General features: G+C 50.4%; 1 protein-coding gene across 1 annotated transcript; it reads left to right on the plus strand.

The window, feature by feature from the left end:
- Positions 1-27,794: 27,794 nt before the first annotated feature.
- On the plus strand, positions 27,795-50,695 carry BLK (BLK proto-oncogene, Src family tyrosine kinase; the record flags this gene model as incomplete). Its single annotated transcript, XM_082842786.1, has 13 exons — positions 27,795-27,844; positions 31,761-31,869; positions 34,105-34,159; positions 35,637-35,730; positions 36,643-36,741; positions 37,768-37,871; positions 42,438-42,584; positions 43,126-43,278; positions 44,526-44,705; positions 45,832-45,908; positions 48,406-48,556; positions 49,661-49,792; positions 50,490-50,695. The coding sequence occupies exons 2-13, from the start codon at positions 31,762-31,764 to the stop codon at positions 50,693-50,695; spliced, it is 1,506 nt and encodes a 501-aa protein (XP_082698912.1). The 5' UTR covers positions 27,795-27,844; position 31,761.
- Positions 50,696-71,502: the final 20,807 nt, after the last annotated feature.

Consider the following 71,502-nt stretch of genomic DNA (forward strand, 5'->3'; position numbering starts at 1 on the left):
CCATAGCATTGACCCTTTAAGTTAATGTTATTCACTAACACCGAGGAATTTTCAACTATTTTTTCTTCAAATAGTTTTTCTGTGTCTTTTCTTCTTTCCTCTTTTTTGGGACTCCTATTTCATTTATATTTGAACATTTTACATCGTTTGTCAGGTCTCTAATTCAATAACTTTTATTGCTCTATCTGCAAATTCACAGCATCTTTCTTCTGCCATCTCAAATCTGTTGTTGAGCCTATCTACTAAATTTTCAACGTCAGTTTTTGTAGTTTTCAACTCTAGAAATTCCACTTGATTCTTCTTTTTTTTCCTGAGGTACGCGGGCCTCTCACTGTTGTGGCCTCTCCCGTTGCGGAGCACAGGCTCCAGACGCGCAGGCTCAGCGGCCATGGCTCACGGGCCCAGCCGCTCCGCGGCATGTGGGATCTTCCCGGACCGGGGCACGAACCCGTATCCCCTGCATCGGCAGGCGGACTCCCAACCACTGCGCCACAAGGGAAGCCCTTGATTCTTCTTTACAACTTCCATTTTTCTGTTGAGATTCCCTTATTGTCGACACATTCTTAACATAAAGTCCTTTAATTCTTTGAGTATATTTTATTTTAATTTCTAGAACATAACTATAGGAGCTGCTTTGAAGTTTTTGTCTGCTAAATCCAGCATCTGGGTCCATGTGGCATCATAATGTTGCTTTTTTTCTGGTCAGGGTTTCTTGTTTCTTTGTGTGTCTAGTAATTTCTAGCTGAAAATTGGACATTGCCGTGAATTGTTTTATATCTGAATTCTGTTTCATTTGGCTGAAAGGTGTGTTTTGCTTTATTAACTTTTCTGCACTTGAATTGCAAAGGTGGTCTCCTCCGTGGTGTGCAGCCATTGATATCACCGTGTAGTTTTTACTTTTAGTAATTTACTTTGTTTTTTAGTCTGGCTCCCTAAGGGTATTCCCTTTTTGTGCACTATTTAATTTGGAGAGAGGTTATGCTCAGCAACCTTGAACATGTGAGCCTTCTACCTTCCGCTGCCCAAGCTGTGTATGGCTGGGGGAACAAATTCAAATCTATAGTAAGTCCTTAGGTTTCCTTTGGTTTTCATTTTTTGCTGGACTCTTTGTGGTCTCTGTGACTCGTGTGTTTTGGTTTTTTTTTGCGGTACACGGGCCTCTCACTGTTGCGGCCTCTCCCGTTGTGGAGCACAGGCTCTGGACGCTCAGGCTCAGCGGCCATGGCTCACGGGCGCAGCCGCTCCACGGCATGTGGGATCTTCCCGGACCGGGGCACGAACCCGTGTCCCCTGCACCGGCAGGCGGACCCTCAACCACTGCGCCACCAGGGAAGCCCTCGTGTGTATTTTAGGAGTCAGTGAGGGACATGTGGGGAGTTTATTATTTCAGCCCTTTGGGGGCTCTCTTAACTTACTTCCAGGATTTACCCCCATTACATTCTTGGGTGATCTGCAGGCCACTCTGGACAGAAGTTATATTCTCAAGCCAGAAAAGCTGCAGTTTTTCACTTTGGTCTTGAACTGATTCCATGACCTTTTAACCCATAAACGGCAGGTTTTCACCTCCCCGTTCCAGATCAGATCTGTCACCTCCACCTGGCTGTTGGTTTTCACTAACAGCCCTCAAACAAGTCCATCATTCCCACGAGTAGAGCTGTGGTTCTCATCACCCAGTCTAAGGCGTGGGAGCGAGGGATAGAAACTCCACGCAAGAAGACCACAGACTCATGGCCATTCTGACGCAAGAGCAGTTTTTCAAGATTAAACACTTCTCAATTTGTGACGCAAGAGCAGTTTTTCAAGATTAAACACTTCTCGATTTGTTGTTCTGCCTTTGGTCATGTTCCAGTGCCTTTAAATGGTTGGTTTTAACAACTTTATCTGGTTTTTATACTTGTTTTTTTCAGGGGGAAATTGACCAGCTTCTCATACCACCATTCCTAAGGGAATCTTGGACTGGATTATTTCAATGTTTCTTCCTTTCAAATATTCTATTGCCCACAGCTTTTGATTTTTTCAGAAATGTAGTGATGTCAGAAGGCTGGTGCAAACACATAGAAGGATAGCTCCGAATTTTGCATAAATCACTTTAAATGTGCAAAACTAAATGGGGGAGCCAGCCAGGCTGAACACCGAGCTGGGGGTTTCACAGCTGGGGTTTAATCTCAGCGCAGCCCGGGGAGCCCTCTCCAGGGTGCTCTAACAAATGTTTCTGCTAAGGACACCCCTAGCCTCACCTAACACATCTCGCTGCTGCCCACCTTCTGCCCTGCCTCGCCCCCTACCTCCCCCTGCCTTTTGCATGGATTCTGTGACTCTGTCAGGATGAAAGTAGCAGAAAGTAACTTTCACTTCTGCTTAAACAACTGAAACTCAAGAGCAAGGTCATTTCCTTGTTCTTTTCTGAGTGGCTGCTGGAATACATTTTCGGGGTTTTTTCCGACCCCTGTCTGTTGGGGGTGGACAGAAAGGTGAAGGGTTTTTTTTCCCCCAGATCATGTAAAAACCAGCTTACCTGAACTCCCTGCCCTGCAAACTTCTCACATCCCCTCTCACCCTCACCTTGAATAGATCAGTCTGAGTTTGAGGAAATGGATTTTCTCTTTAGAAAGGTAGATTTCCTGCTCCCTGCTGTACTCTCTGTATCCTTGGGTCCAAGTCTATAAAAGTTCTTCAAAACCCACAGATTCAAACCCCAGAGATTAAAAAAAAAATTAGATGTAATTCAGGCAGCGTCACTGGACCCTTGGTTAGTAAAAGACTCAACCCAGGTCTCTGCCTCTGAGAATTTGCAGGATCCTTAGTGATAAACCATGTTCAAGGCCGTCCCCTTGGTAACATCCCCCAATAATACCTGATGGAGTTATTGTTCCTGCCTCTAATAATGTGCCTTGTTGAGGCGTCTATGGCTGCACTTACCACATCCCATGATACTTGTCTGTCTACCAGACCCCTTCCCAGGCTCCTTAGACTGAGTCCCTCAGAGGAGAGCCGTGCCTATTATATCTGTATCCCCAGCCTCTGGTGTGTGCTTAGGGCGAACGATCACCAAAGTCTGTTGTGTTAACTGAATTGAAATAACAAGACTGAATCATCTCATTTCAAACAGTAACTTTTAAATCATAAGCTTGGGAGTCCTTGAACTTGTGTTTAAATGTTTAGGTCCAACTCTCGGGTGTCAGGAAGTGAATACAAAAATAATAACACCTGTGGTTCACTGAGCACAGCTGGTTCTGGGCCCTTTGCTCTCAAGGATAGGAGAAGACAAAGCAGTTTTTTTTAAAGGATCAGATTTGGGACTTAGATTAGGCATAGTCACATCAGCTACCAGTTATTTGGAGCTCACTGCGTGCTAAGTACTGTAATAGAGACTTTTTATACATTAATCCATTTATTCTCACAAAAAACCTTTTGGGAGAAATGAAGCAGACTGTTTCCAAGGAGCCTTAGAACCCACGAACTCCATGTTTCTGCTGCTGATGCCATGAACACCTGTCAAAAAGCTCTTTCCTACCGGGAACTCGCGGAGAATTACTGTCTTAGTCCTAAAATCCAAGGAGAGAAACTCCATAAGGAAGCTGAAATTCTGGACTGTGGTCCCAGGGCAGGAGTAGAAGAAGACCTGTCTAAATTCTATCCCTGCCGCACCCTCACTGAGGTTCCCAGACATAAAGGCAGGAGAGGAAGCCACACATTGGCTCCCTTTTTTCTGTGCGTCAGAAAGCAGGTCCAGTAGCTCACCATGTCTGGCTGGACCAGCAAAGTCTCCAGAGGTCATCTCAGCAACCTTCTTGGTCCCATCGGTCCCTCCGCCAGTGTGGTACAGGACAGCACCTCACCACTCTGGGTGTTAGGGTCCTTCCCCATCACCTGCGTCATTCTCGGTTCCTCTGAGTTTTCACAGCTGAGTGAAATAGCACAATTGAAGAGGCTCTGAGATCAAAATCAAGGACTGGCTAGGGTGCTAGAAACCAGGGAATTAGCTGATTCTGTGCCGCCTCTCACTCATTCTGCCGTTTGTGCTCTTAGTATCCCTTGGGCTAGGTATTGTCAGGACTATCTGGAAGACAAGAAAAATCCAGCAAGCCTGGGAGAATGGCCACCCTGACCACCCAGACGGCACAAGGCAGCAGAGCCCAGGCTCCTTCTTGCCTTGAAGACAAACACTGCAAAGCAGAGCGAAATACCTTGCCGAGTTAGCTTGGAGGTTACTAACTCTGCCAGGCTTTGCTGCAGGAAAAACAACATCTGTGTTGTTCAATCAAAACCCCATGAGAAAATTTCCCAGTGGCCGAGGGGCATTGTTACCGATGCGGCCCAGGCCCAGAGAAAGACCAGCTGCTTGTGGTCCTTCCTCGCAGGCTTTTCCTGGACCCAGTGAGCCCACGGAAGCTTTTGAAGGGCTTGGCGGGAGGGGCGGGGCTCCTTGGGGGCAGCTGTGACCACAGACCGGGGAGCCTGCCACCTCGGCCGGGTGATTGCCATCGTCAGCAGGAAGCTACGAGCTACTGAACGGATTGAGACACCTGGGATGGGCTCCTGTTTTGGGATTGCTTCCGAGCTGCTGGCTGTAGCTGGAAGGACACTGCCCCACAAGGCGTGGGGATCTGAAGAGCTATGGTGAGCGGCTGCTGAGCATTGCCAAGGTAAGATGCATCTTCTGCCTTCCCGACCGTCTCATTTCCTCAAACGGTGCCAACAGTGCCCGGAGGCCTGTGGGTGGGAGACCGGGCAGGAACATTGCTATGGGGGTTATGGGCGGAGAGAGAAGACATTCTTAGGATCCGAGCCGCAGCTATGAACAGATTGCCCTGTTGTTTGTTCATTTCTGTTTTAGAGAGTTGTTTGATTTATAAAAGTTCATCCATCCAGGGTAGATTCTGTTTCTCAGGCTTTCTAAGCTGGAAAAGGTGGTAAATGTGCCACAGAGGAAAGAGAGGAGGAGGCTGGACCGGGTGGTGGCGAGATGCGTGGGCACTCACGGCAGCTGTGGGCTCCAGGCAAGAGCCTCCCTATAAGCGAGAGTAAAGGTACCACGGTGCAGAGCGGATGGAGGCCAGCGGTGACGCATGGGAGCGTCTGGCTCAAGGTCAACAACTGGCTGTTGCTTTTGTTTCATTTTGGGTTTTTTCTTTTTTTTAAATAAGGTTTTCCATTTTTCAGACACGTGGGGGTAGGGTGATGGAATAGGTTTAACGATGGCCTTTTGGGCTAAGAGATCTATTTGGCCAGCTGTGAAAAGGAAAGAACAGTTGACAACATATTTTGAAAGGATTTTAAACATTCTAGGATTTTGACAACTTTTCTAGTCATTTCCTAACTGTGTTCACCGCTGTGTTTAGCCTCAACTGCCCACATTACCAATGAACTAAAGAGTTATCACCGCGTTTCCGTAGTTATAGAGAATTCCATATGTTGATACTCCTCCCTCCCGGAAGGGAGCTTGATTCCCCTCAGCTTAAGTGAGAACTGGACTTAGTAGAGTGTATGGAAAGCGAAAAACAGTAACACTATAGTGGAGAATCCTGGCCACAAAGTTAACATCTCCAGGGATAAGTCATATTGTATTTATTGCGTAACTTTGTCTGCAAGGAGGAAAGTACTTCACCTGTGTGCTATTCTTCCCCCAAACCCATAATCCCAGTCTAGTCATAAGAAAACGTCAGACAAACCCAAATTGAGGGACAGTCTACAGACTATTTGACCTTCTAGATTGTCAAGGTCATGACAAATGAGTAAAGATGGGGAAACCGTCACACATCAGAGGAGAGAAAGGAGACATGACAACTAAATCCAGAATTCATATCCGGGCTGGATTGGATTCTGGACCAACAACAACCTCAAAGTCATCAGTGAAAACTAGGTGAAGTCTAAATAAAGTCTGGAGTCTAATGACTATCATTGTGCCTTTCTTAGTTCTGACAAATGTACCATGGTTAGGAAAGAAGACAACATTAGGGGAAGCTGGGTGAAGGATGTATGGGAAGTCTCTATCCTCTTGGATAGAAGTCTCTATCGCCTTGGAGCTCCCCACCTTATTCCCAGAAAGCTCCTTATTTCCCTCTCTTCATAGTATTTCTCATGATTCATTTATTTTTTCAGGCAGCACACATTTTTTGAGCCCTCATTCTGTGTCAGGGGACCTAGGGCCGACACCCCATCTCTGTCTCCTAGCAGAGCTCACTGCGCTGGTTCAGGCTCCTGGGCCCCCAGCACATGCCTAGCTACCCACAGCTGGCCCCTCACCAGTGAGGAAGTAGGAGGCCGAGCATGGAGGCCAGGGAGGGCCGAGACCCAGCATGGAATACCCGCTGAACTCTGCCATCCTGAGCTCAGCCATCCCCACAGAATCTGTGGTCAGCCGAGCAGCAGTGAGCTGTGCTGGCCGACGCTCTCCCGTGAGCGGAGCTTCTCCAGAGGGATGCAGAGCGGAACCGGGACTCTTGAAGAGCCAGCTCCTGCACGGCCCTAGAATCTGCAGTATCCAGATGACACCACTAGGGGCAGCATCCTTGCTTGTAAGGGGCAGGTGTTTGGAAAGGCACCAGGGAGACAGAGAAGCCTGACCTCCCCAACACACACACACACACACACACACACACACACACGCACGCACGCACGCACGCACGCACACCCCACAGGCCCGGCAGAGCAGGTGTGCCCTTGTTTGAAGGTGATATCTCAGCCAGATTAGAGAAACGCTGCGGAAGCAGATGAGAAAGAAGAAAGAATTATGAAGCTGTGGGGTGATAGCGTTTAGATGAAAATCACATCACTTAGATGAAGACCAAAATTAAAGAGCGGAGATTGCCTTCCCTGTCATGTCCCCTGCTCCCTCACTGCTCCTGGACCTCCTCCACAGGTCCTCACTCCTGCTGGGCCCCCCACCCCTCATCCAGGCAAGTCCTGCTTGTCCTGATTCTCAGGATCAGAAGACCCATGTCTTCTCTTCTGTCACCAGTGCCCAGACCCATCCCTGTGTCCCCATGGCCTCCAGCACATGCTTAGGGCTATTTGCTTGCTGGTATGCTGCCCCTCTGGACCTGGGCTCCTCCAGGACAGGGACCAGGCCCTTCCTCCCTTCCCTCTGAGTCCCAGCACCCAGAACGTGCCCAGCACAGGGTGGATTCCCTGTGGAGCGGTTCTTGAGGGACAGAAACAAGGACACGTTCTTGAAGGCAAATAAGCTTAAGACATGAGGAAGAAAGCTGGAAGGGAGAAAAGCATGTGAGATTTCGCGATCACCCTTAGTCACAGTGGACTCCGGGACCATGGCCACACCGGGGCTTTAACGGGGGCCCTTGCAGAAGGAGATGGGGTGTCACTAGGTCTTCAGCATGTTCTGCTCCTGCAAGGCAGAGTGGACCAGAGGAAGGTGCTGGACCTTGGGGTCAGCCAATCCTGCACTGGGACCTGGCTCTGCCACTGATGGGGGATCTGGGAGGGTTGAGCAAATGACCTAGCTCTCTGTAAAGGGGAAACAGTTGCACCCAGCTCCAGGTACAGAAGAGAGAACTAAATTGAACAAGATGATTGGAGCATGGAGGCTCCGCCATGGCCCCTCAGCTCCCCATGGGCCACTGCGTGGCTTGTGCATGCCCCCTCACCAAAGGCCTGATGCTTCCCAAAACCATGGGGGTAGAAAGAGATTATCTCGGGTGCCTTGTCAAGGCCACTCTCTGCTGACCTCTTTGCACACCTTGTTACCTGGGCTGCTGCGCTAGGACCAGGGTGAGGCAAGTGGGGCTCCGAGGGTACAGAATTTAAAGAGGCTCACCCTCTCAGGCTCGCTCAGGTGCAGGGGATGGTCGAATATATTCACATGTCTGCACGGATATGAGATGCTCTGTGTTTAATGGATTAAGTCAGGAGTTCTGACCTCGAGACCACAGACACCTCTTAAGTTTCACGGGACCTGTGAGCTCCCTGAACTTTGTGGACGCGTGAATTCTTCTACAAAGAGCATTTATGGCTTTCATCAGATTCCCAAAAGGATCTGTCCACCCCAAAATATTTGGACTCACCAAGTCCGATGGTTAGGAAGGATAATTTAATTTTATCTTAGTGTGCTGTATGTACAAGGCAGGGGAAGGGACTTGGGCATAAGAGAGAGACAAAGCAGCCGTGGCCAAGGGGTCCTACAGCTGAGAGGTTGGATGCCTGGGCTTGTGGAATGGAGGGCCCAAGTTCAAGGTTCAGTCCTGCCACTTCCTGGCTGTTGCATCTCAGGCATGTCACCAAATGTCTTCCTGAAATAACAACTGTTTGACCTCACACTATACTGGCAGCCTCACCTATCTCAGCAGGGGACTTATACCCTTAAGTCTCATTTCTTTATTTGTTGATAATAGCACATCACAGTGTTATAAGAATTAAACTCCAAAGCCCTAATTCTTTGGTGAATTGAAGCTGAGGAGGACACAATATTTCCATCTAGATTCTATTCAGGACTTCATGGAAGAATCAATTCTCCGTGTAAGAGGAGTCCTTGTAATTTGAAAAGGCACATTTCACATTTGTAACTTCTTAGATTTATTTGTACGCACAACATTTATCTTGAAATTTTGAAAAGGGAGAGTGTGATTTGGTTTCTCAAAAGAGGAAATGGGTTTAATAAGATTGAGAAACACGAATCTAGGTACCTTCGGTGCTCCCCCTGTGTCGAGCTTATTGGGCCGAGAGCTGTGTGTCTGGATCTCAGTGCCTGGGCTGTTCAGGGAACCACATTCCTGAATCAGGGCCGTGTACCCAGCTTGGCAAGGACACACTGTGCTTGGCTCATACTAAAGGCGCCTGTAAGAAACAAGGCAGGCCCTTCACTGTGGCATCATTGCTGCAACGCTGTTGAGACCGCCGCCCACCACGGCACTCGGCACCACCCTAAAAGGAGCCTCGGGAGAATTCCTCTCAGACTCCAGACCCGGGAGACACCAACTCTTCCAACGGGTCATTTCCCACCCGCTGCTTCAGACTCCAGGACACTTAGAGCCAAATTTCCATCTAACCATATTAGCAGCTGGGGAGCCCCATCTCAGGGTCTGTATTTCTGTGTACCTGCCTTACTGTCAAATTTGTTTTCCTGCCCTAACTTACCCTTTGGTCTGATCTCTTTGTCTACTTTTCTCTCCTGTTATTTCATATTTATTTTTATAAGTGGCCCCAAATCTTTTTGGAAACATCAGGAAATAAATAAATAAGTAAACAAAAACAGGACAGTGTTCTGGAAAGAGCCTGCTGCATGGTGAGGGTACTCAATAAGAATTAGCTCCCTTTCTGTGTACAAAGCATAGACCAACCTATTGTGAGATATCCAGCTGTGAGTCTATTATAGTTAGACAAATAGCCTGTTTCAACTGTCTGTTTTTAGAGTTATTCTAGCCTCTATTGTTACAGAGATTATATAAAATTATTTCATGGTAAGATTCTTTTTATTCCTACCGTTTCTAAAGTAAACGGGACTTTTCAAAAATAAATTCATTTTTTTAAAAAAAAGTATTGCACTTGGGGACTTCCCTGGTGGTCCAGTGGTTAAGACTCCGTGCTCCCAATGCAGGGGGCCCGGGTTTAATCCCTGGTCGGGGAACTAGATCCCACATGCATGCCGCAATTAAGAGTCTACATGCCACAACCAAGGATCCCACATGCTGCAACGAAGATCCCACGTGCCGCAACTAAGACCCGGCACAGCAAAATAAAATAAATAGATATTAAAAAATAAAAAAGTATTGCATTTGAAGATAGGACCAAAAGTAATAAGCCATTTTATGATTTTATTTGGGTGGCTTTATGGGAAAGGCTGAAGTCTCCTTTTCCTAATGAGAGCCATTTCTATTTTGTAGTGTCCGTCTGTCTGTCTGTCAGTCAGTCTGGCAGACTCCCTGGCACCTGTCAGTGCTGTCAGGGATGTGTCAGGTTAAGATAGGAGTCTTCGGGACTGACAGCAGGGATGTGCTGTCACATGCTGAACCACCAGCTTTCCAGGAAGCAAACATACACATTCACACGTATAAGTTAATCATCAGTTTTACTGGTATGAAGGATGTATGATGCATAACTTACAAACATTAATATATACAATACCCTTGCTTATAAATACCATATAGCCCATTGATTCTCCACAGAATGCTTTTGTGGGCTTTTGCCAAACCCTTGTATCCAAAGTCAAGCTATGGTTGCCATCGATGCACGTGAACTTCACTGATATTTTCATTTATGCCAAGAAGTAAGATCAGACTGAAACCACAAAGACGTGTCGGAACTGTGTGGTGACCCACTTCTTTACTAAATTGGAAAATCGTTTTTTATTACTTTAAAAATTTTCCCCATTTTGGGAGGTGCTATTCACAGCTACAAATATTTTTAAATGAAATCAACATTATCAACATTTTCTCCATCACTGTCTTAAGTTGGGAAGATCAGCGTAACAGATCAACCCCAGAGGTATAGCCCTTGCCTATTCCTGTGGTGTAAACACTCTCGCCATAGCTGATTTCAAGCTGCCAGCATGACTTGGCTGAACGCAAAGCTGGGAGGCTGGAAAGAGGCGAGGTAGCACACAGTTATACTGTGTCCACCCTACAGATACTACTGATATAAGTACCTTCAGGAGCAGAGACAAGAGTAAAGTGTCTTGGAAGTGATGAGGTTTGGGTGTGTATTACCTCCGTTTTTAATGTTATTTAATTATATTTTATGTAATTTTAATTTTGTACATTTTAATTTGGATAACAATGTACTTAACAAACAGCTCACAAATACCCCCCAAATTTAACAATTGGCTCTTACAAACCAGCGTGAGCTGGCTCCAGCACATGGCTGCCTGAGAGGCATAATATCTCAGTGCCGAAGTACAGATCTGCGCCTTGTCTGTATCTGGGCTTTGCTGAGCAGGGCCGAATAGAGACTAACCTGCCTCCTGGGCTCTCCTGAGTCCCAAGCCTGGCAGAAGACGCCCAGGGATCCGGTGGTCCTGCTGTGTGCTTGGTGGCAGGGAAGAAGGAGGGGTTCAGGGCCCTGGATGGAGACCCTCTCCCCACAGCAGGTGTGTCTCTGCACCTGTTGCTGCAGCTGGCGACCTAAGTCTTGGAGATCATGGACCCCTGCTGAGTTTCATGGAGCCTATGACCTCCTTGAACTTGCATGCAAGCTTTTGTGGAATGGACAGGTCTTGAGCAAAGATCGTTTACAGCTTTCATCAGATTTCAGGAAGGTTTGGGGCTGCTGGCACAGGAAGGATTGGCTTCTGTTTGACTTCCAAGGGGTGAAGGTGGCTTTTCTGTGTACTCCTGGGACCTGCTCCAAGAATGAGGCAAGGTGGCCCCCGCAGGGGAGGCCTTTGCCACTCTTGTCACCTAGAAGTGTGGGCGGAGACGCTTCCTAGAGGGGACCAGGGCTCAGTGCAGGACACAGTGCTGTGACTCCCAGCCGTCAAGGCTGAGATTGCAGATGTCGCCCCTGACAACCGGGCCCGGTGGCCCTGTCACAGGTGTGGAGGAGGGATGGGGCTTAGCGAGCCCATGTTCCTGCTGCGGCCTGACCCCCGCTGAGGCTGCTCCCACCTGGGCAGTCAGTGAGAGGTGCCCACTCCCACCCTCCCCTCCTGGTCAGATGGAGCTTCCCAGGGTCCTCCACGCCCCGTTGTCACCAAGACAAGTGCCCTCTGAGAACTCGCAAACGGGAAGCGAAAATAACACCCCCAGAGAGGCTCCTGGCCCAGCGCCGAGGGGACAGGCCCTGTGACTGGCTCGCTCCTTCTGGTCTTCAGGAGGATCTCATTTGCTTGCACAGAGTTTGCTCATAGGAAGGTCACACTTTGGTGGCGTCGGGAGGGTTTAACACCTTTCTCCTCGAGGCCCCTTGAGGGACACGCAGGTGGACCGAGGTGGGTGCAACTCGGCCTTTGCCACATCCGTGCAAATGGCTCCACCACATTCATCCTGGCGCGTGGAACCTCTACTTGCAGCCTGCACAGAAAGCCACTCTCTCGTGATGTGCGCCCTGCCCTCCTCCCGTCTGTTCATGTGCCATCAGAACTGCCGCGGGGGCTGCCTGCCTGTGAAAGCGTCACCGTCACCACGTGTGGCCCTTCTCATCCTGTTGATGGGAAAGGCCCTTGACAATGAAGGGAAGGGAAAGGTGTGAGAAGGACTGGAGAGAAACACGGGCCTCAGGGGCTTCCCTGGCGGCGCAGTGGTTGAGAGTCCGCCTGCCGATGCAGGGGACGCGGGTTCGTGCCCCGGTCCGGGAAGATCCCACATGCCGCGGAGCGGCTGGGCCCGTGAGCCATGGCCGCTGAGCCTGCGCGTCCGGAGCCTGTGCTCCGCAACAGGAGAGGCCACAGCACTGAGAGGCCCGCGAACCGCAAAAAAAAAACAAAAAACAAAACACGGGCCTCAGGAGCTGGTTTTGTCCAGGTGTATAATGTTGTCAGAAGTTTTATATTTAAGGTCTTTGATGAATTCTCTTAGTTAAATACTTTCAGTTCATTGTAGGTGGGAGGGGCCCCAGCCAATCTCCCCCGAGCAGGTGCTCAAAAGATGTTTCCAGTGTGGTGATTGCTGCTCCATGCCCTGTGACGGAGGAGCGCGCCCCCATCTCCCACCCCTGAGACAGGACCCCTTGAGGTTTTAGCCTCAGGAGGCTGGAACTTGCCGGCATGCAGTGTTTGGTGCGGTAGTCCTTTTTGGACCCTGTTTTAAGAATTTTGTACTAGAAAGATGAAAAAGAAAATCTGTTGCAGGCAAGGGGCTTGTTGATGTAGGTGTGCTCACATACACACACGCACACACAGACACACAAGCACACACAGAGACACACCGGCTCATACGTACACATGGACACACACACACACACACACACACACACTTGTCAACAACACCAAGAAACCACCCAGCACAACAAATTGCATTTGCAACAAAAGTGAATGAATCCAGCCTTCCCTAGTGGCGCAGTGGTTGAGAGTCTGCCTGCCAACGCAGGGGACATGGGTTTGTGCCCTGGTCTGGGAAGATCCCACATGCCGCGGAGCGGCTGGGCCCGTGAGCCATGGCCGCTGAGCCTGCGCGTCTGGAGCCTGTGCTCCGCAACAGGAAAGGCTGCAACAGTGAGAGGCCCGCGTACAGCAAAAAAAAAAAAAAAAAAAAAAAGTGAATGAATCCATTCTGCCCCATAAAGAGATCTCCAGGCCTCTTCCATTCTGGAGAAATCTAGTCGCTGGAGCACCTCCTCCCCAAAGTCCTTCATACTTTCTACCGCACAATGTTTTCTGTCATCAAATGGCAAGACATGTCTTCTTCTGCTCTGAGTGGGTCTCGGGAGGGCCGAGAGCACCCACCACCACTCTCCCACCCAGAGCCGGGCCCGGCGTGTCTGTGGGAGCACGGGGCTGGGATTGGGGCTGTGGGCAAGTCAGAGGGGAGGATGGAGGTGCCAGGCCCGCCTGTCCTCGGGGGCTGGTGTTCCAGGCCGGGTCTGAAATCCCTGGGAGCCCTGCCAGCCCTTCCTCCCATCTCCTGCTAAGGTGACCAGCTCCCCTGGCATCTCCGGGAGGAGTGTGGAGTGTTCCTACAAAGGAGCCCTGAAGTGCAGGGGAAGCAGGAGTCGTAGCAAAGGCAGAGGACGGCCGGAGCTCCCCAGGCTTCCCTGTGTGAGGGCAGCACCGTGATCACACTGACTTCTCCTTTCTCAAATGCGCCCCCAGGTCTCCATCGCTTTAGCTCAGGTCCCCCCTACTCTAGCCTGGATGATTGCACATCCTGGGAGCTCATCTGTCTGCTTCCAGTCTCTTCCACGCCAGTCCATCCTGCATGTGGTCGGTGAGGTCTTTCTAAAGGTCAAACGTGGCCCTGTCACCAGTCAGTGTAAAATCTCTGTTGACTCCTTGATGACTGAGAACAGAGACCAGACCGTCTGGGTCTCCGTCCCCTCTCCTGGCGTCCACCTCCAGGCTCACTGGGCCCACCACAACTCAGAGCTTTTGTTAAATCCTCTTCTCTGCCGGAAACGCCCATCTCCCCAGGGAGAGATCCTGTGGGACCTCGAAGGTCCAGCTCTAAAATCTCGTGAGCTTCATATGGCCATTCGCCTCCACCCGGGCCTGGCTAGAGGCTCCCTCCATGGAGCCCAGCAGGGAGCTTAAGAGAAAGGACTTTGGGCTTCAAGCTGGGTGGCACGGTCTCCATCCCAGGTCCCATTTACACACCCCAGTTGTATCGCCAACTCCCAGCCACACACCCAGAGAGCAGAGTACCGTTCACGAGGTCACACAGATCATCGGTGACTGGCCTGGCCCTCGGGCTGGACCTCGTCACTCGTCACTTCCGTCTGTCTGGCCTTAAGACTGCCTTGAAGCTTTTCCATGCTGCGCTTGCCAACCTAAGGGGAGGACAGCGCGGTGCCAAGTTTGTTCCCTTGCTTTACTCTCTTTTCCTTTCCCAAGGTCGCACAGCCTGGGAACACTCAGGAATCAGTATTTGGCTCATTTATTATCCCCTCACCCCCAAATAGAGAAGAAGAAGAATGTCCTGCTTGTGAGAACAATGACGCTAAGGGGAACCTCTGCAATTGTTGACAAGGGCACCAGCTTCACAGACGGTAGCAGCACGGGTTGAACAAGTTTATGATGAAGGTGTTGCTGCCTCTGGAAGGATGTCTGGTGGGCTCGGGGGGGTCAGGACAGAGTGTGGACCCATGTGGGAGGGTATGAATCTCGGCCACACTCAGTGTGCAAAAGCAGAACATCTAGTCTGAGCATCTTTGTTTCTGCTGGGTAGTGGAAAAAACCCCAGTGAGCTCAGCACCCTCCCCCTTTCTCCAGGGTTGGGTCCAAGGTTGGGGGTGGGGAGCTCAAGGGAATCAGGCCTTTGAGGCGGCCTATCTGATCCTACTTCTCTATCCACGCAGGCCGCAGGCCGCTGCTGGGATGTCTTATTCCAGCCTCTGCCCCGGGTCAAGGCTGTCAGGGTGCCACACCCTGGCATCCACATCCACGTGCGCTAAGCCAGACTCACGCGAGGCCCCGAGGGCGCAGAAACGAGAGTCTCTGTGAGGTCAGATGTGCACCCGCTGTGCCCACCCCTATCTGATCTGTCTGTGACGGGGCTGTCCCCCAGGTCCTGCCACGGGCTTCGGGGCCATCAGACGAGGTAGCCACTCATCTCTCTAGAGGCCAGCAGAGCCTCGGTGGAGGAGCTGCAGAAGGAGGGCAGCCCTGCCTGTGCTGAACGCTTTGGGAAGGAAAAGCCACATGTGCAGGATGCGGTGATGGCGGCTCTCTCTGTTCACGACCCCCAGCTGCAGGGCTGCAGAGATGAGAGGGAGGCGGTTAGGAGCTCGCCTGAGGGACGTGAGCCAGGCCTGAGGTCAGAGCTGGGCTGTGGAGCCTCCATGCTAATGACTAGTGCGCTGACCATGACCTTAAGAAGGTCAAGTCCTTATTGATGAAGCTGCTGCCGCCCCGCCCCGCCCCCCAGCTGGTTGCACTGCAGGAAGATCCTTGGCAATTTTCTCTTGGTGGCTGTTGTGAGAGTAGCTAAACTCCCAGGACCCATGCGGACCCTGCGGGGACCCTGTGTCTATTTCCAGCTTGGCAGGGGAGTGGTCTGTCACCTGGGTGTGTCCTTTAGTTCTGACTCTGCTTGTCGATGGGGGGAATCTAAAAAGCAGAAGGTCACGTACATTTAGACGTGAAATTCCTCATGCTGTTTGCAGGAACCAGTCTCCCCGTCAGCCCAGACTCGGATGACGAGGACCCAAGCCTCGGAATAAGGATGCGCTCTCTCTGCTCTTCCAGTTGCAGCCTGGGGTTTTGTGCTCCGTGAGGTCTGCGGAGCTCTGACCAGGTCCGCCGGGGGCCTTCCTTCTTCACCTGCTCACAGGGAAGCCACAGAAAGGGCCGGGCCACTTAGAAGCAGGAGATCCTCCACAGCCATTTGGAAGAATAGGCTGATTTCGTACAGATTTATCATTTACCTCCTTTCTTTAAAACTATAAGAATCATATAATACCAAAAAATTTTGGGAAATAGATATGAGCCATCAATAATTCCACTAACCTCTGATTTCTACCCAAGACTTGCTTGTCTTGGTTCATACGATGCAGCTTCTCATTGCTGGAATCATAAGGGACAGAGACCTTTGGATTCTGGAGGCTTTTTCCTTGCTTTCTTTTTTTCATCTTAACATAAGCATCTTTCCCATGGCTACATGTCTTCACAGGGATCATTTTTGAAGCTGCATAATATTTCATTGTGTTAACTCTATTTCAAACTGGCCATTTTAGTTTCCTTTTTTCAACATCCCAGAGGGCTATGATTAAAAACAAAATAACGTGTAGCTTGCAAAGTCATTCTGAACTGCATCACTCAGCCAAAGAGTATCCTTTCCTAGTCCTTCCGAGGAACGACAGTTATATAGGGAGACGGAATGCTTATTTGGGGGTGGAGTGGGGTGGACTTGGACTTGCATTTGAAGCCGTGGTGATAGTGGCCTGAGTTTTCATCCTCTCATCTAGCTCCCTCGTTGTCAGCAACTATATTCGCTGACCAGGGTTACTGATGTGGTCTTTGGCCGGAAAACAGACTTTCCTCTCTGTGAAATGAAATGACTCATAAGGAAACAAAACCCAAGGCTTTGGCCTCATTTGTCCCATAGTCTAAACCAAGATTCTTAATCAGAGGTCCATGAATCGTTGTGAGGGTTTTGGGGAAGAAGCGTCCTGAAAATGAACACACAATTGGACATGTATGCACGTAAGTGTGTTTGCAGGGGGAGGTGTCTGTAGCTTCGTCAGATTCTCAAAGGAGGCTGTGGCCCCCAAAATGTTTTTAAAAACAACAGACCTTTCTTTCTCTCCTTCTCCTTCCCTCCCACCCCCTTTTGGGAGTCTGGGGTTGAAATAAAAGAATCCGAAAGATCTGTGTCTCCATACAGGAAGTCCAGGCGTGGAATGGTGACCATACGATCCCCATCTGGGGAGACTTGGATTCGAACCCAAGCCTGTCTCACTGCCAGCTCTGCGTGTGCGTACCCATTGTGCTAAAGTGCCTTATGGTTGAGAGAGTTGCTTCTCTTTTTACTTCTTTAACCAAAGTCAATTGCGAATGTGTTCAATAAAGAGGCTCTGCCATGATCATGGCCATCCTTGGTTCTTAACAAGAGGAAATGGCCTTGCATTTCTCTCCAGGGAGCTGGCCAACCACAGAAATATTTGTGGTTGGTTAATTAACCATAGGAGATGAGCTGAGTTTATCACAGGAAATGTTATCACTTAAGGCTTAAGGAGCCAAAGAAACTTTGAAATCCAAGAGACCAAACCCAACAGTTCAACCCAACGGGTGGGAGACTTCAACCCATGACTTCCTGAATACCAAGGGGCCTCTTCTCTTCAAACAGATGTTTTTAGTAACAACAAACTATTTGGCACCCTTAAGTGACTTTGGCTTCCTAAATGTGTTTGATTTCCTTTCTCTCTTAGTAATCCTGTCCTGAATCTCCTTAAACACAAGCGTGCATACCTGGAGGCAAGAAGGTGGGGCAAAATTCAATCTCGGGTCTCCTTGTTTCCTCTGAGAACCTCTGCTAAGTTAACCACTTATTATTCCTGAAAATTGGCAGCCCTTAAAGGGGAAAGACTTCCTGAAATATGGGAAATAATCATGCAATAAAAAAGGAGTAAATTATTTCATTTTGGACATCTTAGATGTAATACAATATTAAACATTAGATCAATGTGCCTTGTTGACCACATAGTACTGGCTAGGGATCGATAATCAGTACATAGAATAACACTGGCTTTTGGTATAAATGGCATCTTTTTACTATAGTCCTGGTAAATTAAACTGATTACTCTTTACGGCAGCGGGATATTAGGGGGAAGTGGATAAGTAGGCATTTTCTTATATTTGGGTTTTCTCTGATTGATTCATTCATTCAAAAGAAGAGAAGGCTCTACTGCACATTAGAATACGTTCCAAGTGCTGAGATGGGTTCTGGAGATACAAAGATAAAAAAAAAAAGCCCCTTCCCTTGAGGCATTCACAAAGTCTAATTTAGAAGGCAGGCATTAAACAGAAGGCCCAAAGGACTGTGACTGGTGCTGTAAGAAGTGCTGTGGGCCAGAGGAGGGGGTGACGTAATGGAAACAGGGTGCCAGGATGATGGATGGGCTACGCCATGAATGAAGACTAGTTCTTCAATCAGACCCAGGGACCAACACCCAAGAAAATCATGTTGGGTGTTTCCTTAGCTTTTTTCCAGAACTTATTATCATTTCTTAATGTGGTCTAATCAATATCATCGTTAGCATGTAAAAATCTTGACTCAGTAAGTCAGAAAGAGAAAAACAAATACCGTATGCTAACGGATATATATGGAATCTAAAAAATTAAAAAAAAAGGTTCTGAAGAACCTAGGGACAGGACAGGAATAAAGATGCAGATGTAGAGAATGGACTTGAGGACACAGGGAGGGGGAAGGGTAAGCTGGGACGAAGTAAGAGTATAGCATTGACATATATACACTACCGAGTGTAAAATAGATAGCTGGTGGGAAACAGCTGCATAACACAGGGAGATCAGCTCTGTGTTTTGTGACCACCTAGAGGGGTGGGATAGGGAGGGTGGGAGGGAGACTCAAGAGGGAGGGGATATGGGGATATATGTATACATACAGCTGATTCACTTTGTTATACAGCAGAAACTAACACAACACTGTAAAGCAATTATACTCTAATAAAGATGTTAAAAAAACCACTTCACTCTAAACACTGCACTGAAGTCCACCTGATGACATGTTAGTTATCCAGTAGGGAGGCGGATAGTCTGGAAGATGGACAGTTCTAAATTTTTAGGTTTTATTATTTGGTCTTAACAGAGATTTTTATTATGTATGGTACTTTAAAGTTTACATATTATTTAAATGATTTTCATTTGATCCTTTAAGGCAAGCAGGAAACATATCCCTAGCCCCATTTTATAGATAAAGCAACTGAAGCTCAGCGAGATTTAAAAATCTTGCCCCAAATCACACAAGCTTCTAAATAAACAAATATCAGTATTTCTTGATGGTTTGGGGGTCTGTATAATAATATATTATCAAGCCATGCTATAATAATAACTGACATTTATCGAGTCTTACTATGTGTCAAGGCACTACTGTCAGTAAGTTATATAGTTCAACTTATTTAATATAAAATCATTCAGGAACTTGCTTTCATAAAAGTATTTTTGGCTTTTTTGCCTTCGCTCATCTTATAGATGAGTCTAGATTATTCACTTTCAAGGTTTTCTGGGCAAAAAGCATGATTGCCTTTCCAAAAAAGTAATGAATTATTCAAGAAAGACTGAAGCAAAGTTCTCCCTTTTTTTTTCTTTTTGCCCTTGGTAGGATATTTTCTTTTTCTTTCTTTCTTTTTTTTTTTTGGCCGTGCCACGCGGCATGAGGGATCTTAGTGCCCCAACCAGGGATGGAAGCCTTGCCCCCTGCAGTGGAAGTGTGGAGTCTTAACCACTGGCCCACCAGGGAAGGCCCAGATACAATATTTTCATACTCCCCATATAGTATCTTCTTCATTCAAGTATTTGTTAAGTTGAACTTTTGCCTTCTTTTATTGCATTGAAAAAGTTATTTATATACTCTCATATCAGATATATGTTTTTCAAACATTTTCCCCTGTCTGTGGTTTGCGTGTTCATTTCTTTAATAGTGTCTTTTAAAGTGCAGAAATTTTTAACTTTGGAAAAGTCTAATTTGTCAATTTTTTCTTTCATGCTTACATGCTTTTAAGGTCTAAGAGGTTTTTTTTTGCCTAAGCCAGGATCACAAAGATTTCCCCTATGATTTTTTTTCTAGAACTATCATGTATCTTTTTTAGCAGCTTTTAGGATTTTTTCTTTATCACTAGTTTTCAGCAATTTGATCATGATGTAACTTGATGTGGTTTTCTTCATACATGAGGTTGAGTGACTTTCTTGAATCCTTGGGTTTATAGTTTTCATCAAATTTGGAATTTCCATCTTTCATTGCAATTTTTTTTCTCTTCCATCCCTTTTCTGATAATCCAATTATGTGTTTTTTGACCACTTAATGTGGTCAGTTGTCTCACAGGTCGCTGTGCCCTGTTCTTTTTCTAGTTTTATTTCTCTTTATTTATTGAAAGCACTTCACTTTAGTTTCTTTTTCTATTGCTGCTATGTTTACAATCTCTAAGACCTGCATCCTGTTCTAAAATCCTACCATAATCTACTTTTACTTGTTTATCACTTATTACTTATACATAATTTTCTAATCATTTTTATGTTTTTCACAGATGTCATCACAAGTGTTTCATTTACATTACTTCACATACTTTGGAACACAGTAGATTCAGCCAGATTTCGAAGCCAGAGAATTGGTTTTTAAATATTAGTCTCTGACTCGGTGTACGGTCTTGATCAAGTCTTTAGACCTCACTGAGCCTCAGTTTCTTCATCTATAAAATGGGAAGGAGTATGTCTACTGTCAGGTCTAGATATACTATATGTAAAGCACATGGCAGAGTGTCCAGCCTTGAGTAGGAAGGAATACTAGGTCCAGTGCTAGTAATCATTAGTATTCATGCTCCCCTGTGATAGGCAACTCCTACAACAAAGAGTTTTATAAGTTAATTTTAGATCTCTGTGCCTCTAGCCGGACATCCATGTCTCACAATAATTACAGTTAACCCAAAAAATGTCGGGGGGGGCTTCCCTGGTGGCGCAGTGGTTGAGAGTCCGCCTGCCGATGCAGGGGACGCGGGTTCGTGCCCCGGTCCGGGAAGATCCCACATGCCGCGGAGCGGCTGGGCCCGTGAGCCATGGCCGCTGAGCCTGCGCGTCCGGAGCCTGTGCTCCGCAACGGGAGAGGCCACGACAGTGAGAGGCCCGCATACCGAAGAAAAAAAAAAATGTCAGGGACCTAAGACCTTTTTTTTTCTTTTCCTTTCTTTCTGTCTTTAACCTTTTCCAATTTCCTGTTTGCAAGCATAAAATAGAGCCAGCATTTTCAATCCGAATGTCTCCCCGCCCCCTCAAGCCTGGTAGAGGTGCTTCTCTACACAAGCCTCCCTTCTGTTTACAAATTCCGCCTCTTAGTTGTGCATAATAAACATTGGAGAGGCGGCTCATAAGGACTGATGATGGCTAGTGCCTTTGAAAGCAATTCAGGTCGTGAACAGACGCGCATCTGGGAAGACACCTGTGAGCCTCAGCTTGAGAGAACAAGGCTTCCCGTCAGCGATGTGACACAAATCCCTGTTCAGTTGCTTCTGTTTCTTCACTTCCGTCTTCAGCCTCCTGAGGACGAGGATGAGGTTTCTGTTCAGCTCACACGGTCGTTTTGAGGGACACGTGTATGGAGGACCAAAAAAAAAATCATTCCTTTTAAAGACAAGAGGATCACAGGCAGGAAAACTACAAGCGTTATTTACGAGGGACTCATATGAAGAAATACCCAAGGTCTTCGGGACTATCTTTTAATCCTTTTTGCAAGTAATACTCCAGAAATGCAGCCAAATGAAAGAAAGGGTCTTCATGAAGTGGGGTTGATGAACCTGTCTGCATCCGCATGGTCAGGGCAGTAATTAAAAATGCAGGTCCTGGGGCTCCAGGCTGGACCTACACGTGTCAGAACTGCTGGGACTGGGCCTCAAACTGGCTGTAAACTCCCAGCTTTGATAATGCAAGCTTAGGAACTACTGTGCTAAGGAATCATAACTGACTCCATTAGGAAGTGAACTCATGATTTAATTTTTTAATAAAATCAGTGCAAAAAAAATAGAAACTTAAAAGTAGATTAACATCCATGGTCCCATCAGTACCAAATACACCAGTAGTTTTTTTGTTTGTTTCGACATACGGGTAGCATGTTTTACTTAGCACTACTGTGTGTTTTTTGTTTGCTTATTTTTTTTCATTTATTTTCTTTTTATTTATTTTTGGCTGCATTGGGTCTTTGTTGCTGAGCACGGGCTTTCTCTAGCTGTGGTGAGCAGTGGCTAGTCTTTGTTACGGTGCGCTGGCTTCTCATGGTGGTGGCTTCTCTTGTTGCAGCACACGGGCTCTAGGCGCGCGGGCTTCAGTAATTGCGGTGCGCGGGCTCAGTAGTTGTGGCGCACGGGCTCAGTTGCTCCACGGCATGTGGGATCTTCCCTGACCAGGACTCGAGCCCGTGTCCTCTGCATTGGCAGGCAGATTCTTAACCACTGCGCCATCAGGGAAGCCCGTGGTTGTTGGTTTTTTTTTTAGTATAAATGTACATGGTGTCTCCCAATAAAAGAATTTTATTCACAAGCTAGTAATTATCACAAGAATTTAAATATCATCATGGTACCATTTTCCGCCTAATTGCCTAACAAATTTCAAGCTTGCCTATGTCAGCAGAATCAAATGTAGATGACACAGGAAGCATGTGTCTATATTTTACTTAACACATTGTCACAAGAAGGCTGTCTTCCTTCCTGAAGTTTCGCTCAGCACCCTCTAACGTTTTACCACCTGAAAATCATTTTGATCAATTTACCATTGCGGGGAGTGAATTTCCACTGCAGAAATATTTTCAGTTTACAAAATTGAAATAGCCATATGTGTGTCTCCTCTTCACTGGGCCTAAGTTGGCGACCGCTTTGACCAAGGGCACACACAAGTCCAAGTCCACTGCTAGCTCGCCCAGTGGCCCTGACATACTCAGGCAGGAGTTACAACTCTACAGTGGGTCCTGTGCTAGCACTGGGCAAATATTCTACTAGTATTGAAAATATCGCACAAGGTGTTAACTGTGGTTTCTTGACTAATTCTAGCATTAGAATCCAGCCAGTGGAAAACTCTGAACAAGGTTCTTGCGTCGATGTCTTTGGGAAAGCACCATTTCTGTATATGCAGATACTACCCAGCCCTGGTGGAATTATGCAGGGCATTTTTTTCTGGTGTTCTCTCGCTCTCATCCTTTACTCTCTCAACTCCCAACTAACAAGCGTGGAAGGAATGCTGGAATTAGCACATCAGTATTTAGTGACCCCCCATGGAACCATTAGTTGAAATGTTGATGAGGAGATGATCGATGGAAGGATCAAACCAGCATCACCTGAACCCAGATCTATCTTAGCATCACTGAAGTGGTACCGCTGGACAGTTGGGCCTCCAGATAGGTTGTGACACAGAGCTCACGTCACCCCCATAAGGCATCCCTACCAGGAAAAGATGAACCTGAATGTAGTGGACCCCGCAGAGTTAGTTCTATGTATGAGGAAGAGGTAGGTAGAGCAGCAGGTTGTGAGCCACCACGAGGATGCAAACTCCAGCACGCAGAACATTCCACAGGACCACCACTCTGGATCCGATAACTCAGTGGCATGAAACAAACCTAAACAGGGGCTGGGGGGCAATTCCAGTAAAGATGACTTGAGAGAGACTCAACCATCCCATAGAATGTGTGAAGCTTGTTTGAATCCTGGATAGGACAAATCAACAGCAAGAAGGCATTTTTGAGACAACTGGGGAAATTGATTACGGATTGGATGTTACATAAAACCACAGAATTATTGCTCATTTTGTTAGGTGTGATAATGACATTGTGAGAAAATGTCTCCATGTTTTAAAGACACGTGCAGAGTATGTGGAGGTGACACGGCATGTTTCAAGCCATGAGTTTCATTTCATTTCAAAGTTTCAATCCTTTATTTATAAAATGATTTGTCTTAAAACACCTAAAGTACTTCAATCAAGAAAACAATTTCTAAAGATAATTGGTGAATCTAGGGGGATAAGTATGGAGGTGTTCATTATACTCTTTATTTTTATATTTAGAAAGTTTTCATTAAAAATAGTTTTAATCTAAAAAAGTGATATCTGAGCCATCCGTTAAGGACTACCTAGTGTTTTCTTCCAGGTGGAAGTGATTTCTTCTTGCTGAGCTCACAAGACCTCTCTTCTGTATGTCACCTGCCTACCCTGATTGTCGTGACTTAAGTGTATGTCTCACCTCTTATCGTCCCCCGAGAACGGACGCCTTTCTTGTTTCATCTCTATGTCTTCGCTGTGTCTGACACAGTACACGGTTGACAGTGACTGAATGAACACAAGAATATAGTTTCTAAGAGCCAACACTGCAGCTGTTTCATGATCACATGTGGGGGGAGCGATATGGGCAAAGGTGATGTAGCGTCATTCAAGTTGAGTTATCCTGAACTTGAGACTCGAAAAATAAGTTTCAATTCAAGTTCTTTGGCCTCTTCTTTAGTTTAGAGTCATAGGCCCATCACTGTACTCTCTAGGAAATGGGCATTGCACTAGTGGATTCGTGGGGGGCAGGCCTTGGAATGTTTGGAAGTAGACAAATGTTCCACGAGGGCAGAAGGAACTCGCCAATGAGAGGCTGGCGTCTCACCACGACGTCCAACGCCCAGGATGGGCCCTGGGTCTGCACACAGGCTTACCTGTTCCAGCTTGAAGCTACCCACCCATATCTGGCAGGTTAAGTCAGAGGGTAGAGCTTTCAGCTAATACCATGGCAGTGTTTCCAGATCCCAGACTTAGGAACCAGTCAGAGGTGGGTGTAAGGCTGGCTTCGCAGCTCACTAGCTTGACGTGGCTTCAAGTCTCAAGTCCATCTCATCTGTAGAAAGAAGGTAGCACTGCCTGTCCCACAGTTACTAAAGGAAATATTATTGTTGATTATTTGTATATGTGGAATAATAGTAAAATATTTATTAAACACTATGGGCCAGGCACTGTTCTAAGATGTTCCAGGAGCATGTAATAACTAATCTAATCCTTACCACGCTCTGGGAGCAGGAACTGTTACCATCTGGAGACTAAGAGACGGAAATGTTAAGCAACTTACCCAAGGACACACAGGTCAAAAGTAGCGAAACCAGGATTCAGAACTCAGCATTCTTGTCAACGGTGCTCCATGGTCTCTCTCAAACAAGACACTGTTCGTGGGGCATCTGGCACAGGGGGACCGCTTAACACATGACAGTACCTGCTATTTAAAAGAATAAACCAGAGTCGTAACATTGTAAATGAACTATACCTCAATTAAAAAAATTAAATTAAAAAAAGTAAACCAGAGTCAAACTGATTTTTCTGTCATGCAACCATGTGCATTCCAGGGTTGATTTTATGCAGAAGATTTTTTCTACCACATCAACCTCCTGCCTCTCAAATAACCTGCTTCTGGAGCAGCCAGTTCAGGTGGAGGGACTCAGGGCCATCAACACTTCCCGGGGCCACACGACAGCCCGCCATCCTCGGTGGCCTCTGTCCCCCACTTACCGTCTCCACCACCACCCAGGCTCTCACCCCCAAAGGAAAGGTTAGGAAATCCCGAAGGACCCCAGTGGTAGCTTAGGGCACCATGAAGCTCTGCTCTGTCACCCAGTTCATCCTCTAGTTAGAATTTATTTAGCACCCTCTCTGCTCTCGTTCCTTTCTGACCCTCATCTTGTTTGGTCCACATGACAACCACGTGATTTATGTATGGGCTGTTGGTCCTTGAACTCTATAAAACCTATGTAGTTGTGCATTATGGGTCAACATCCCCAAACATTTTCCATGTGTTGAATTCGGACTTGAGCACATCAGCTGATGAATGGACTGCCACCCGCCTGCCAACAGCTCCGTCTTGGCAGGACAACCATTTTCATCTGGGTAATAGTGTTTGCACAAGTGTTTTAATGTTTTGGTGCATCTGCCCCCTAATTTTACACAAGTAGTCATTGGAATTACGCCTGTAATCATGGGTAAGTGCATAATTAAAAGACATCTGTGAAAGGCTAAAAATAGACAAAGATTTGCCAAATAGGCAAGACATAATTGACACGTTATTAGTTTTTGTTTAAAAACATGCTAAAGATATGGCATTCCATAAAGCCAGGATCGGGATGAAGGAATCGCACCCATAGGGCATGGCAAGCAGAAAAGTGCACCGAAACCTGGTTTAATTTCCACAGAAACAGAACTGCCCCTTCACCCCCAAACAGGAAAGTCCATTGTTTGGCTTTTTTTGGCATTCACCTTTGAGTATGTTTTCTCAGGAAGTCTTTATGTATGAAAACGAGGAGTAGTTTCATACTTCCCAATTTTATAGGTCAGGAGACTGAGCCTAGGTGATGAGGTGATTTGCCCAGGTTCACACAGTCAATTTGTGGCTTGCTTTTGAGCCCAGCTTGCTTGGACCACCCACTCCCCCCAGAGCCAGGGAGGAGGGAGATGGCTGTACAAAGCTCTCTGCCTGGAATTCCAGACCGCCCCAGTCCAGCAGCTCCCTAGAGGTTTTTCCTCCCGGCAGGAGGGCTTTGGAGGAAGGTGCAGCCTCCACAGAGGAGAGGACTGTGTGTCTGACCCTGAGCTGTGGGCCCAGGGGATGGAGCCCCAGGCAGGGCACCCATGTCCCTGATTTGGGCAGGGAGGTCGGGGGCAGCGTGGGGGCTGAGAACCCCCTCCAGCACCTGGCTCTGTCACCTTCAGTGTGACCTTAACAAGCCACCTTGCCACTCCATCCTCAGCTGTGAAATGAGAATAGAGTAAGTCCCCTACATACGAGCCGTCCAGCTGAGAACTTTCAAAGACGCGAACGTGCCCCTGTGTGCCAGCTGTTGTACTGTACTACTGTACTTTTCAAGGTACTGTACTGTAAGATTTAAAATGTTTATTTTTTGTGCTTGTTTTTTATGTATTATTTCTGTGAAAAGCATTATATACCTATTACAGTACAGTGCTATATAGCCGACTGTGTTAGCTGGGTAGCTAGGCTGTTTTGGACTTATGACAGTGCTCTCGGAAAGGAACTCGTTCGTGTGTAGGGGACTTACTGTAATTGTAACCACCCTATGGATGCTACATGAATACTGAATGAATCATATATGTCAAGTGCTTTCATCCTGTGAAATGCTGGCCACTGTAAATAAAGGGTTTCCAGTTTCTCTGTTTTTAGTTACTGCCTCTGCCACATCCCCTGCCAGGCTGAGGCGGTGTTTCAGGTTTTGTTTGTTTGTTTGTTTGTTTTTTGCGGTACGCGGGCCTCTCGCTGTTGTGGCCTCTCCCGCTGCGGAGCACAGGCTCCGGATGCGCAGGCTCAGCGGCCATGGATCACGGGCGCAGCCGCTCCGCGGCATGTGGGATCTTCCCGGACCGGGGCACGAACGCACGCCCCTGCATCGGCAGGCGGACTGTCAACCGCTGCGCCACCAGGGAAGCCCCTGTTTCAGGTTTTAAGCGTCTCCCCGGGGGCCTACATTGATCTCCCTGCTCTGGTTAAGGTGGGCAGCGGCGTCTAATTCATTTCAAATAAACAAGCAGAGGTCGCCTCCCCCAACATCCCCTCCTCTTTCTAACCCCTACCCCCTGCACTACACACACACACACACACACACACACACACACACACACACACACGGGTGCATTCACATGCTTGCTCTGTCATGCACTCACAGACACACGCAGGTGCACGTGTGTGCACTCTCTCACACATACACACACACACACAACTCACATCCTTCTCCCATCCATCCTTCCCCGCTGGGAGGAGGCCAGTGTCCTCTAAGTGCAGCAAAGCCCCCTGAACACCCAGGGAGCCGCACGTGTTGCCTTGGGCTTCTGCGTGGACACTGCGTTTGTTTCCTGGCTCCACCCACCCTGAAACTGCTAAAACATCACAGCGGGGTGGCAGCCCGAGCACGCGGACACAGCTCTGCTTGTCACATGGCTTCCTGCGTAACCCAGGCTCCAGTCAGAGCCTCTGGGGTGGAGGGACCCTAGAGAACCGATGTGTTTATAAAACCCATGGAAAAGCATCTGCATACACACTGCTAAGGAGTCAAAGGACGAGGAAGTGTAAGTAGTGGTGATTTAATCTGAGGAATTTTACTTCCTGTCAAGTTATGTAGATGTTCAGTTCTGCTATTTAAGTGGACATAAAGGTCTGCCCAGGAAGTTTAAAATTGGTGGCAGTATGGTTGACGCTTCATTGCGCCAGGAGGCTGGGTGGGAGAGGGAGGAAAGGCCTGAGGCCCAGGCAGCCGTTCTCCAGAGCTGGGGCTGACCCGGGTCCAGGCCTTACGCCCCCTCTGGTCCCTGGCAAGTCATTCACATCTCTTTTCATTTTCTGCTTGTACCAATAAGATTATGTTTCCTGTTAAAGGATTCAAGGAATATATAAAATCATAAGAAAGAAGGTAAAAGTCACACGAGGTCTCATTACTTGAGATAAACAATATTAACACTTTAGGAAATGTCTTTTTGGAGTCCTGCTTTGCATTAACACCCACACACGCACTTTTTAAAATTTGCTGTTTTTTCTGTTGGGTGTGGACGTGCTTCCTCCCTTTCTGTCTCTGCCTCCCCTCTGTCTCTACCTCCTCCACCAGTCACCAAAGTAAACACCTTCGTGTTTATCCTCCCAAACCTATTTCCATGTAATATAAAAACACGTACATGTGCCTACATAGGGGTTTCTTGTCTCATTCTTTGGTTTTTCCGAATATGGGACAGCCTCGCTTCTTCACATCCTGCTTTTCTCACCTAACTATATGTTGTAGCAATTCCTCTTAGCCTCGCTGGTAAAGATCTAACATGTTCTTTTTGATAGATGCATAATATTTTAGAGACTTTTAAAGTGCAGATTTACTCAACAATTCCCCAGTTGGTGAGCAGTTACAAAGTTTCTTTGTTTTGTTTTTTGTTGCTACAACTATTGCGGCAATAAACGTGTTTGTATCTCATATATTCCTATATAAGGATGTCTTAGTACACAGTGAGATTCTTGGAAGTGGGATTGTAAATCGAAAGGTATGTGTAGTTTTTCATTTTAATAGAACTTGAGAGATTGCTTTCTACAAGTTTGGCAATATTTCATATTTTATTTGTTCAATATTTATTAAGCACTTACTCTGTGCCAGGCACTGTTTTAGCAATTTGGATTAACAATGTATAATGCAAAGATCCCAGACGTCACAGAGGTTTCATCTTAGAAATGGAGTGGGAAAGAACAGATGAAATAACAATAATAAATACTTTTGTACCAGAAATGTAAGAAAACACAATTTTCCTTTTCTTTACCATCAACAATTGGTATTACCATTCCTCTTTTTTTTCTTTTTTTAACATCTTTATTGGGGTATAATTGCTTTACAATGGTGTGTTAGTTTCTGCTTTATAGCAAAGTGAATCAGTTATACATATACATATGTTCCCATATCTCTTCCCTCTACCATTCCTCTTATATATTTCCCCACCTTATTGATGCAACGTTCTTGTTATTTTGATTTGCATTTTCCAATTGGTAAGTAATTTCAACATTTTTCACATGCCTATTTAGTGATTTGGATTTGTTTTGGATGGATTGTCTATTTATAATTTTTACTCATTTTTCTATCGAGTAGATTATATGCTAAACCCATACTTCTGGCCAAATTTCATGACCTCTGCGTATAAGTGGACATTTGTTTGCCATATGCCTTGCAAATCTTTTCCCCAATCTATTGCTTATCTTCATGATGGTTTCTTTTACTGTGTAGTACCTTTAACATTTATGAATCTGTCCTTTTGTTATGAGCATGTCTTTTTGTCCTCTCTCAGCTTCTAGCTATTCCATCTTTGTCAATTGTTATCTCCAAGCTCTGTGTCATATGTATGGTCTCCTAAATTTTCTTCCAATTAAAATTGTTTAATTTTTAATATATTTTTTCAATACACCTGGAATTTATTTTTTTAATATGGTATGAGATTGGCATCCAATTGTATTTTGTTCTAGGTAGATAGCTATTTCCCCAATACCTTTTATTAAAATAAACCCTCAGTTCTCCACTGAATTAAAATGCCACTGTTTTCATATATGCAGTTTCCATACGTACTGGAATCTGTTTGCATTCTAATTATTATGCGTCACTGATGATATGTCTATTCCTATTCCACTTTCAGGCAGGTTTAATTTTACTCTCCTTTTTCATAATTTTAAAGCTAGGGTAGGACTTTATTTGGTCATAGAAACCTTCAGATAATGTTATCCAATTAAAAATTGTAATTATTGAAAGTACATTTAATTTATATTGGGAACAACAAATAAGTCATAATCAAGAAAGAGAAGAGATGAAAACGATTACAAAACAATACGATGTAAAACTTCGTGGTAAATTGGAAATGGAGAGGAAATCAAAGATGTCCTATAAATCATATAAATTATCAAAGTGGTGCAAGAAGGAGGAAAAGTGGCAACAAATTCCTGTGGAAGAAACTGGAAATTTATTTAGAGATCTACTATTAAAAGGGTCCCAGGAACAGATGACTTACCAGCTGAGTTCCATGTAGTCTTTAAAGAACAGATAACCCCAATGTTATTAAACGATTCAAGATCATAGGAACAAAGACGAAGAGATCCCCGGTATGTTATGAAGCCAGAATCATCTTAAGGTTAATTCCTTATAGACCAATCACGCTCAGGAATATAGATTTTCATTCAAAATAAAATATTAGCAAATAGGACCCATCCGTGTATCAAAAAGACTAAGGCACTGTAACCAAATAGCTTTTTGTTTGTTTGTTTTTGTTTTTTCGCGGTATGCGGGCTTCTCACTGTTGCGGCCTCTCCCGTTGCGGAGCACAGGCTCCGGACGCGCAGGCTCAGCGGCCATGGTTCACGGGCCCAGACGCTCCGCGGCATGTGGGATCTTCCCGGACCGGGGCACAAACCCGCGTCCCCTGCATCGGCAGGCGGACTCTCAGCCACTGCGCCACCAGGGAAGCCCCCAAATAGCTTTTATTCCAGAATGCAAGGATGTTTCAGTAGCAGAAAATTGATCAACATAACTCATTACATCAACAGATTAAAGAAGAAAATTATCATATAAATAGATATTAAATAGTCCCCTGATAAAAGTCAGCAGCGCTTCCTAGTACAACCCCATAATCTGTTATCCAAAGTGTGGGTAAGTGTGGTGGTCTAGGGTCCGCCAGGGCCCCACGGCTGGCTCTGCATTGCTTAACTCTTTGACCGGGAACCAGCTGCTTAACATCTCAGACCTCCTACTTACACTTATTTTAGAGACTTGAAAGGATGATACAAGATAGGTGAAGTTCTTGGTCAAGAGGAAGCTCTCCTTGAACAGCCGGCCCTGGAATGGGGGTGGTGGTGAAGTGGCGATGCTCTTGGCTGTGGTCCCCGGGGTCTTTCCCACATCTGTCGTTTGAAGATTCTTTACCCAAGAAAAATCTTGATCGTATTTCACTCACCTGTCAAGAAGATTCCCCGATATTGTTGAAAAGTTGGCATTAGATGCCTGTACTATCTTTGTGACCTAAGTTACAGCATCTCACCTGAAAATCTGAGCTGGAAAGAACCTCAGAATGTTCTAACGTGGCCAGGAGAGGGAATGTGACTTTCCCAAGTGAAGACTGAAACCCAGACCACCAGACACATTGGTCAGCCTCTTTCTAGACGGCAAGGCTCCTACCCCCAGGGGCCTGGGATCCACCCTGGCGGTTTCTGGCAGTTTCCTCAGGCCAGAACATCTCTGTGTCCTAAACCCAGGAGTCTCTCCTCTCTGGGCCACTTCTTCCTGCTCTGGGAAAAACGATGGAGGCGAGCTTAGCCCACCCAAGCCCCTCCTGACTCCATGTTCTGACTTTGACCTTCGCTGCCCCCCTGCTTCCCCACCTTTCTAATCGGCAACCAGAAGGGGTTTGGGGATGCTCTTGTGCACAGAGGCTCTGAAAACCTACTCACATGGCCAATCTGCTGTGTGCTCTCCGACAGGATGGGAGTGGTGAGCAGCAAAAGGCAGGTCAAGGAGAAGGGGAAGGGCAGATGGAGCCCCGAGAAGGCCAGCACCCAGGGCAAAGAGGCCCCACCACTGCCGCCCCTGGTGAGTGACTGCTGTGCGCAGCTGGAGGGGTGGGAGAGGGGCGCACGGAGCTCCCCCGCGCAGCTCGGGGGCTGCTGCTCGTCTCCAGCCAGCACCAGCGCCATCTCTAGACAACGCGGGGCACCAACAAGTAGACCCCTCCCACTGCCACCATGACCCACGTCGCAGTGGTGGCATAGTACCAAGCTTAGCAGCCAGATTGCCGAGCTTAAATCTATGGGCGGTGTGCTTCCAGGGAGGTTACTTAACTCCTCTGTGCCTCAGTGTCCGCATCTGTAAAATGGGTACAGTAAGAATGCCTTTCTGATGGGGACGTGACCATATGCAGGTGTGCAAGGCACAGGGCCGGGCCTAGGGGGCTCCCGGTAATCCTTAGCCAGTTTTCAATGCACACGGGCAGCCTTGAAGAGGAAAGGAAATCAAACATGTCAACTTGAACAAAGGGTGGGGCGAGGGGGGGTCTGGGGTATTTAGCAACATCTGCTGCCCCCACCCCCTGCCCAGAAGCTCCTGATGGTCATTGTCCCTTTCGTGGCACTGCTGCTGGTATTCCAAGCAGCTTGCCGTCCTGGGATAAGGCAGCCTAGGACTGGAGGGGCCCTCTCCTCCGCAGCAGGCCCTCAAGTTCTCATGGAGCCTGTCATGCAGTTCTGGTCTGTTCACAAAGCTGTTGGCACCCTTTGACGATAGCATTCCCAAAGAGGCACTTTTAGATGATGATGTTTGTGTCTCTCCCGCCCGGCCACCTACCCCCTTTTGGTTTGGGTCAGTTGGGAGTCATGCCTGGGTCCCCCAACCCTCACCAGCACATTCGACTGGCCATTGCTTTATTCTGACAGTGACCTGATGGGGGAGGGGAGGGGGGATTGCCGATCCTGTTTCTTAGAGAAATCTTATCTATCCGTGTCCCAATTTAGTGCAGGGCTTGGCAGGTAGCAATGAAATGTTTATTGAATGAATGAATGATCGACTGGGAAAACGCCGACTTCGACTGTGTTCGTTATATGCTAGTAAGTAGTAGAGCCTGGAAGGTTTTAAACTTTTTTAAAAGTCACATCATATCTATTAATTATGGAAAAAAATCGTAAATACTCATTATTCCACTGCCCAATGATACCTGGAGTTAGCACTTCAGAGCTCCTGCCTCCAGACCCCTTTTCTGTGGGTTATTTATATTACATGTTTATATTGTCAATGGAACCACGCTATACATGCCATTTTGCAAAATCCTACTTCAAAATTGTGTTCAATAAATATGGAATACAAAAAGAATATTTGGAGACTTCCCTGACGGCCCCAGTGGTTAAGACTCCATGCTCCCAATGCAGGGGGCACAGGTTCGATCCCTGGTGGGGGAATCCCACATGCTGCGTGGCCAAAAAAAAAAAAATTGTAACGCATATGTCAAGTTGAACAAAGAACAGAATGAAGAGCCAGCACAGCTCCGTCATCTTCAGAAGGAGAAGGTGACCGGTTGAGACTGTCTGCTGCCCCCAGTCTATCCTCGTCACCCCGGGCCCCACTATCCTGAGAGTGTGTATCTATCCTCGTCACCCCGGGCCCCACTATCCTGAGAGTGAGAGTGTTACCAGCACGTATTCGTCCGAGACGTGGGTTTTGGATCTCCGTTACGTTTGTGGGTTTTATCCACGGGGATGCCTGGGGCTGTAGCCACTATCTTGTCCCGGGTTTAGTTGCATGACTCGCTCCAGTTTGTCTATTCGTCTGTCTTTTTGCTCAAAGGGTGATTTCCACACTTCAACGATGTTTATTTTTTTAATTGTTTTTCTGGGAGCCTTCCGGTGCAAAGGTTTCTCTACAGGGTACATACCTGGGAATACATCTGTTGAGTTTGAGGGAAATATGCTTTTAAAATAATTTCCCTTGAGAGCAAATACTCTTTTGCAATTTCTCTTTTAAAGAAGAACCAGGACTTTAACCTGGGTGATACGGCTTCCTCCCACAGTTCCACAGCTGCCTCTTACGAAGTTGGGGCATCCCCATGTACCCCTCCTCCAGCCACATGTGTGGTTGGGCAGGCGGTCCCGGCTTGTGGGACGTGGCACTGGCACCTGGGGCTTGAGGCAGCACGTGTAGAATTTACCTGTGCAGCCTCCTGGGCCAGCAGAGAGGCTCCCCCAGACCCTCCAGCTGGCACGCAGCAGTCTCACCCCTCCTGCCCTGCCCAGGCCTCGGGCCGTGACCTAACACAGAGCACGTGCATTTCCGCTCTAGGTCGTGTTTAACCACCTGGCTCCGCCCCCTCCTGACACCAGGCACCCGGACCAAGGTAAGAAGGGGCTGCTTCGGCAGCTGAGGCTCCCCTGGCCACGTCCTCCGGGCCCCCGGCTTCGTGCAGTTGGAACAGGGGCCGAGGTGGGAGCAGCTTCCTGGGGAAGATGGGCCCTCGAGGGTCGGAGAGGAGGAGGCCTGGGGGGAGGCTGAGTGAGGTGCCCTAGGCTTCACCTGCCCTTGGGGGGTGTCCCTCCAGGAGCCAAGCACCAGCTCATTTAGTGTACCTGAGCCTGGGTGGGCTTTTTTTTTTTAAAGACTTTACAAACTACGAACGAGCACCAAAAGAGTTACAGCAAATACAAACAGCATCGTCAAACCCAGGCTTTCAAAACTTCTAGCTCCCAACCTCCAAGGGCGAAGGCCGATGGCTCTGCGTCCCAGCCCTTGCTCTGTTCCATATGGAGTTTCCCATATCTAGTTTCCCAGCCCACTTTCAAAGGCCCCCTGCCGGCCTTCTAACCACCCCTGGTCTCCACTTCCACTCTGATGGGCCGGACTGTGGAGGTGATATAATGAATGACCTCGGGGGTTCAGGCCGGGGCAGGGGGCTCACAGGATGGGGCTTCCGGGAGAGCTCTGCCCCAGCATCTTCATAACCCACCTGCATCCAGCACCGGGAGGCCTCAGGCATTAGAGCACTCGCACGACTGCACTGAACAAACAACCCAGAGCCCGGCTCTGCCCCAGGACCGGAGGATGCAAAACTAATTACGATGGGGCCCCTCCGCGAAGGAGCTCGGAGTCTGTCAGTCAAGAGCAGCAGCCCAGTTAGTGGCCTCACCTGGTGCCTGGTGTGTCTTATCCGTGCCGAGGATCACGGTTAATTACCATTAGGGGAGATCCTTACTTCCTGCCGGGGGCTTCGCATCTCCAGGAAGGAAGTCCAGGAGAAGGAAGTAAAACCAGCTGCCTTTGGCACAAGACCTTGAATCTCAGAACCGGAGGCGGCCTCTGTCATCTATTCCAGCCCCCCTTCCCGCCGAGGGGAGGGGAACAGCCACACTCTGGTGACCAAGCTGAGTCATCTACTTCTGGGGACGCTAAGTGGTCTCCAGGTGACCTTTTTCGGGGCAGGGGGTGTTCGCTCCCCAGGGCTGTGCAGAAAAGCCGTGGTCATTGGTAAGATGATAGGCCACGCTCCGGAGCCTGCTGCGTTGCAGGGACCAGCAGCTCGTCTGGGTACTGCCAGCCAGAGCACTGGGACAGGGCCCTGGGTACCGTTACAGGTCAAAGTTACAGCTGCTGTGTTCCGAGACCACTACTCCCCTTGGAACAGAGGCAGGGAGGGCAGGGGGAGAAGGGGAAGAGAGGGGAGGGTCATGGCCTCCGAAGTGATAAGGGATGGTTCCCAGACGTGGGGCTGCGTCCCTCAGGTCCACACAGCTGATCTCCCTTGATCTTCAGGATTTTTCCAGCCCCTACCATCGCTCTAGCAGCCCAAGCAGTGACCATCTCTTCCCTGTTCACCCTAGAGGAGCACTTCGTGGTGGCCCTGTATGACTACAAAGCTGTGAACGACCGGGACCTGCAGATGCTGAAGGGGGAGAAGCTGCAGATCCTGAAGGAGTAAGTGTCCCGGACACCGTCCCTGTGACTGCAGGACCCCACCCCCCACCCACCTACCTTTCCCCCAACCCACCGCCCTGCACGGCTGCCTCCAGAATATCTTCTCCAGTGCCCTGCCCCCCAGCCCAGCCCAGTCACTCAGTAGTAGGGGTTCGTATTCACTACCTCCTGCTCTGCTGTCAAAACCCTACTCTTCCTTCAAAACCCACCTTTAACGTCACCTCCTCCATGAAGCCCTCCTGATGCCCACAATGCTTGCCTGGCTGCTCCATCACCGCTCTGGGCTGGAGTCTGTTGTGTCCAGATTTGTCTCCCTTGCCAGACAAGATCTTGCATGAGACCCCACCTGTGAATTCAGCTTTAGTTTATCCAGAGTTTCTTCTCAGAAACTGCTCTAAAGCCACCCTGTCGCACGTGGGGCTTGTCCTGTGGAGGCTGAGGACTCCTTTATTTCTCGATGTTCTGCGATAAAGTGTGAAGGCCCTGACCTTTTGACCATCTGTGGGCTCCGGTTGGTCCTCTCCTCCGCAGCCCTCCTTGTTCTGTCTTTCCCGTCCAGTCCAACCTCACTCCCCAAACCCTAAACGTGTCCCATTAATCGAGAGGCAGGCGGCTCACCAGAGGACTGGGGCCCTCGTGGGTGGATCAGGCTATGGAGACAAACCTCTCCCAGAGGCTGCGTTGTTCCCTTTCCTCCCCTGGGCCAGGAGCATCTCGGGCCCATCGGATGCTGGCGAGTTGGAATGACCTGGACACCCCGCATCACTGAGCCCCTGGCCCCACTTCCCTCCCTCTGCCCGACCACCTGCCTCTCGAATCCTCTGCCTCCCAGGGGTGAGATGCTGTGGGCTGTGAGCTGCCCAGAGAGCCTTGTGGGAGCTGCTACCTGTTTTGTTTTTCTTTCCCACCTAGAGCTGGAGACTGGTGGTTGGCCAAGTCTCTCATCACAGGAAGAGAAGGCTACGTGCCCAGCAACTTTGTGACCCGAATAGAGACCCTGGAAGTGGAAAAGTAGGTGGACAGACGGCCCCTCAGAGCAGAGGCGTGTGCTGGGGGCTTCTAGTCTGTGCAGGGCAGAGCCAGAAAGTAGCTAAATAGCAGAGCAGGGTGTGAACCCGGCACAGAGGGGGCAGGAGAGGGATGGGGACTTGGTGCTGCTGGGAAAGGCTTGTCTAATGTCCCAGCAACGTTTAAATCTCTGTGTGACACTGAGGGTGTCACTCAGGGAGCCCATCTCACCCTTCCCACCTGTAAAACGGGAGCTGCCCGTTTCCTGGCTAACCTGGTAGAGACGACCCCATGTCCCACCACCTTGATCAGCCACCCTCCTCCCCTGCCTCCAAGACAGGACTCAGGGCTTGCACCTCGGGGGACTCACAGGATGGGGGCCTTAAGGGACAGCTCCGCCCCAGCATCCTCATAACCTACCTGCACGCGGCACCAGCCAGGGCCTCGAGCATTAGTGCCCTGAGCAAACAGAGCCAGAGCCCCAGCTCTGCCCAGGACCGGGGAGGATGCAAAACCCATTATGACGTGACCCCTGCCCTGAAGGAGCTCAGAGTCTGTCAAACTCACGAGCTGGCACGGGTCTGCCGCCTCGTCTAGTGTTCCCATCCAGCGATGCTCGCCCCCAGGAGGGCTCCTTGCCCAGCACGCCTGGCCCTGTGCCTGTCCCTGGATCAGTGTGGGGCGGGCACATCCACCCTGACCAGCCTGTGCTCAAGGGGCACTAGAGACCCAACCCCAAGGAGGGTGGGCTGTGAGGGAAGGTGTCAGGTGCATTCTCCCAGAGCAAAATTAACAAAGGGCACCAAATACTGCTCTCCTTTCATTTCAAGAAAACACCAAGTCCATCGCTGACAGCAGGGAAGGGGACCGAGGGGTATTTCATGTATCAAAATGTGAGGGGCTCAGCTCAGGGTTAAGTTGGCAACAGGAACACATTTCAGCTCTGGAGGGAAGGGACTTGGGTGGCAGTATCCCTGGGAGTGTGGCCACTCTCTGAGGTCTGTCTGCCTTCGTGCTTTTCTTTTCCAGGTGGTTCTTCAGATCAATTTGCCGGAGAGACGCCGAGAGGCAGCTTCTGGCTCCAATCAATAAGGCCGGCTCCTTTCTAATTAGAGAGAGCGAAACCAGCAAAGGTAAGCCTGGGCCTCCGCTTCCCTTCCTGTGCAGCCCGGGAGCCCCACCTGCAGCCTTGCTTCTGGGAGTTGGGAGGGGGCCAGTGTGTGGGGTGCTAGGCAGGAGAACCTGGCGGCGTCCAACCCGGGGGGTCCCTCCCACATCAGGCCAGCCAGGACAGCCCATGGGTATCCGGTAACTGAGCGTGAGGCTGTACACATGGACAGTTCTCCCAGGGTCCCGCTGGAAATGTGCCCAGCACGAGAGCGGCTCCCATCTCGGGCTGGTCTCGCACTGCCTCGGTCAGAAGGGGTGCTGAGGCTGGCGGGGGCAGAAGAGGGGGTGTGACCCAGGGCCACGTCTGGAATCAAAGGATTTGGGAGCTGAAAGAATCCTTAGAGATAATCTCAGCTAGAGGCTGTGACTCAAGACACTTCCAAGAGCCTGTGAGGTATAAGTTTGTGATATACAAGGACGGGGCAGTGATCACTGAGATCTGGTGGACTCACAGATTCAACCCACTGACCGAGCAGAACGTTTCTGCCACCACCCTCAGGCCACTGGGTTTTCTCTTTCTCTGTCTTTAGTTTTCTTTCTGTCTTTCCTCCTCAAAGTTCTTTCTGCTATAAAGTATAAAACACATCTAAAGGGCTTCCCTGGTGGCGCAGTGTTTGAGAGTCCGCCTGCTGATGCAGGGGACACGGGTTCGTGCCCCGATCTGGGAGGATCCCACATGCCGCGGAGCGGCTGGGCCCGTGAGCCATGGCCGCTGAGCCTGCGCGTCCGGAGCCTGTGCTCCGCAACGGGAGAGACCACAACAGTGAGAGGCCCGCGTACCGCAAAAAAAAAAAAAAAAAAAAAAAAAACCAAACACATCTAAAAATTGCATAAATTATAAATGAGTGCATAATTATAGAGTCATGCTAAGTAAACACCTGTGTGACCACAAGAGCAAGAACATTCCAGACACCCAGAGCCCCTCTCCCTGCCCCACCGGTGCCCCTTTCTGATTCACCTCCCCGCCCGCCAGAGAAGCCACCACTGTCCTGACTTGGATGGAAATCCTTCCTTATCTTTCTTTATAGTTTTACCACCCATGTTTTGTCTGTTTCTCACCTTTATACAAATGGAATCATAGTATTTTAGTTTTTGTGTGTGTCCTGTTCCTTTCACTCAACACTGTAAGATTCTGTATTCGTGTGCCAGGCCTTCTGAAGCAAAGTACCAGGAACTGGGGCACTTAAACAACAGAAATGTGTTTTCCCACAGTTCTGGAGGCTAGAAATCTGAGATCAAGGTGTCAGCAGGGTTGGTTTCTCCTGAGGCCTCTCTCCCTGGCTTGTAGACGGCCGTCTTCTCCCTGTGTCCTCACATGGTTGTCCCTCTGTGTGTGTCTGTGTCCTCATGCCCTCTTCTTATAAGGACACCAGTCATATTGGGTCAGGGCCCACCCCAATGACCTCATTTTAATGTAATCACCTCTTTAAAGACCCTATTTCCAAAGATAGTCACATTCTGATGTACTGGGGGTTAGGACTTCAGCACAGGAATTTGTGGGGAGAGGGGGGGACACAATTCAGCCCATAACAGACTCACTCGTGTTGTTGAGGATAGCAACAGTTCACTTTGACTGCTATATGGAATCTAGTATATGAATATTCCATAAGTTATTGCTATTTCTCCACGCTAACGTTGGTGGACTTGGGGTTGTTTCCGGTTTGGGGCTGTTATGACCGTGCTGCTATGAACCTTGTTATATATGCTTCCTGGTACACGTTTGCCACTATTCTTCCATCTTTGAGGTACTGGGCCAATACCCCCATTTGAAAGATGAGAAAACTGACTCCCTGAGGGAAGAAGTGACTCATTCAAGACCAACAGTGAACAAGCGTCAGGGCCCAGATCATCTGAGGGGCACCAAAAATCTTCACAAGCTCTAAAACGTGTCCAACTGGCCTAACCTGGGTGGATGGAGGGGAGTTTCCCAAGCAGGGCGAAGAAAGCCTTTGTTATCAGGACACTGCACAGAGGGACCTGTTACAGGAGAGGAGGTGGCAGCAGCGACATCAGAGGTGAAGGGGAGAGAGGGTGGCCAGGCTGTGAGCCTGGCCCCTTGTGTTGGGGCAAAGAGAAAGGACAGGGCTTTCCTGGTGGGAGCACCACCCCCTCCCCCGCGCGCTGGCTTACGCTTCAGCTCCATCCATGGCTTGAGAACTGCAGTGAGTGGAAACACAAAAGCAGCAAAAGCTGGACAAAGAGAGCTGCTTACAACCCACTGGAGGCTCAGGGGAGCTCCCACAGCTCACTGCCCCTCAAAGGGTCAGAACCAGGTGGGGGAGGTGGAGGGATGCAATGGTGCGTTGGGGCGCTCTGTGCAGAATTTCCGGATATGCGCCGATGGATGCATTAAATTATATACACATACATATTAGGATATTGCCACTACTCCATCTGAATAGCAGGGCACCTATGTCCAAGAAACAATATGGGAATCATTAGAGATGACATAAGTGTTTTGTTTGCTGTAGAATATTTCAAATGCATATGGAAGTAAAGCGAATAGTATAATGGAGCCCCTGTACCCAACACCCAGCTTCAACAATAATCAACCCAGCTAATCTCGTTTTGTGTATATCGCCACCCACCACTCTTACTTTGAAGCAAATCCCAGACATCAAGTCATTTCACCCGGAAATGATGTTTTAATTGTTGCCTATTGCTAAGGGACCCCCTGGAGGGAAAGGGCGTCCCCAGCCTCAGTGTGAAGGAGGAAGGGGTCTCTAAGGGTGGCGGGTGTCTCCTCCTGTCCTTGCCCCCCTCCCCAGCTAGTCCAGGCTGCGATTGGCCAGATGGAGCTGAGGCTTCAGGACCCCACGCACATATACACGTCCCTGCATACACATGCGCACACTCCACAAAACTCCAAAGCATCTGGAGGCCACAGACAGAGGATGGGAGATGGGGAAGGAACACTGCCCCCAGAAGCCAGGGAGCGAGTTCTAGCCCCGAGAGGCCTCCAGGACATCCCTTAGCTTCTCAAGCTTCATTTAATTGGTATCTGTGTGAGGACTGACTAGTTTCCCAGTTCAAGGGCAGGTGGTCCTTACAGTGTTAAGAAATCTCAATCTCTGGGAGCCCAGCCTTGCCTATGCCAAGCGCAGCCCACACGCAGCGTGGAGACAGGACAAGGGGATCCAGATTTTGTGAACCGCAAGGATTGAGGTCCCCTTTAAGAGGAAGGAATGCCAGATTGTAAATAGATATTCGGGCAGTCCCTAGGAGGAGCCCACAAGAGAGAGGCCCTAAATCCGAGCTTCTGCAGCCCTGCTGGAGGAGAGCCCGGTCTCCCTGGCTGATCTAGAGGATTCACAAGCAGGGTGCAGCGGAGAGAACGGGGAGAACAGCTCCCTTCCTCACTAGGGTGATGCGCGGATGAATGGACTCACTAGAGCCACTCTCTGGTTCCTGAGATAGCGGGGCACGTTGCACCCACCCGGGGCGAAGTCGGGGCCACAGTTTGCCGCGTGCGGGCTGGGCTGGGGTCGGGCGCGTGGAGCGGGCTGTGGCGGAGGCAGGGCGCGCCGCGGGGCGCAAGGCTTCTCCGCATCCTTTTGCAGGTGGGCAATAAGAGAGGCGCAATGGCCAAGGGTTAGGGGAGAAGGGATTTGAGATGGTCTGATGGTCTGATGGGGGAGAAAAGACGCGTAAAGACAAACACCGCAGAGCAAAATCAAGCGCCCACACCCAGGACAAGAGGTGTCCAAGCCTGACACCTGGCGGGGAGGGCTGGTACTGCTCGAGGTAGGCGAGCCCTTAGAAAGGGCACGGGAGCCCCCAAGCCTGCTGCTAGCCAGCGGAGGGCCCTGGGGCAAAGCGACATCCCCCTTCTGGGCCTCAGCTTCCTCATCTTCCAAATAAGAGTGGAGGAGTGTGGTGCCCAGAGAGCTGGAGAGAGGCGCTTTATAAAAACCATCAAGTTCGTGGAATGTTTTTCAGCTGAAAACTCTTGCCACCTAAATTGCTCTTAACGCTTGCCATCTGCTACATTCACCTAGAAGACAGAATACCTAGTTGTGTGTATGGATTTGAACAGAACCCCTGGGGAGTGTCTTATGTTCTCCCCCATGGACAGGAGTGCTTGGGGTTGTAATTTAGTATTGCATGTGGGGTAGGGTCAGCCTTTCAGCTGGAATGAATGAATGAGTCAGTCTCTTAGTCCCTCCAACAACTCTATATTTCTCAATATCCCATGGCAAAGGGTCCGCAAGCCCCAGGGCCCAAGTTGGGGGACAGCCTGATTGCTAAGATAACATCCTGCCTGCTCCAGAGCTCTGGGATTCTCTGGCTGAGTTTGGGGAGATCTGGGGAGGAACGTCAAGGACAGAGTCAGATGGAGCTGAGAAGAAAGGCTTCCAGGAGGGTGGAGGGTGAGATGAAGGAAAAGATAACTTTTGATGGAAGTGGTCAAAATGGAGAGCAGAATTTGGGGAACTTTTTTCCAGGGTATTGAAATGAAGCCCAAATCCCAGTCCTGGGTTTCCCTCTATGCCTTGCTTCTCATGTATGTGTCTTTATTAACCCTCCAGGTGCCTTTTCTCTGTCTGTGAAGGATGTGACCACCCAGGGGGAGGTGATCAAACACTATAAGATCCGCTCCCTGGATGAAGGCGGCTATTACATCTCCCCCCGAAACACCTTCCCCACCCTGCAGGCTCTGGTGCAGCACTATTCTAGTAAGAGGGGGCATCTGATGAGGGCGCGTGGGGGGCTTGTACCAGAAGAGATACAGGGGGGCATCTGATGAGGGCGCACGGGGGGCTTGTACCAGAGGAGATACAGGGGGGCATCTGATGAGGGCGCATGGGGGGCTTGTACCAGAGGAGCCCTTGTATCTCCCTATCACTAAGATCTCAGGATGGTGTGAATTACTGGTACCATCTTGGTGGAGGGGTGGAGGATTATCCCAAGGCTGGACCTAAGGAGTTGACAACTGTCGACATAATGATTCACATTCTGTGTCCCTCATCCCCTCTACTGGCTGTGAGCACTTGGGGAGTAACAAGTATTTTCAGTCTTAGAGACAGCAAGACAATGATAGCATTCCTTGCTCAGTGCAAAACGAATGCAGAGAGCTGTGTGTGTGTGGTGTGTGCACGACGGGTAGGGGCGGGGTAGGGCGGGCAGTAGGGGGCAGGGACGCAGCTGGGAGTGATGTGGCTCCCATGAGAATGAGACCAGTCTGGCTCCAGCCCCACCTCTTCTTTCCTAATGCAGAGAAGGGGGATGGTTTGTGCCAGAGGCTGACCCAACCCTGTGTGAGCCTGACTCTCCAGAACCCCTGGGCCCAGGATGAATGGGAAATCCCCCGGCAGTCTCTCAAGCTGGTCAGGAAACTTGGGTCTGGGCAGTTTGGCGAAGTCTGGATGGGTGAGTATGTGTCACGCCGGGAGCCGCTCTCCCCCTGTCCTGCGTCCCGAAGCACAGAAGTCTCGGGATTTGCACAGGGCATCGTGCTTCCCATAAAGGCTTATGAGGGGGAAGGGACTGCGGCTATATACCCATTTTACAGATGAGGTGATGGAGGCATAGGACACTAAAGTGACTTGCCTTCAGCCGTTCCGCACATGATGGTGAAGCAGGAGTAGAAGCCAACCCTCCCACCCCCTCAGCCCAGTCCCTCCTTGGTTCTTTGCTGCCCAGAGCTGCCTTTGCCATTGATTTGTGTGTGACCTGGAACGCCTTGCTAACTCATAGAGTGGCAACACGTGTTAACCGTGGTGAGCGGTGAACCAGGGGCCCCAAGACTCTGGTAACAGACCAAAGCCACCACTTGCAGCTGTGAGACTAGCCAGTCCCTTAACTTCTGGACTCGTGTGGCCTCACCTTCAATGACAGTTGACGGTCGCTCCTCTGCTCAGCATGGGCACTCTCAGAACACAAGGTGCTTTATTTTATCCCCGGAAAGGTCCATGTCTATGGGCATGATTTCACGGTGGGATCCTGCTGCCCCCGCCCCCCGCAATCCTCTGGCAGCCAGGACTGATGCCTGAGGCGCCCCTGGCAGGAGCTCCACCTGGATTGTTGCAAGTCTGAGTCATGACTTGCCTTCTCCCTTCAGTATGGATGGGGACCTCATGGTGGGGGTGGGGGTGTGCAGGTGCCAGCGCTGTAAGGGAAACATCACAGGGCGCAGAAAGGGGGAAGGAGTCTCCAGGCCCCCTCTGCGTTCTCTATGCTTTTGTCGTGGGCTGTGATGCTCCCTGCCACGCTGAAGCTATCAAGTGGTAGAAGAGACTCATTACGTAGGGGTAGGAGGCAGGCTACTTGAAGGACAAGAGATGCACCCCAGACCCGGGTGTAGGGGCAAGGAGGTGATATGGCCCCCCTCCCAGGCCGGGTAAGTTCCTCCACTGCCTGGCGCTCCCATCTGGCAGGGGAGACTGGGACAAGCTGGCATCCCGCAAGGTAAGCAGGCACATCCGTCCGTCTCAGGAGCTGTCATTCCAACCCAGGACCACTTCCGGGGGCGGGGCGGGGGCGGCTGTGGCCTCAGTGCCCCATCTATAGAACAGGGATGGCTCCTGGAAGCTTATGTCGATTTTGGTTAAGGGATCACCTCCCATAGCCTCTGGGTCTTCTGAATGTCCTCCTCATTCTCCGTCCCTGGGGCTCAGGTTATTACAAAAACAACATCAAGGTGGCCATCAAGACCTTGAAGGAGGGAACCATGTCTCCGGAGGCCTTCCTGGGTGAGGCCAACCTGATGAAAACTCTCCAGCACGAGAGGCTGGTCCGTCTCTACGCCGTGGTCACCAAGGAGCCCATCTACATCGTGACCGAGTACATGGCCAGAGGTGGTGCCCTGCCCGGGACTGCATCCTTCAGACAGAGGCAGGGAGGCTTGAGGGTGGGAGTCCCGGCCTGGGGGCCCGAGAAGGCTGAGGCTGATCTGCTGCCATGGGCTTGCCTGGCCAGGGGAGCTCGGCAGGAGATCCCTGAGCCACGGGCTGGATCGGTTAGCCAACATCTTTCAGATCTAGGGAGTTCCGTGTGCGTGGGGGCGGAGGGAAGGATGATGAGAACAAGACGGATAAGTGGTCCTCACAGAGCGGTGTCCTCGGTACAGGAGCCCTTGAACCAGCATTTTTGGAGCGCGCCTTCTGTGCCTGGCACTGCTTGATGCCCCCTGGGGAGGACAGAGCGAGGCAAAGTCCAAAGAACAGTAGGCTGGGTGTCCAGAGACGGTTCTAGTCCAGAGAACGTTTTACAACCCTATGAGCATTTTACAACATGGATGAAAAGAGAGGTTGGGCGAGATGGCCTCTGAGGTCCATGGTGTGGCCACGCTCTCCCGGGACAGGGGCTCCTTCTCACCCCTCCTGTGGCCCTGACCGCACACTGATTCTGGTCAGATCCTAACGTGCTCTGCTAATACAGTTCCTGAAAGGTCGTCATGAAGGGGCCCACGCTGAGCACCTGACTCCCCAGCTCACCTCTTAGCCACCCCTGTGGTGAGCATCCCCCAACTCCTAGACGCCAAAGGGGAGCTGCGTTTGTTCCCTGCACCCACCCAGGAGACGGGTCTCTCCGTTCTGGTGCTTTCTTGTGCCCTTGGTCCTCGGAGGAAGAATCTCTGCCAACAAACGGAGAAGGGGGCAAGAAGATGCTTCGGAATGTGGTGCAGGGAATGAGCATGTTCTGCTCCGGTTCCCTGGCTGCATGACCCTGAACTTGGCCGAGACCTAACATCCTCCGAGCAGCTGGTAGCAGATCAGCACCTCCTGGGCGCTGTGAGGGCTGAGATGGGAGTTTCTGTAGAGCAGAGGCACCTGCAGCTGTGGGTGGGTTTGTTCTCTGGGCACTAGAGATCCGGTGCCACCCACTTCCTGCCGCAGGTGGGGAACAGCCCATACCCTGAGAGGCCGGCCCAGCCAGGGTTGGGTCACTGCACAAATGCAGCTGCAACTTCTCTTTCCTCAGGCTGCTTGCTGGATTTCCTGAAGACGGATGAAGGTAGCCGATTGTCCCTCGCAAGGCTGATCGACATGTCGGCCCAGGTTTGTGAGAACCGAGTGCAGCGGGCCAGGCCCCCAGACCCTCTCCTCCGTCCCCCTGGCTTAACAATATCAACTATTTAGAGGTTGTGTCCATTAGATTTAGGCTGGGCTGTGAAGGACAGAGAGCCCAAAGTCATCATGGCTTAAATGTGTAAACACCAGAGGTGGGCAGTCTGGGGTGGGCAGCGGGGCCGCTCCTCAGAGCAGGGACCCAGGTTTCTCCCACCCTCCAGGTCTTAGCAGGTCGTCTTCCCACCCAGGGAGGCTGCTCACACTTTAGCATCTTGTCCTCCTCAGCCAGCAAGAAGAAGTGGGGGGGCGGCGGGTGGGGGGAAGCCCACCTCCCTCCCTTTAGAGACACGTCCCCAAAGCCACCCACTACCCTTGCTCTCCCAGCCCCCTGGCCAGCGGTCACCGGCCAACACCTACTGCAAGGGAACCTGGGAAATGTAGTCTTTATCCTGGGCAGCCGTGAAGGAGCGAGGTGGGTTCTATTGCTAAGGACGAGAAGGAGGAAAGGATGGTGTGGGAGACCCAGAGAGTTCCCACGAATTCCATGCCACACGGTAGGCCCGTGTCTTGTGGTGACCTCGCCTGTCCTCAGACGGTGCCCACAAATGCCTTCTGTAGACTCAGACGGCGTGAGGTAAAGAGCAAAAGGAAGGGGAGGGATCTTTCCTCCCCGGGGATTTTAGCTGAGGGTTCTAACCGGCAGCAAAGCACATCTGGTGGCTCTGTGCATCTGTTAAAACTGGAACTCTCAGCAGAAAAGCTCCGGTCTGTGGTCAGCCCGTGAGACACACACACACACACACACACACACACATTCTGCTGCAGAGGGGCACCCTCCCACATCTACCTTCTCCTCTACCGTTATCTGCTGTTAATATCAGGACAGGCACTGAGGTCACCACCCCTCTTCTCTGCACCGAGGTGAGCACAGGCCAGGTCCAACAGGCTGGTGAGGTGATCTCGGAAAATTAACGCTGGTGACCGGTTTCAAAGCACAGCGCAGTGATCAGCCTGCCCACTCTTTTTTTCCCCCGTTCTTTTCCTTCTCTCTCTCTCTTTCCGCTGTCTCTTAGTCAATCCTTTGGGAAATCTTGGGTCACCCAGAGGCAAAAGATGTGAAAAGCCACCTGAGTTTATAAGTAGGTGTGGTCAAGAATCTGAAGGTTAGGAAACAAGAAAATCAGAACCTTCCAGGCGAGCAGCTTCTAAACCACATTCTGATCATGCTAACACCTCACTGCGTGCACACACACACACACACGCACACGCACACCCTCACCGCCTCCTGGGCGCTCCTTTTCCTGCTCTAAGGCATGAAATGCCAAGCTCCCCTCCAACCACAAGCCCATGTGCCCCGCTTTGCAGCCACACGGCAGCTCCCCCCTGTCCTGTCACATCTGGGAGCCTTTGCCCAGACTGTCCCCTCTGCCCAGGATGCCTTTGCCTCTCTTCTCAGCTGGCAGAATCCTAATCGACGTTCACGACCCAGGTCAAGGTCACTTCTGTTCAATTTTTCTGGACAAGAAAGTGCAGAGAGCACCTTGGTCATGTGTTCCCCTAGCATCGTGCCTGGTGGATGCTTCTTGAAAGCAGATCCGGGTCCTGCTAGACCTTTTTTAAAATTTCTAATACCGCTCGTATAGTACATATATACATGAATACAATACAGTACATATTTCTTAATGGGGTGAATACTGCTAAATGCTGTCCAGATATAAGATATTTGGTATTCAGCCCTATAGTCCTCACAGTACCATACCAACACATACGTATGATGGAATGACTTAGCGAAGGAATAAATATGAAGATAGAATATACAAATGAATGAATAAATGAATAAACCAGTGCAATGGAAGCCTAAGTAGGAGTGGGATCAATTCCAGTGCTGGCTTTGAGGAGGTAAATTGGCTTTCTATTCTCTGCCTCAGTTTCTTCATCCATCCACTGGGAGTGCAGTGAATAAACCCTGAGTTCGTTTCTTTGGCTAAACGGCACAAGAACAGGACAAACAGCTCCTCCTGGCCCAATGCTGGTGACCTGGGACAGAAACAACTCTCTTCTTTCACTGCCTCCGTTCTGTCAGGATCCTGCTGGGTTAGGTCCTCCTACCGGTCTCACCTAATGCTCGCCGCAACCCTGGGGCCCTGGAGACCCATCCCCTCACGTTCCCTGTCAGGGCAGTGATTCCCCCCCGCCCCCGAGGAGCTTAAGCAATGATTGCAATCCAGGGCTCCCTGCTCCAGGACCACTGCTTGCAACTTGCTGAGGAAATGAAACCCTCTGCCCAACCTCCTGCCTTCCCCTCCTCTCACGCCCCTTCCTTCCTTTTCTCCTGCCTGCCATCTGCCACCTTCCTGCCCTGCAGACCCTTGGAAGGAGAGGAGAGGTGGGTGAGCAGGGCGGGGCCCCGGCTCTGACGCAGAGGGCGGCCGGAGTCCTTCTCCCCGAGGGGCGCTGGCCTTCACCGTGGGGCCCATTCCCTCAGATTGCAGAAGGAATGGCGTATATCGAGCAGATGAATTCAATCCACCGGGACCTGAGGGCGGCCAACATCCTGGTGTCTGAGACCTTGTGCTGCAAAATCGGTGACTTCGGCTTGGCCCGGATCATCGACAATGAGTACACCGCCCAAGAGGGTGAGCGGAGCCTCCCAACTCCCCCAAGTCCCTTTGGACTCCTTGTCGTGCAATTCTGGCCTTGCCCCCAGCTAGTCCAGCCTTTCCCTAAAGTGTTCTGTAGAGCACAGGTGCCTCAGGAGGAATAGCTCTGTGAGGGAGTAAGTTTGGAGACACCGCCCAGTCCATCCAGCCCTCCCTTGGAGACTCCCAGCCCACAGCAGCATATTAAAGGCACTGAGAAGTCCTGCAGCTAAGGAACAGTGTACTTGTGCCTCACCTCGGGTCTCCCAAACTAATTGGAATCCCAAATACTTTTTCCATGTAACTTCTGTGAACCTCCCACAGAACCAGGGGTTCACAGAACACACTTTGGAAAACACTGCTCTAAAGTATGAGCGGCGAAACCTAATACCTGAATTGGGGTCTCCACGGGTCTCTACTTTACTTTGTAAAACTTTGGCAAAAAACCCTCTTCACAAGAGGATTTGAAAGGATCCAAATACATTTCATCAAGCAAGTTAGTGAGCAATGTTAGCTCAGCACATTCGTCAGTTGATACGGGAGAAGGATTGACATGACTCGTTCCCTGAGGGAGCTTCAGGGGATAAAGCCAGGCAAGGTGCAGGTGATCAAGGGCAGGGCCATCCAGTGGGCTTCATGGACAGCAGGATTTGAATTCCTTCCTCACTGTGACCCTAGGAGGTATATGAGTCATGTGTCACCACTTCCCTTTTGCAGGAGAGGATGAATGCAGGGACAAGTTAAATGACGTTCCCAAGCCATGGGTTCCTGTTAGTAAACAAGACTCATGGGAGGTGCCAAAGGATTCTTCCATCCCAGATGGAAACACGTGCTGGTTGCCCAATGAAGCCCACTGGGCAAAGACCCAAAGCGGGTGACGGGGTGGTCTTGGTCCTCTCATGCTGCGGACCCCCGGGGTCTGCACACTCCTGGTCGTGTGTCCTAGGGGTCGGAGTGACTCCCTGGATGCATCTGTGTCTGGCGCAGCTGCCCTAACTCCGCCAGGCAGGGCAGGGTGGAGGGGAGGGACAGCAGGGCGTCGGGGGGCGTGCAGGGGCGGTCAGTCACGGCCTCACAGAGCTGCTCTTGGCTGTCTCACAGGGGCCAAGTTCCCCATCAAGTGGACTGCCCCAGAGGCCATCCAGTTCGGGGTGTTCACCATCAAAGCAGACGTGTGGTCATTTGGAATCCTCCTCATGGAGATCATCACTTACGGGCGTGTGCCCTACCCAGGTAGGCGGCTGCATCGTGCAGCGACTCTACTGCTTGGGGCTGTCCTGACGTGACTGCGATGGCAGATGTCCCATCCTCAGTGCCGGGGGTTGCCACCTGCACGTCAGAATGGAGCCCAGTGGTTGAAACAGAAACCCAAGTGTGCCACTCTGGGGGCGGGGCTTCCACCCCCTTCCTCAACGTTGCTCTTGGCAACAGAGCTGTGTCCCCTTCATCCAGCAGAGGTCCCTGAGCCCCCAAACCTGGAATTCAGTTAAGGTTGGGGTCTGAACTCAGGTTTCCTCCAACTCGTTTGCCCTCAACTGAGGGCAGGTGGCCCCTCCCTTGGTCTTGCACCTTGTGTACAAAGCCCCATCTTGAGGGTCAACAACCCCCAGCCCCGCAGCCTCAGGCCCGGAGGGCTGGGGCCTCTTAGCAGCCTCTGGGAGGGGCTGGGGCCTGTTCACCAAGTACCTGCGCAGTGAGTGCTGCTCGCCTGTGTGCCGCGCAGTCACAGGTAAGCGAGGTAGGGTCCCACCCAGGAGAAATTGTCCCGCACTGAGATAATCTACAGCCTCGTTTCCAGCTGTTCTCCAAGCAATGGAAAGTAAATGGTGGGATGCGTAAAGGTGGCACCAGCCGGGCTGCGAGGGCGGAGATGGCGGTCCGTGCCTGGCGGGCCCCTGCCGCCCTTCAGCCGCGTCCCCTCCGCCTCCAGGGATGAGCAACCCCGAAGTCATTGGCAACCTGGGGCGCGGCTACCGCATGCCGCGCCCAGACTCGTGCCCACCCGAGCTGTACAGCAGCGTCATCGCCGAGTGCTGGCGCAGCCGGCCTGAGGAGCGGCCCACCTTTGAGTTCCTGCAGTCGGTGCTCGAGGACTTCCACACGGCCACCGAGGGCCAGTACGAGCTGCAGCCCTAGGCCCGTGTGCAACTGGCGGCTTCCTCAGCCCCAGATGCGCTGGAAAGGCAGGGAGGGGTCGGCAAGCCCATTTCTCAGATGAGCAAACTAGAGGTAGAGCGGCCTGGCAGGTGGGTCACGGCTTGGATTCCGGATCCAATCTCAGCACGAACCTTCTCCGGCTGTGTGCCCCTGGGCGAGTTACTTAGCCTCTCTGTGCCTCCGCCTTCTCATTGGCACAACGGGGAAGAGCCACAGTTGTATCTACCTTGTATGTTCTTCACGAGGATGACCCGCTAAGGTGTTCAGAATAGTGTCCGGCACACTCGTAAGTGTTTGTCATCATGTCATATAAGGCTTCCTGTGCTGGCACCAAAAGCCAGGAGTCTACCGCAGGTGACCTGAGTCCCGCGGGCTCCCACCTGACCCATACTGCGTTCGAGCACTTTGGGACTTTTCCGTAATAAAGTCACGAGATCTGACCTTTCCCGTGTCGTTCCTGGTGACAAGCCTGGACATCGCATACATGACCTTCGTGTTTGCATGAGTGGTGCCGCCAGGGACTCGCGGACGGCCCTGGGTGAAAGTCAAGCCCCCAGCCCCCGAGGACGAGGACGCAGACCCGACAGTCACTGCCTTTTAGGGCAGCTTGAGTAGGACCAGCAGGTGGCGCTCTCACCTCAGAAATCCTCGGCCTCCAGGTCTGAGTCGGGGTCGCGGGTGGGAGGGCCGTTGCTCTGCAGAGCGCAGAGCTGACAGTGCGCGCACCGGGGAGGCGAAGCAGCCCTGGGCTCCGGTGGCGCCGGGACCAGCCGCCTAAACTGATGAGGCGGGGCTGGTAACACCAAGGAAGGTTCCAGGGTTCCTCACTGTTCATGGAGGCTCCCCATTTGTCATGTTTTTGTTTTGTTTGTAACAGATTTTCCTTTTTTTGAGCTGTTAGGTTTACAGAAAAAGAAATGAAAAGTGTAGAGAATCCCCATTTACCGCTCACCCCGCCCCACCCCCAGTTTCCCCTATAATTAACATCTTGCAATAGTGGCGGTACATTTGTTACAACTGATGAGCTGACGCTGACGCATTATTATTAACTGCAGTCCGTAGTTTACGCTGGGATCCACTCTTTGCCTTGTATTCTGTGGGTTTGGACGAATGTAAAATCGCATGTCGTCATACTACCATACGGAATACTTTCATTGCCATCTTCTGCGCTCCACCTATTTCCTCTCTCCCTCCCCCTGGACCTCTGGCCAACAACTTGCCTTGTTTCGACTCCTCTGATCATGTGACAATCAAGGAGGTGGGAATACAGAGAAAGAAACCAGCAACAGAGAGCGTGCGCGGTGTTTCCATGGTCACACAGCTCATTAGTAGCGGGATAGGGATGTGCCCCCAAGCAGAGCAGCTGGACTGTGGCAGCAGAGAATGGGGGATGCTGGGCTGGGAGAGCCTCAAGGAGGGGCTGCCGCACAGGCAAAGGAGGACAGACATCTGCATAGTATTGCTGTTTCCAGGGTGCTTTCCCAAACAGCCCCGGGAGGGATGGAGAGGTGGGCAGAGGCTCACCATTATTATGCCTAAACTCTTTTCCCAAATGAGGAAACCGGCAGAGACTCCACACACCAGGCCTGTCCAAAGGCTCTTAGCTGGCCAGTGCTGGACCCTGGATCTGAACCCACTCTTTGCCCTCAGCCCCTATTCATGGCTGTGGAGGTAGTATTCTCCCAGCCCCAAGCTGTCCGTGTGAGGGTATTGGAAAGGGACCCAGGCCTGAGAGAGTGGAGCCTATGACTGCTGCCCCCCAACCAGAGCTCTGGTAAGGAGTATGCCCCAGCCTCGGACCCCTCATGGATTTTGTGCTTCCACTTCTCCCTCCCTCCCCAGAGCCAGGGCATTTGCAGTGCTATTGTAAAATGAGTAACAGCAAGACCTTTGGGATCAGATACACCTGGGTTCAAATTCAAGCTCTTCCTCTCCCGGGTGTGTGAACTCAGACACTTTGCTTGATTTCCCTGAGTCTCAGTTTCTTCATCTGGAAAATGGGCACATTAATAACTCCTACGTTATAGGCTTGTTTTGAGGTTTAGACAAAATAGAACACATGGGGGTGTTTATCCCAGTGCCTGTCTTATGGTAAATGCTCAGACACTTTAGCTCTTTTTTTTTTTCTTTTTTTCTGGCTGCGTTGGGTCTTTGTTGCTGTGCGCGGGCCTTCTCTAGTTGCGGTGAGCGGGGGCTACTCTTCGTTGCGCTGCAAGGGCTTCTCATTGCAGTGGCTACTCTTGTTGCAGAGCAGGGGCTCTAGGCGCCCAGGCTTCAGAAGTTATGGCACGTGGGCTCAGGAGTTGTGGCTTGCGGGCTCTGGAGCGCAGGCTCAGTAGTTGTGGCGCACGGGCTCAGTTGCTCCGTGGCATGTGGGATCTTCCCGGACCAGGGCTCGAACCCGTGTCCCCTGCATTGGCAGGCGGATTCCTAACCACCGCGCCACCGGGGAGGCCCAAGCTCTTATTATTTTGACAGCCCCCAAAGAAAGGCCTTCAGAGACCCTGATCCACAACCTCCAACTGCCTTAACTGGGTGTCCCCTGTCCTCTTTGTCTCCCAGGGTGGGCTTCAAACTGTGCCCCTCAGCGTTTTGTTCTTTATTGGTTGCTAGGATTTTTCTTTGTCTGCCGTCACACTGCTCCCACCCTCGGGGCAGAACTGCGAGAAGAGCGGCCCCGGGTGTTGAAGTCAGGGACCTGGGTTTACCCAGCACTTTCCAGCTGTGTGACCTTGAGTGAGTAACTCAAGTCCTCTGAGCCTCGATTTCCCCTTCTCCAGGCAGGGAAGAGCAGTGACTCCCTTGCAGGGCTGTTTTCAGGATTTAAAGAGACTTTGAGTTGGTGCGTTTGGCTGCAGTACCAAACCCCGCAGCCTGCGGGGCTTCAACAACAGACATTTATTTTCTCACAGCTCTGGAGGCTGGAAGTCCAAGATCAAGGTGTCGGGAGAGTTGTTTCTTTTGAGGCCTCTCTCCTTGGCTTACAGACGGCCGTCTTCTCCCTGTGTCCTCGTCCTCACGTGGTCTTCCCTCTGTGTGTGTCTGGTCTTTATCTCCTCTTCTTACAGAGACAGCAGTCGTGTTGGATTAAGGTCCAGTCCAATAACCTCATTTAATGTAATCACCTCTTTAAAAGGTCCGTCTCCAAATACAGCCACATCCTGAGGTCCTGGGAGTTAGAACTTCAACATAGGAATTTAGGGGAAACAAAATTCAGCCCATAGCAAATAGTGACACACAGACATAATATAATAATTATTTCTTCTTTTGTACCTTCCGTTCTACCTTCCCAGTGCAAGACATACAGTAGGTGTCAATGTATCCTTGTAACTGACCAGTTTTAAAAACAAGAATATTTAGTGTGAATAAACTTCCCATCTACAAATAAGGAAGAACCAAAGCTAAGCTGGAAAACCAGTGGACCAGCTCTCAGCAAACTCACACACGATAATCCAGATTTACGCAAAGGATACAACTGTCTCCAATGATTTATCTTACAAAGGGGTCCGCTACAAACTCCTTTAGGTACTTTAAAAGGAAGGCTCGAGTTTCCCCAGGCTTCATGTTGTCTGGGTTTTTTTTTAAGTGCGGTAAAATACACATAGATTAAAATTGACCAACTTCGGTACTTTTTAAGTTCAGGGTCAAGTATATTCACATTGTTGAACCACCATCACCACCATCTATCTTTAGAAGTTTTTCATCTTCCCAAACTGAAAGTCTGTTGCCATTAAACGCTAACTCCCCATTCCAGCCTCTGGCTATCCCCATGCTACTTTCTGTCTCTGAATTTGACTGTTCTCTGAACCTCATGTAAGTGGAATCATACAATATTTGTCTTTTTGTGACTAGCTTATTTCACTTAGCGTAATGGCCTCAAGGTTCATCCAAGTTGTGACATGTGTCAGGATTTCCTTCCTTTTTAAGACAGAGTAATATTCCATTGTATATTATATATATTGCATTTTGTTTATCCATCTGTCGATGGACACGAGTTGTTTCCACCGTTTGGCTTTTGTGACTAATGCTGCAATAAACACTGGTGTACAAATATCTCTTGAGACCCAAGCCTGGATCATCTAGTAGTTCTATTTTTAATGTTTTCAGGAACCACCATGCCGTTTTCCACAGCAACTGCACTATTGTACCTTCCCACCAGCAGCACACAAGGGTTCTGATTTCTCCACATTCTCACCAACACTTGATATCTTGATAATAGCCATCCTAATGGGTTTGGGGCGGCTAGTGTCATTTTAATAGTATTAACCCAAGTTTCTGTGACTTTGGACACCACAGGACCTCAGTCCTCTTTGATGTCTGAGTTTCCCGAGTTTTTTTCCCTGTATTTGCTGGTGACAAGCCGCTTCAGGCTGGTGCCTCTGAAGTTCTGCTGTTTGCGGCTGGGTGTTGGGGGGCTTCGTGGGCCTGGCTGAGAGGTCCCTGCTGGGTGGAGGTCTGGGGTGGGGGGGCGGGCAGGACTCTCTTCTGGGGAAAGGGCTCTATTTCTGTTTTCCCCCTGGGTGAGTCTGCCCAGCACTGCCTCGGGGTTTACTTGCCCAAGGCTCTCACCAGCCGTCCCCAGGCGGGTCTGCATCCGTGGGCACGTGCTCAGACCTCCACCCCAACATGTTCACAGGGAAGAAACACATCCTGTTCTGGGCACCCAGCCGCAGAGGCAACAAGGAGAGAGCTGCGGGCAGCGGCCACCATGACTCGCAGGCAGATCAGGGAAAACAGACAACTGACATAGGCTTGTTCGGTGCGTCCCACAGCCAGCCAAGCTGAGCTCATAAAGTCTTCTGGATTAAAGAAAGAGCTAACCTTGACACCACGTGTACATTCTGAGCTGAATAGACCTTCATGACCAGTCAACATTTACTGGGTATAAAGAGAGAGGTAGATCCTATGATCCTAATTTTAGACATGAGGAGACTGGGGCACAGAGAGGGTAAGTAACTGGCCCGAGGCCACACAGCTGGTAAATGGTGGAGTGAGGACTCACCACTCTTAACCATTCTTCCAGGAAGAATCTGGTCTAGATGTTTCAAACCGTGCCCCTCATGGATGAGAAAACCATGGCTGTGAGAGGTGAGGTCACCTGCCAACCTTGGGCATCCGGGACGCAAGCCTCCGTGCAGAGCTTCCTCCTGCGGGAGTTCCTGGGAGAGTGAGGGAGGTACGGCTTTGCTGGAGACAGAGCTGGAGCTGCCCCATACCCATCCGCGGGCTGGGCCCAGACCCCTGTGGCCTCGCTCCCTGGCCACTTGCCGAGCCTGCTGTGGAAGGACGGGCTTTGGAGGAACCAGGCTGTGTTCGCTTCACCTCCTGGCTGTGCCTCTTACTGACTGTGGAATCCCTGGCAAATTATTTAACCCCTCTCGGCCTCAGTTCCATCATGTTTAAATTGGACACAAACGTACCAGCTCACAGGGAAGCTGAGGATGAGCTGAGATAACGTGCATAAAGTTTCGGGTGTGGGTCACACGTGCAGTAGAAGGTCAGTACATGCACGGCCCCTCCCCCGTCAGGGCCCAGGCTGGACAGCATCTCCCTGGGGTCACCTGGGAGTCAGTGTGGGAGCCCAGCCTGCCCACCCCGGGGCCCGTCTGCCTCCCCTTTCCAATCAGCTTGGCCCCTGGGCCATCAGGCCCCCGTGGGCAGCAGAGGCTGTCGGGGCTGATGGGAGCCAGTCCCAAGAGGTCTTCAGGAGATTACTGAGGACTGATGAGGTGAAGGGGATAGCTGCCCGTGAGCTGACAGCATCGCCTGCGAGGAAGGGGAGGCAGGAGGACAGGGGGGCCCTAATCTCGGCCTGAGGTCTTCTGGAAGGACAAGGGTACCATCTGGAGGCACCTCTGCTGGAGCCGTTCCCTCTGGGCCAAGGTCGCTCTGCAGCTCATCACTCTGGACTGAACGGCCTTTCCCATGAGCCACCAGGACTGGGCTTGCACAGACCGACTGGCCTGCGAGCCCTCCGCTCTCCAGAGGGAAATAGAATATGTGGCCTCCGTTCCAGAGGCTGCACAAGAGGGGTGGGGCACGTGCACGTGAGGGTGTATGAGTGCTTGCACCGGCGGGCCTGCCTGCACGCCTAACTCACCAGGCCAGGGCACCAGGGAGAGAGACTCAGTCCCAGAATTGTGCAAGCTTTTTGCCATTGGCATTATTTCTTGGTTGTGTTGCTTCTTTCTTACTCATTTCTAGCCCCTAGATTTGAACAGTAGGCCCGCTGCACCCCCGTGCACCCCACCTGAGATTAAGAAAAATAGGCAGGGCCTCCTGAATCCCAGATGATCCACGGGTATTTATTAAGTGAGTGAGTAAATGATAAAGTCAAATGCGGAAAGGTTTGGCCAGGCTGTCCCTTCTGTTGAGCTGGGCTGTTTCTTTTTCCCACTGTGTCCCCGCCCCTAGTACAGAGCCCGGAACATAGAAAGTGCTCAGTGGATATTCGTCAAATACATGAATGAATGGGGACAAGTTGCTGTTTTGCTCTTTGTCCACATCCGATAGATAGTAACATATTAAAGTCAAAACAATACACCCGATAGATAGTAACATATTAAAGTCAAAACAATAGGCCCAATCGGGGCTCAGGCAAGGATGGTGTGAGCCACATCGATAAGGGGGCTGAGGCTGGGAAGACAAGAGCCAGCGGTCGTGGCTCTGGGGGCTGCAGTCCTGTTCAGCCAGGTGGCCTTTGGCAAGTCAGCTGACTCCTCAAGCCCGAGTCCTCCCTCGTCAAGTGCACCCACTACGCGGGGCCTCACCTTGCGTGCATGATACAGGCGGTGCGTCTCCAGCCCTCAGCAGAAAGCCTGGCACATGACAGGCATTCGATAAAAAGGTAACTGTTACTATTGGTAACAGATGTTTGCAAGAGAAAGGAGGGCTAAACATCCAAAAGCAAAGGATGGGATCACTGCTAATCCTGCAAAGGACATAAGAGCCTCAGGAAGGACTTGAACAAGTTAAAAGTAAGTGTCAGACGGGGAAAAAATATTTGCAGTAGCTGTATAACAAAGGATTACTGCAAAGAAAAAGTAAGGAGTCCTTCCTGTTTCTAAACAACCTGAAGACAAATGGACAAATGATTGACATGGGCGGTGCACAGAAAGACAACTACAAACAGCTACTAACATAGGGAGAGGTGTCCAGTCACAGCAGTAAATGGAGAAGTGCTAATTAAATAGTGATGCAGTGTTTTTGCCATCAGAATGGCAAAATGGCAATACTGCTAATATCCAATAATATTGATGATGACGTGGGAAAATTGTTACCCTCATCGAGTGTCAGTGGGAGCATAATTTGATAAAAAACGTTTTGGGGAGCGTTTTTGGCAGTACCACTCAAAATTTGGGAAGCCTACATACAGTGGTGGAGTAATTGCACTTCTAGAAAACTACCCTACACTAAAACAAGCCCCGGTTCTCAAAGACATGTGTATGATACCCTTCTCGGCCACATGCTGTCTTAGCAAAAGCAAACATTGAAAACAACTTGAAGGTACAACCATGGGGAAGATGGAAGTAAATTTAGGCACATGTATTTTGTGGACTCGTATTCTGTCATTAAAATGAATGGGGCACTTCCATGTGCTATGGAAACATGCCCAAGATACATTGTGTGGTCGGGATGGGGAAGGTGCAGAAAAATACACATGGCGTGATTTAACACACACGCACACAATTTTGTATTTATCACACAGACTCTTACACATACGTACAAGTGCGGCAAAGGGACCAGAGAGAGCCCAGCACGACCTGGCGTGGAGGTGAGGGCTCATGGGACAAAGGCGGATGAGGGAGGGGGTCACAGTTTACTCTGTCCTCCACCGGCTCGAATCTTTTAGGATGAGAATGCAGTAATGCACTTGGAGAAAAAAAGCCAGGCAGCGTCAGTGATGGATTGCGCGATGCAATTGTGCCTGGTGGCAGAGACGGGGTGACGTGACCCCGGGGTTGGGTCCAGCCCTGGGGCTCCAAGAGGCCTCCTGACGCTGGGCCTCGTTTGCCCCACCCCCACCCCGATTCCAGCCCACTTCCTGTCCAGATAGCGCCCCCCACCAGGTTATCAGCGGCCTCCTCACGGGGAGGCCAGCCCGGCACCACACCTTTAATGTGCAGTCATCAGGCTTATCATTGCACTGAGGGAGGCCGGGGGTGCGGGGAGGGGGGGGCATGTCCAGGGACCAGGCAGGGCTGGTTGATGGCGACCAAGCCCCTCTCCTCATCCTAATGGGGTTGGGGGGGGGGGAGCCTAACTTCCCACCACCAGCGACTCCTCTCTCCACGACTCGGACAGCCCTGTGACAGCCTTCAGACCTCAGGCTGCCCTCGTTTCCTACAGTACCAGTCATGGCACCTAGAATGCATGGCACGCCTACCCCGGGCCCTACCACTGTGCTAGTTGGTGGGCCTGCTTTTTTGCTTCTTCATCTTTAGACCTAGCAGGGAAGTACGGAGGGACGAGGAAACACTCAGAGATATTAAGTGACCAAAGTCTCCAGCCGATATGGGGCAGCACCAGGATTTGGACACAGGTCACCGAATGGACATGTGCCCAGAAAGCAGGGGGTCCCAGTGGACCACGTCAGCTCCAGCCCTGGGTCTCCCCCAGCTGCCCGGAGCCCCAGCAGTGACTCATTCTGCCCCTTATCCTTGGACGTGGGTGAGGGGCCCTCTCCTTTTGAGCTGACTCACACACACGTCATTACACTTGAGTCCTGCTAATTGAGAATCGTGTCTTTCGGCTTTTTGAGGGACTGGGTGGGTGGAAAGAGCACGTGGTAGGATCAGAGACCTGGCAGGCCTCTCTGAACCTCCGCTGTGCCACTGGCCAGCCTCGCTTTTCTCATCTGTAAAGGTGGTATAGTACAAGTCCCTGTGCAAGTAAAAGGTGTGCCAACGTAGATCACACCCTTGGGAATCAAGTAAATGGGTGACAGGAACTGTGGCATCACCACCACCACCACCAACATCATCAGCATCATTTGTGCCAATCTCAGGGCCTCAGTTTCCTCATTTGTAAAAATTAAGAGGAAGGTTAGATGATCTTTTATGTTTCTGCCAACTCTCTCTGTAATCCCAGCTAGCCAAGGTGACGTTTGCTTGGTACCCCCCTGGAGGAAATAGGATTTGCCAAACTAGCATCAACGAGCCTGCAGAGATTTCCCAGTCCTTCACCAGGGCCGGGATACAACTTGCAGAGTCTTCCAAGGACCTCCGGAAACCTACAGAGCGTGCTCACCACAGATCTGCCACTCTTTGGAAGCAATTCCCCGGCAGTGCCCTACATCAAGTTACTTTACATTCCTGAAAGTATCAGGACAGCCTTACTTTTAAAATCTTCAACTTTCCAGCACAGAGCTTCCGAGAGTCAGGCTCACCTCCACCCCACTCAGAAGGGTTGGCACGGCTGACCGGGAGAAGACCCCGGCGCTGTGGCATCTCAGGGAAGTGTGCGGGAGCCGGGGATCTGGGGAGCTTTGGAAAAAATCCCTTCATGAGTTGAGAGAGCAGGAATCTCTGGTCTTTGAAGCAGCCACCTGGATTTTCAGAGGCTTACCATCTGCTCCCAGCTCCATCCCTATTTGGTTTCACAACCACAGCTCCCTCTGGGTCCTAATGCTATTTTTTTAGTGGACGAAGCTGTCCCAGGCCTCAGCCTAGAAAGGACCCTTAGACCATCAGACCTGGAGAGACTCAGAGCTCCCCTAATCTCCCCTGCCTGGGTCCAACCTTTGTGTGCTCTCCAGCAAGTCACCTAAATTCTCTGTGCCTCCGGTTTCTCTTGGGAAAATTGTAGTTCGTCCCGTCCTGTGTCCTAGGGTTCTAGGACCCCCCTCAAGACACAGGGGAGCTGATTTGGGGAAATGACATCAACTTCTTGGTTCTCTCTGAGGCACGTGGTGACTCTGCTCCATTCTTCCAGTATCATTTCCCAGTTTGACTGAAAGTGCTGGGGACCCCTCCCCAAGGGTCCAGGGTGAAAAAAATCAAAGAGCAGTGTAGGGTGTCATGGGGGTGGGTGGGCTATGGAGGGGGATGGTGCCACGGTCTGGGGATGTTGTAACGGGTGGGCTTTAGGGAGGCTGGTAGGATTGTGTAGTTGGTCTCGGGCGCAGCTAGAGCAGAGGGCAGAGTCTCCTGAACCCCGAGCCCCCAACAGCAGGTCGGAACATGTTTGTGAATCTTCTGGGAAAACAGCACCCAGGCGGGCTGGTAGAACAGACAGAGCTTGCAGGGGATGTGGACGCAGAGAGGCTGACGGGGACACCGGTGGCAGCCACCAATGGCTGGAGGCAGGGCGTCCTCCGCAGTGGAGTTGGGCTGGGGGTGGCCAATGCCCAAGTGGCAGCTGCATCTTTGTGGGGACTCTTTCTGAGCCGAACATTGATCCTGGGGACTCAGATTCACCCAGCACATACTGCATGAGCACTGACTGGGTGCCTGGAACTAGGTACTTCGCATGTATCATTCTGTCTAATGGTAAAAACCCCATGAGAAGGCACAGATGGGGAAACTGAGGCCCAGGGAAGGTGGGTGAATTGCCCAAACTCACACGGCTTTAGACTTCCAGCCCAGTCCCCTATCCATACTCCTCATCTGGTGACGTTTGCGGGATGGGGACCCAACTGCTTGCAACCCCATGGGCTCTGGATAAATTGTGCCGGGAACATGCTGCTGGATGAGAAAGGACTTGGAGTAAAGCAGGATATCAGAGTTCCAATCTGGGTCTTTCCAGCAAATTCTCTTGGGTCAGTGCGACCCTCTCAATATTAAGTTAGACCATATGAAACTGCCATTTTTGTTGGTCAAAAATAATTGAATCTTACCAATTTCATAGGTTCCACCTAACAGTATGGAACAATCTTACGAAAAAGTGTCTGGAGACCGAGGACTAGAGGAAATGACCTCTCTCTGCCTCAGGGTTCTATGATTTGTCCCTTGAGTTTAATTGCAAGTGGGATCAGCCTTACTGGGGCAATGGCTGGGACCCAATAGATTCTATATCCTCTACTACCACCACCCACCCAGGGGAGGTGACAGATGCGTGGTCTTGAACAAGCCCCTTCTCCCATGGCTGGTGAGCCCTAAGGCTAACGTGCTGTGGGTCGATGGCCGCATCCCCTGGGAATGGGGCTAGGATAAGACAGGCCATCTACCCACTGACACTGAAGCCCCCAACTGTCTCCTCCATCTCTCCCGGTTCCTTATGTCCCACAAGGATTCCGGATCCCAGATGGTGATGTAAAGGCTTGGTGGGAATTCGAGTGGCCTTCAGGCCAGGGCTGTAGAGTGAGGCAGGGGTTCTGGGGCTGACACACCTGGATTACCATCCCAGTGCTGTCACTTCCCAGGTGGGGAGTGCCCCCAGGAAAGGCATTTACCCCACCTCTGTTACATACCTCGGCTTCCTCAGCCACAGAATCTGGATAGCACCGGTACCTACTTCGAGGGCTGTGGTGAGGGTGAGTGAGGTAGTGTCTGTAACGCTCCCAGGAGATGCTAGCCAATGTTTGCATTATTGTCCCTGCAAGCCGCGTGCATTTACTAAGCACCCGTGTGGAGCCAGTGTTGGTCCAGGGGCCTGAGGGAGCCTCCCCTAGTTACCCTCTTTGCTCCACCCCCCCTTGCCCTGGCTGCGTCGTTGGTGGTCTCAGGCCCACCGCAGCACTGAATCCCTGTGATAACTCTGGGGTCATGGGGGTCAGCCTGGGGCCAGCAGCTGCTCAGGCATCCGGATCTCTCCACGCTCCCTGCTGATGGGGGGCTGTGTCGGAGGCTTGAGGCTCTCAGAGACGTTCGTGTAAACACCGAGATGAACACGACAGCATCCACAGCAAATCTGGATGAACCAGGAAGCATCTCTCCCTCTGCCGGAAGCCACAGGCCTGGGGGGAGGGGGTCCTGGCCGAAAAAGCAGCATCCCAGCCTAGGAGGACCTGTCCCAAAGACTCAGTACCTACAGGTATGCCCAAGGTACCTTGTGCAGATGGTGGGGTAAGGGATGGGCCTTCTCTGAGGCCCCCTTTCCTGAAACACTGCCCCTCTGGCATTTTTACTCCTGGCATTCCCCCTTATACTCCTTTGCATTCCATGGGACCACTGTGAACCTCAGTCTCTTCTTCTGCAAATGGAGGATAATGCCTCCTCTTGCTCGGCCTGTAATATTTGTGAGCATCAGATTGTGCGGTACCCAGTGCAGTGTCCGGACACAGAGAAGCACTCAGTACCAGTCAGCACCTTCCCGCTATGAGTTCTGCCCTCCCCAGAAGTCTTTTCCTAAGATGCTAAGGCCCCTGGGATGGGCCAAAGAGGCAGTGTGGTCTGTGACATCCATCAGTGAAGGAACATGGAGATAGAATCACAGAACTTTGAAGCTGCAAGGCCCCTGCAGAGCTGGGCAAACCCAGTCACATTTCTCTCCTTTGTGAAGGCTACAGGTCTTGTGGTCAGCTGGCTCAGGTGGGACCTCCACTCACCAGGTGTGTGGGCTTCAAGCAGGCTCTCAACCTCCTGAACACCAGCATCCAGGTCCTAACGTGGGGGTAATAATCATGTACGCTCTGCTGATGAGGGGAGGCATGAGAAAACGTCTCACTAGTTATCTGCACTGTTTACAGAGGCTCACGTAGCTAAGTGTTTCCCCAAATTAGCTGGGAGTCAGTCTCACCAGGCCTGACCCCTAAGCCTCCTCCCTTCCCTGGTCCACAGAGGCGGCCAGTCCGGGGTCTGGGCCGAGTAGCCCAGGGCTGAAGCCAGGCTCCAGCACCGCGGGTCCTAATTCAATACCAGTAGCTGCTGTATGGGGACTGCTCGCTGCGGGTCAGGCCCGCCACACGCTTGGCTTGTTCATCGTCCCCCATCACCCCTGAGGTACAGATGCCCCGGCTTCCCATGTGCCGGGGATGGCGTTGAACTCGAGGGACACACAGGCAGGCACGGACCCTGCCTGAGAGGGGAATAAATTATAGTCAAAACCACAAAAATAATGGAGGCTACCATCTACTAAGTACTTCCCATGTCCAAGTGCTTACTACACCCTCAGAGTTTGGTCCTATTATGTAATTCTGCCCTTATGAAGTGGGTTCTAGTCTTAGTCTCATTTTATGGATGAGAAAACTGAGAACTGATTAGGCAAACAATCAGCTAAGACTGGATCACAACTTGGGTCCTTCTGACACCAAAATTCTTGCCCTTCGTCCTACAGTTCTTTCTAGATATTCTCCCCGTTAGTCCTGTGGATGAAGCGTGGCATACAGTAAATGCTCAGCATCTTAAATAATTGTCATCCTTTCTGTCTTCCTCCAGCCATGTTTGTTCTGGGTCGCTCTGGCTCCTCCCCTCTCCCCATCACGCCATCTGGCTTCCCAGCGTGCCTCACATGACCTCACCTCCCCCCACCTTGAACTTCCGCCACACCAGACCCAGGATCCCCAGCCCGTTGCCTCAGCCTCCACCTGCTTCGGAGGACTGAAGGGCCAGGAAATAATTGCTTAGCGAGTGATCAATACACTGACATCTTCAGATACTGCAAACACTTTGACGGTGATCTCCTCTCCCTGATCAGGACCGTTCATAAGAATCTGTGTAAAGACTTACGTTTCCTCTTCATTCTTTTCCTCTACACGTGCCTTAAAGTAAGCAGCAAAATACTTTGGACCCAGCTTCCTCCAATAGATTCTGTGGTTCCTGCAGCCCTTCTCAACTCCCTCCCTTTTCCCTATAAAATTAAGCTTCCCTTCCTTGTTCTCTGGAGTTGCCTATGGGCCTCCATAGTTCATGTCTCCTGAATTGCAATTCCTTTGGCTATTCTCAAATCAACTCACTTTTACTGGTTTAAAAAAAAAAAAAAGTAAGCAGCAAAGAAGTGGTGGCAGGATATGCCAGGAGGGGAAAACGAGGGGTCCAAAGAATCTCCAGCTAACCGTCAGGACTGAGTTTCTAGTACCCACCCTGGCCAGGCTAGTGGGTGTGCAGACCGCAGGGTGTAAGAATTCTGGGGCCAGGGAGATGCCGCATTTCCACTTACAGCACGGTCTCTAAGGGAAGTCCGGCACATGCCTGCCAGCTCACGTTCTTTATCCTGCCAATCTGGCCTCACCCACCTTGAGAGGAGGTGGAGAGCCCCCAGGGTCATTTCACGCTCTGCTTCACGTTTCCTTCCTTAGGTCGATTCTTCCCCTGAACTTGCAAGATACACCTCAGATGAGTTCAGGATCTGCCTTGGAGTCTCTTACCTTCTATTTCCTGTCTCTTAGATCTGTTGGAATGAGGCTACGGCCACAAAACACTTATGTAGCCAGGCACCTTAGATGCATGACATCCTAACTTGCCTGGTGTGATTCAGGGATGCCACCCTCTCCCCCTTCTCCTCCCGGAAATGACGCTTGCCTACACCATTAAAGTAAAATGAAAGTTGGCTGTCCATCCAACTTCATAGCAGCGTTATTCACAACAGCCAAGAGGTGAATAATGGAATTTTGGAGGCTCTCTGTGACGAGTGTGTCTCCAAGAGGCCAATGGTGGCCGATTGCTGGGTCCCACTGAAACACAGGGAAGTAATTGTGCAGCAGAAGGGCACAACTAATGTCAACACTCACAAATTAGGCAAATGAATTCCATCCGGTAAGGAAAAGGGAGAGGGTCCCTGACTAAAGGAACGTCTGGGTTGAAAATATAAAGAAATGATGAAGTGGTCTTACCTCCCAACATTCCTGGGATGGAATGCTGATGTACAATCAGTTTTCCACAGATCTTATAAGGTTATGAAAAACCAGTGTTACTAGTATAAGAAGATAGAGTAGTGGATACTTGGTTAATAAACATGGAAGCAGGTTATGTGTTACTATGGCCGTGATGACTTATTCCCACAAGAGAGATCACATTCCTGTCTCTCCCTGTGCTTCATATGAGAACCAATACAGGATTACAGCAGAGTTTCCCAGAGATGCGCCCGGCAGCTCTATGTAATCACTCCTTGAGATAGTAATACATATTGCATACTTTAAAGTGTGAAAAATACTTCAAAAAAGAAGTCTGTTTTACTTCGCTTAATCTAGCATTTCTCCAAAGTAATTTTCTACAAAAACCTTTCTCCACTAATATCTGTCATTCTGTGGAAATAGAATTTCTAGGAACATACTTAGGAAAATGCTTCAGTATATCATTCAAATACCCTTGACTCACCCCATGATTCATTGAACAGTCAATGTTCGCTCACAAAGACACGTGTTGTCCAGGCACTAGAAATGCAGAGTACATGAGTGCAGTCCCTTTCCACCAGACGTACACTGTATGGGGGACACCATGGTCAAGTGGCTTCGCAGGGACTGTGTAATTCCACAAAACACTGAATAGGAGTTGGAATAGTGGGCAGCGTAGGGTCTGGAGATGCCCGGGAGAGGGCACCTACCCCAGCTCAGGCATCGGGGAGGGATTGCCATGGGACAAGCTGCTTGAGCTGAGCTTTAAATCAAGTTGAGGAGTTAGCCAGGCTCGTATCGGAGAAGATTGTTTTAGAAAGAAGGAAAAGCCCACGAGGGACTTCGAAACACCAACAAAAAGAGTTTACGCAGGGGATGACTGAGCAAAAGGTGTCCATAAAGGGATGAGAGAGGAGAGTTTGGAGAAGAAGATGGGGAAAGATCCTGGAATCTACCATCTTAAGGAGTGTCGGCTTTGTCCTAAACCATGTGGCACCATGGAGGGTCTAAGCGTGTGGCTGTCTCCCTTCCTAATACTGCTGGATTGAGAAATTTAACCGCAGTAGCCTGGGGGCCGGGCAGGAGGGGCAGAGCTGAAGAGGCAACCCCAGCACAGGGGATGGGACAGACTCCAGACAGGACCTACCATCGTGGGCAAAGGCAACATCCCGGCAGGCACTTTTATCAGATACGTCAGCAGTGGGAAACCTTGCAGTGGATGCCAATCTCTGCATAGTCAGGAAATTCTGTGAGGCAGGGGGACAGGACTCTAATCCTGGGGGCACAGGGGAGAGAGGAGATTGAGGTATAAAGATCTAGGAGAACTTTTTTTTTTTTTAAGGAGGAAGCAGTGGTCAGGAGGTAAAAGGGAGTGGTGGGAATTGGGGTACAAGTGAGAACTTGGTGCCAAGGACAAAGATCAAAGCTTCGGTGACACAGGAATAAACATGAAAACCAGATTCATCAAGATTTGTCTCAGAGCTTGGAGTGAAGGTGGGAATGAAGTGGTCTTCGCTGTGAGGCGGGGGAGCTGAGACTAAGCAGGTCCGGGCCGGAGAGCTGCCCGTGCAGGTCTCACCCACCAGACTCACTGCCCAAAGCAACCAAAGCGTTCTGGGCTGGTGCTGCCCTCTGGTGGCTAGAGATAAAAAGCGAGAGACGGCTCTCTAGGTGGGCATCTCCCCTTTCTCTTTGAAGGAATTACATACACTCTGCTCTCACCTCTTTACAACGTTCTGTGGTTCTCTGCGCACAATTTAGTTCACTCCAGATCAGACACTTGTTCACATGTTCCCTCTTAACTCCTGCATCTCTGCCTTAGCTCACTCCCAGCGTTCTCAGGGGAAACCTCTCCCCCTTCCTATCTTGCTTTCTTTTCTTCTTTCCTGAATTTTGTTTTGGGACAGGGGGGATTTCCTTAAATGACCCCAGTCACCATTAATAAAAGACAGCAAAGGATCTGTATGAATGGAAGGAAAATACATTAGGTTTGAAACTAAGCACAATTTTTAAAAAGCAGAGCAATGTTATCAATCTCTACAGCACAGTACTCGTAGGTGATACTCAGGAGCGCCCTCGGGTACACGCAAAAGTCTCCATCTATTTCTCCACCTTCTTCTGATTAAAACTCTATGTCTCCTCAAGAACTAGCATTTAGGAAAGGAAAATGATTGCTTTATTGAATCTGTTATCTTGTTCATGTAAATTATGAGTTTGCGAGAGCATTTACTTTTTGTTGCAAATACACATCAGTTTAGACAATGGGTTTAAATAGATTGGGAGGTGGGGTAGGGGATTGGAACTATTACATTGTTTCCACAAGGAAGTGTGTTCCTATTTCCAAACAAACCCATCCATAAGTAGGGGCTGCCTGGAGCATCACTTCCTTAGCGTCCAGGCGGAGACAAGGTCTACGGGGACGAATGGAGGTGTGATGGGGACAACAGATCCCTACGTGAGGAAAGGGAAGGCTCACTGACTGCACTTCTTCTAGAACTACAACCAGGAGCCCGGCACTGGACAAAGGGACCCAGGGGCAGAGGAACAAAGCCAGAGCAACTGTGAGAACCAGTTTCTCTCCTAGCAACTGTACAGAGCATCTCTCAGAACTAAAGACAAGGCCTCCCTGGCAGTTCCTAGGGTGGCTCCCACCCGCTCACTTGTGCAGGGAGGGAGACTTCCCTTGTGAAGCCAGCACAGGCTGTGCCGTTGCCACGAGGCTCCCCTGGAAGGCCCACAAGTTAGGAAAAAAACAGAATGATCTTTGCAGGCATCGGTACAGCTCAGCAGCTCGAATCACGGGTTCCTGCACCTATGAAGAATAATACCCTCTGTGCCACGGTCCTGGAGGCGCAGCAGCAGCCAGGGCTCCTGGTGCAGGTCTCGGCCCCTCTGTCACTGTCTCTCTCTGTCTCTCACACACACACACAGACCCAAGCACATTCTGACCTAGACCTCTCCTTATCTGGGCATGAACAGCGGCCTGTGTTCTCCCACAGACCAGGAGAGCATCAGACGCCCTCAGGGACGCTTTGCTCCACTGTTTGCAGAGTGAACCCCCTGAAAGCCGAGGGAAACTGACGATTTCCCTTGAGGAGGAACTCCAGGAAGTTCTCCCTCTCCCGTGGACCCCGGAGAGCACACTCCTGCCTGAGGCAGAGAATTGGAGGACATGATGGCAACCACAGAGGTGACAGGTTGGGCTACAGATGAGCACTTCAGTCTCGTGCTTTTTTAAAAGAGAACTGAGGACATTCCTTCCTTGCCTTTTTCTTTCTTGCCTCTTCTCTGCCCTCCTGGCTCTCAGGATTTCCAGTCCTATTCCATGTCTGTTGATCCCGCCATGTCCACACAGAAGACCCTGGGGATTCTCGGAAGGGCATCTTGAACCTCCTTTTCTGCACAGCACTTGTCATAAGACTGAGAAATCATCCACCGTCCACATGGAAGACTGGGGCGCTGCCGGAGGCTGGGGCCTGGGTACCACGCCCACCCCGCGTGCTCCGCTCTGGCTCTGCGTTCAGCCCTGCCTCTCCCGCCACCATCCCTGCTTGGGGCCGCCCTCCTCTGCTTCAACCCTCGCAGCTCTCCTGTCCCCCCGGGGTGGCTATCTGACTGCCCATCAGCTGGACAAAGCATTTGTCAGCTTTAATGGATGTACAGCTCCCAGCCCTGACATGTTTTACGCATCCCTGGGGGCTTTGATCTCCTTGTCTGCGCACATAAATGAGAGGATTACCGAGCCATCCAGAGCAGGACACCAAAAATGTCTTTCGCTGGGGTGCTTTTGCCTCCAGCAGATAACAGTCATAAGCCGAAAGCCCGGGAGCCATTAGGGCACCGAGCCTGAGGGTAACTCTGCTCAGGGAGAAATGGTTCAGGGGGGCTCCCTGTCACAGCTCCCCGATATTGTTTATATCTGGGTGATGCGGATAAAGAAACCGGTCAGTTCTGGCCCCGCCCTCCCTCCCGGAAGATTACGAGCAACTGTGGCTGACATTTGCCAAGGCTGCCTGGACTGACTTGGTGGTGCCATATGGTTACTGTCAGGGCTTTCTGGACGTGCGGGCTGGGACTGGACACTCGGGTGGGGACTGGTATTTTTAGGACACTTTGAGTTCTCAGCTGGATTTAGGCCAGCTCCCCAGACGGGTACAAAGCAGCAGTGTCACTCCTGCCTGGCTCCACCTCCCGAGAGAGGGAGGGAGGAGAAATGACAGTGATTATTGCCCTTACCACCTTATGCCTGGTGGATACTGAGAGCTGGTGTTTGGAGGTGGGGTTCTTTGTTTCAAGATGGCAGCACAGACATGGCAACCAGCAGAGAGATTGGGGTGGGGGTCAGATACCATCGGGGAGGTGGGAAGGGTCCTCGTTAACCATCAGCCGGGTGAGGGGCCTCATAAGTTGCTCAGGTGAGCTAACAGCAGCTCTGATCCTGATTCTCTGGCCCCCGTTTGCTTAATAAGGCTGCCGTACCTACTGACATATTTATCACATGTGCCTATATGTTCTAGGGACATATGAGTCACTGGCAAATAAGGTACACTGCTTCCTTCAATGAGCTCAAGACCTTATCGTCATTTTCCTTTAGTAAAATAACAGGAAAGGCTCCCGGGGTTGGAAAGGCCGCCTAACCCAACCTCACCTAATGTTTGAGGACCTTCTACAGTATCACTAAGAAAGAATCATCTGCCCAAGCTTGAATACTTCTGGTGACGAAGACCTCACTACCATAAATCTTTGACACCTTTGATTATTGTAAAGCTCACCCTGGGTCAGAACAAAATTTGCTTTTCCATAGCATCTACCCCTTGGCCTTACTCCTTGTCTCTGGGGCAGAGTAGCATGAGTGTAACTTGCCTCCACAGATCTTGTGTGGAGTAGTCTCTAACCCACTGGCAGGTCATACTCCACATCTGACAAACGGCAAGGAAAATTAAGTAATGTCTAAGTCATGCCCCTCACCCAACCCCTGGCCACCCACTAACCCATCCAGGGCCTTTGTGAATTAGACGAACGTGTCTTTCCCCAAGGCACATTATCGCCACCTGCTGGCAAATCGCCATAATGCACCAGTTCCTGGGGACTTGGTCCTCCCAGCATTGAGGTTCCCTTTTCCTTCGAATGTGAGAAGGAAAGTTGAGGAGTCTCAACACTGCAAGGGGTCAGTGATGTGCAATCTAAACCCAAAGTGATTTTTTTAAATTATTTTTTTAAAGACCAAGCAAAACATTCTTAAGCATCTAGAGCAATCCTTCTCCAAACTTTCGGAAAGCATGTCACGCTCCCAGATGCTTTTAGCCTCTGTTCCCGACTCTCTTCCTTTCCTTGATGCTTTCTTTCATTTTCTTTCCTGCGGTGGTGCCTCATCCCCAGGACCCCAGTCCTTGCTGACTGGTTCAGGAGTGGGTGGAGGGGGTCTGCGCTTATAAATTATCGATGCTCACTAAAGAATAAATCGGTTCTATAAGCCTCCCGCCCTGAGCCCTGGGAGCTCTCAGAGTTCAAGCTCAGTCATCCTGACTCCCTCCGGGTCTGAGGGCTGAGCTGGGGCCCGTCTGGGGGCAAGAGGTCCCGCCCTGCCCTCCAGTAGCTTCCAACCAGTAGAGTGTCTCACTGGGACTTGACACAAACATTTCCTTTCTGGAAGAAAAGGCCACCCTATGAGTCTGATGTATTCAGTCATTTCCAACAAGCGACTCTCAGTGCCAGGAACACAATGCCAGGCCTCAGATTGGCACAGGTTTGGGCAACAAGCAGGCTTTGCTCTTTCTCCTGCTCAAGGCAGCTGGGAATGCTGGCGTGGGGAAGGGGCTACCTCCCCCTGTGCAAGTCCCCAGACGACTCTCACCTTCCGTTCCTGGACATGTTCGGCAACTGTGTGCAGTTGGGTTTGTGCAGGAGGTAACACCTGAGCTGAGTCATAACAGGAGGGAGATTTGGAAAGGTGGAAACAACCCAAGAGTCCACCAGTGGATCATGGGTAAACAAAGTGTGGTCTAGCCATACAATGGGATATTGTTCAGCCTTAAAAAGGAAGGGAACTCTGACACAGGCTACAATGAATGAAGCT

Source organism: Leucopleurus acutus (genome assembly GCF_964270905.1).
Source record: "Leucopleurus acutus genome assembly, chromosome: 7".
NCBI classification, from domain to species: domain Eukaryota; kingdom Metazoa; phylum Chordata; class Mammalia; order Artiodactyla; family Delphinidae; genus Leucopleurus; species Leucopleurus acutus.